We start from the raw sequence: 72,089 nt of genomic DNA on the forward strand, positions 1-72,089 counted from the left end.
TCCTTTAGCTCCTTGTCGAGGACATATTCCTTGTCCTCGTAACGAGTAACCATCCTGATGTTCCGGATCCAATCCATGAAGTTGGAACCATCAAAGATGACCCTCCCACAAAGGTTCAAGAGGGAAAAGGAGCCAGTAGGGTTAGAGCCCGAAGCTTTGTTGTTGGAAGACATCTGAAAAGAAGAAAACAAGTTTAGATTAGATATATCGAATCCTTAATAATACACCCAAATGTAATATTAAGGCTAGGATCCAACACAATATATTATAACTTAGAAGAGGGATGCCGTAATCTAAGCTATAATATATTTGAAGGTAGGTGAATGACAATTCACCAATTTCCACCATGAAAACGAAATGAATTATTAGGTTTAATTGGTTTTTGAAATTCCTAGATTCTTTTGAGATTCATTGAACTTTTCAATGGCATGTTTCAATCTCGATTGTTCCCTTCAAGTTTTGTGACTGGGATGCCGAGGATCACAAAACAAGGTGTGAATAACCATGCAAATTCACTTGGTACCCTTAATATTATCACCTAATCAATGTGCCGGTTAACCACACACGCTCCACCGATCTATGATAAACATTAAGTCACCCTTCGTGATCCTTACTAGTCCAAGTTAGTGTGCCGGTTAACCACACACGCTCCACCAACGACTTGGTAAGGTACAAAGTGTGAATTTCATGGGTTAGCATCATATTCACATTTTCCTAAAGTAACTAAGATTGGGAATTTATAAAAGGTTTAGTTACTTTATAATATTCATCATACTTTTAATGAGAATTTATAAGTCCTTGTCCTACCCGTTCGGCTAACGACCCTCCACCAGTCAAGCAAGCGGTGGGTGAGAGTGGACACCCATTAAGTTGCCATTTTATAGGCAACAACCTTATACCCACCTTATAGACTGGCTTCGTGAATGAGGCGTACTAGCGGTAAGACGATTTTGATCTTATACATATATATAATAATTAACCATTAATGTTATAAATAGTATAAGGGTTGAATTTTAACTTTTAAAACTCTAAGGGTTTGGAATTAAAGTATATTAAAGTGTGTGTAACTTTACAAATTCCAAAACTTGAGGACAAGTTTTGAAACTATTCAAAACTTTTCATTTCATAACTTATGAATTAAAGGTTCATAAAAATGAAGACTCTTCATTTCCATGTAACTTATGTGTTTTAAGTGTGTGTTTAAAAGAAGTGACCTTTGGATATCCATAACTTGAGGACAAATTATGGACTCCATTAAAACACGTAAATGATCAAGAATTAATCCTAAACAATTCAGCAAATAATTCCTATCATCTTCTAAATTCATAAGAACATGAACATGATCATCAAAGTTTCAAGAATTATATGAACACATACAAAGCATGAAATTTTGATATAAGCTATTGTAAATGGATTAGAACAACCATTACACCAACTAAAACAAGTTTTAAAACACCAAAAGAGTTTAGGGTAATGTTTCTAGTCCATTTCCAACAGCAAAAGTCGAAAATCTGCATTCTGAGGCTCCTACTCGCCGAGTGCACGAACCTACTCACCGAGTAGGATGAGTTTACTCATGAACTCGGCGAGTCCCCCCATGGACTCGGCGAGTTCATCAGGCAGACAGCAAAAAATTCGACTTTTTTCACTATTTTGCATCAAGTATCAAACAAACAAGCCTAGGCTTTGATACCACTGTTGGGTTTTGAGCATTCTAACACTTCCTAAGTGTACATGCAACCCTATTAAACCTTGGATCTATGTTTGTCTAAGATACATGCAAAATATTATTTTCCAAGGTTTATAACCTATCTAGCATGGCATGGGGTACTTTTAACCATAAAAGAACTAGATGAATTACATACCTTTTGTTGATTGTTGATTCCTTGGAGTTTGAGAGGCAAGCACCAATAATGTGAATGCCTCAAATGGAAATCACAAATCTCCACAAACTTGGAAAATGTATGAGAGAGTATACTAACTCTTGATTTTGGCCACCACACTTACACACACATTAGTGTCTTTTTCATGCAACATAAGCTTGTTTATATAGTGTACATGGTTAGGGTGAAACCCTAATAACCCATGTCTTTTCCTCTTCCAAGGATCCATGGGTAAAAGCTCCATGGATCATCCATGGACTTCTATATAAGCTTAGCCCATTCCCAAATGAGTGTTAGCCCACACCATATAAATATAATAGCCCATGATTTAATTAGTCTTCCTTTTAATCACTAAATTAATTCATAATTAATTCAAGATTAAAACTAATTAGGTAACATGACTTTATATTAATATATTATAACTTATAATATATTAATAAATCGTAAGTATACAACTCTCATAAAATTATCCATAACTAGTTTGGGTGAAGTGCAACCCAAATGGACCATGCCGGGTCGGGTCAAGTATATACCAAATAAGTTATGGACTTAGACATCTTATCCAACAAATACATCTCTAGAAAACGAGTTTTGAACATTTCCCAGGCTAAATTCTCCTGGTCAAACCCGTTTAGAGCTTCATATGTTGCTTCCCACCAGACCAAGGCTTCTCCTATGAGCATTGCGGAAGCATTATTAGCCTTGCCTTCATTATCTACATGAGAAATCTGAAACACTTTCTCTGTGTTCTGGATCCAGGTAAGAACAACAATGGGATTAAGAACACCAGAAAACTCTGTAGCACCACTACTCTTGAAATATTTGAACGAGGGACGCTTCACCTCCCCTTTTGAAGATTCTCCAGTGGCTTTCTCTTTTCCTTTATCACCATTCTTTTTTTGTTCTTCGAGAGTCTGTCGAATAACACCTGTAAGTTTACCCAAGAGTCGCTCCTCACGAGGAGATACTGGAGTATTCACTTCCTCAGGTTGAGGACCTCCACCAACCTCAGGGGTATGGCTACTAACCTGTTCAGCCATTGCTCTGCAATATGGAGTAACATTGTATTTTAGAATATATTAGGGTTTATCCTTACCTAATACTTTTACTTAAATATTTCCTATGGCTTGTATCCATATACTTACAATGAATCCGTCCATATATTGAACTTCCAATAGTTTAAGTCTAAATACCAATCCGTGGAATTTAGTTCACTTAAACTACTGCTCTGATACCATGATTGAAAGACCCACACTTTCATACATGACAATTGTTACTCCGAAACATGCTACATGCATATTCATAAAAACAATATTTTATATTGATAAAGTGGTTACAAACTACTGGATACAAACCAACTATTTCAAAGTGTTATATATTACATAACTTCCCAGGATTCTATAGTTTTATACATATGGGAGTGCAAAATACAATAGTTTCAAACTATTCGAAAATCTTCTATCAATACAATAGTTTCAAACTATTCCAAAATCTTCTATCAGTATATAACTATACTGGATGCTTATCTCCTGCAAATTAGTTAAACATTGAGAGGGGTAAGCGGTGACGCTTAGTGAGTTCAACAATAGATACACTATAACGTTATGCCATATATATACTTCAATATGGCAGAGGCAAAGAGGATCAAGGAACAACAAAGGCATATGTGAATCATGTGACAAACTTTCCATATCAATCATTGATTCGATTAAAAAATATACAATCAATGAGACATAACAATTTCCATACTTGATATACATCAATAAAGCTTTGGCCCAAATGGCACAGAAGACATACAACTTTGGATTAACCATTTGGTAGATTTCAGGCTTATAGCCCTGTCTAACCTTCTGCCAATACCATAGAATAGAAATCATTCTCTTACGGAGACATGTTCTACATGGACAGAGGCTACATACCAGTACCAATATGAATCTAAGTCCTTTCACTTATCACATGGTCAAAGGTATTTCTTTTGCTATTAAAGATGACGAATAAAAATAACACTGGAAAATAAACCGGAATAATAACATTGAAAAGCACGTAGCACGTATAACACATAACATACAATTGTTCCTATATATTAAACTCACTGTGAAATGACCGGGGATTAAAATAGTAATTTGGGCAGCACTTCGTTACTATAATTAGCTTTCTTCGTTGAAAACCGGGCTCTGCGAAGGTAGAGCTTCAAAACCGAAAAGATAAATTTTTCGGGCTTCTCGGCAACTTCGGGGCGTGTTTCGGGCGTTGGAAATAATCTCGGGGCTTCGGGGGATGTCAAAGTAGTGAAAATATGGAAAAAGGGTGAAAAAGGGCAAATTTCCTAACTTTAGCTGGGAGGGTTCGCAGCTACTATTTATAGTAGCGAGGTCCAGATCCGAAGCGAGGGGGAGAGGGCAGGTGGCTGCGAGGCTCGGAACAGATGGCAGCTTGGGCGAGGCTCGGATGCGAGATGGCTGCGTGCTGGCTTCGGATTGGTCCATCACTTTGGACACGGGGCAAGTCAGAAGCGATGCGCGTCGGAAGGTCATTAGACCACACCCTCGGCCGAATCAACAAGCGACACGCGAGTCGGGCACGAGGTATGCATGCGAGGATCACGTGACCGGCTCCAATCCATGCAAATTTCTCGAAAATTGAACCCAATCCTTCTAAAATCCATAACTTTCGCATACATGCTCCGTTTTTGACGTTCTTTATATGCACGTGTAGGCTAATTTTGAATTTATTTTTAATATTATTATTTTTAAAAGACCGGCACAGGAAAATCCGTTAAAAATTCCTAAATTCTTTATCCGACGTCCGTTTTCGTCAGACTTTTTACCGTTGTACTACTATTGACGAGACCTTTGATTCTCGTTTAGGTTGTGTCGGCTAAAAATCACTCGATCTAAAATTCGAGTTTTTTGCTCTCTACTGCTAAGCTGAAACTTAGAAAAATCATAACTTCCTCATACGAAGTCAGATTTTGGCGTTCTTTTTATCAAAATTCTTGGTTTAACGAATACTACGACTTTCATTTAGATCACTAAGGCTAAAAAGTAGTTTATCAAAAACTCACTTTTTACGTCATTCGGCACCGTGCCGGTTTTGTCGCGGATCTTCGATTGGTCATAACTTCTTCGTTATAACTCGGATTTCGATGAGGTTTTCGCCTAAATGTTTCTAACGAGATTATCTACAAATTTCAATAATAAAATTTTACTTATTTCAAATTTTATATTTTCTTTAAATTTCGATATTTTAACTTTTAATTGGAATCTCATAAGACTTCCAATATTTTCCGAGTGATTCTAAACATAGTTTTACCTTATTTCTAGTAAAAACTATCTGTTAGAACTCAATACTCAATATCACATAATATTTCATAATATTATTTACTTAAAACACGATTTCAAAACGTGTATGTTACACGCTGTGACTCGTCGAGTAGCAGCGGGCCATGACACGTCATTTAATGAGTGACTCGTCGAGTCGGCATGGGGGACTCGACGAGTAGAAGTTGTCAGTGGGAACCCTAGGTTTCAGGGTTTTTCCACCCTATATATTGGACCGTTAGTGCCTCCCACTGTCCTCTGTCACCCCTTGAGAGCCAGAAACCCTAATTTCCATGAGTGAGAGCTTGGAGAGTGTTTTGGAGTTTTGAGAGGTGACTTTTGTGAAGGAAACTTGTAGATCAAGAGGCTAGCATCAAGGATTTTGTCTAGATCCAGAGTCTACTTCAGTTTGGGCATGTCTTGAAGGTAATAAGCTGTTACCTTAATCTCTTTTCTTCTAGAATCATTCATATGTGAAAGTTAGGGCTTACTTTAATTATTCATGAAGGGATTTTGGTATGGGAGCTAGATCTGAAGTTGAAACTTCAGTTCTAAACATCTTTTGAGTCCTAAGTCCATAAAGTTTCCAGCTCTTGCAAGGATGAGACTCTCCTAAGGTGTAAAGCTCCATTAGAAGCTTAGATTGGTCATTTAGAGCCTTTAGGGCCTTGCATGTGAGTAAAGTTTACAACGTTACGTGATAAACATGCCTTAGAAGCTTGGATCTGTAATCTGGAACCTTGGCATGGCTTAAAAGGTGTCTACATGGATGAAGGTCTGCAAGGACTCGGCGAGTTGCATAGTCAACTCGGCGAGTCATATGAAGATGGTCATGAACTCGTCGAGTTGATGAACAAACTCGGCGAGTCCGTTGAAGACTGCCTTGAACGCGGCGAGTCGTTCAAAGACTCGGCGAGTCGGCTAGGGTTTCTCCCAATTCTTGGACACGTACGAACTCGGCGAGTTAAAGGGGAACTCGACGAGCCAACCAAGGATTTCACGACTTCTCGAGTTTAGGAAGGACTCGACGAGTCGGTGAACGGCACTCGATGAGTCGAGTCAACATGGACTCTTGACTTTGACTGTGGACTTTGACTTTGACCAAGAGCTGACCAGTTGACTTTTGAGGGTATTTTGGTAATTTGGGAATTTATGAAAAAGGGGCTTTGTGGCAATTATAGGTGGTGGAGTTCGTGTTGGTGATCCGAGGGTTGAGTTTTCTAGTTCCATTCGGCAGTTGCGAGGTGATTTATCCTCACTATATCAACAGGGTCTACGGCACCAAGGCCGACCCTTTTTGATTTACATCCTGGGTTAGGATGGTCGTTATGATATTGTTATGTTAGATTTCATCCTGGTTTAAGATGGTTGTTATGCTAGAGATCGGTTAGGTCGGTATCCTGGTCAAAGGATGGTTGCCATGTTAGTGTTCTGTTATATCTGCATGTTTAGTTGTTTATTTGTATGTGCACATGTTGGTTGGTTTGGTGAAAGAGTTGAGGCAGGTCCTGCTGTGTGCAGTAGGCCAAGACACCCTGGGCGGACCGGGTAGACTGCAATCCCAGGCCGGGCAAATCTAGTCAGGCTGAAGGCCTAGCGAGCGGTCCGGACATGCCGAGGGCTCGGAGAGCTGTCCAGATAGACTGAGGACCGGGAGTCGGTCCAGTCAGACTGATGGCTCATTATGCATGTTGCATCTGTTTGCTTATGTGTTACTATTATGACTGTATGGCGTTGGTATTTTGGGGGTAACTCACTAAGCCTTTGAGCTTACATTTATCGATTATTGTTTCAGGTACTTCTGATGATCGCGGGAAGGAAAAGGCGTGATCGTACCGCTCTTCACATTGTATGTTTTTATGATTTGATTCTGGGATACTCTGACAATATACTATTTTGAAAAACAAGTTTGTAATGATCATGTGGTTTGAAACGTTTTACAAAGTTTTAAATTTGCTCAAATATTATGGATGTTACAAGTTGGTATCAGATCCTTGGTTTGAGTGAATTGGAGGAAACACTCAGGTGTCTCCAGTCTCAAACTGAGGACAAGGTTATAAAACGATTTTCTTAAAATGTTGTCAAAATAATAAAAGGAGGATGCAAGTGTACTATCAGCCGGAGCTCACGGATAGACCCTAAAATACCTTACGGGTTATTTGAGTTATGAGATATGATTAGAACAGCATGCTAGTACTAGGCTAGGGATCTTCAGGGATTGCATGATAGAATTTCTTGATTATATGATGCCTGATAGCCTAGGGTTTTCCTTATATGAAATTGACATCATTACTGTAGTTGCTTAGTGTATGCATCACGACTGTACATAATTAAGATCTTATAGCCTGAGAATGTTTGGTTTACTTTATTTCCTGTTCCTTGTCTGGTTGTGGTCTTAGAGTAGGACCGAGTATTCGAAAGTCTATAGGGTCCAGCGTTATGTATGGTCAGCATACACGCGTGCTGCAGGGTTGGTGGAAGTTTCATGGATGGGTAGGTTGTTTGGGGTGAGTCCGCCGATTACGAGATATTTAGCCTTCCTCTAGGAGTGAGGCTTGAGTGGTCGCTATGATTATATATATATATATATATATATATATATATATATATATATATATATATATATATATATATATATATATATATTGTTGGGGCGTTGTGATGATACTTGAGACAAATATGGGTAGGTGTGGAAGGTAGTATGGGCCCGTACTACTGAAAGCACAGGACCCATACGCGTAGCAAGGAAGTCACAACTCCTAGGGTTTTGTCGGGAGTTGGTTCCCAGTTCTTTGTATGGTTTACCTGATACCTTGTGTTATGTTTCAGAATGGTGATGACCAGGCGCTTTGTGACGGGATCCGGTTCAGGATCAGGATGTGGAGAGGGAGAGGGCGGACAGGGGGCACCGACGGCGCCCGAGACTATCGGCCAAATTAGGCCAGATGGGATGGATGACAGGATCCGGGAGATCCTGCATGATGAGGTTGCTGCTCTGTTCCGGGCCGAGTTGCCGGAGATGTTCGGGTCTATTAAGACCGCTATGGTGGAGTATTTCGATGATCGTTATGCAGCCCTCACTGAGGCGGCTGCCGCAACAGCTACATCAGCTGTATCGGCGACGGGGTTGGGAGTCGGCCGGGTTTTCCAGTATCGGGACTTCGACAACACGAAGCCCCCTACTTTTGATGGGACTCAGGACCCCATCAAAGCCATGAGGTGGCTCTTTGACGTGGAAGGATGTTTCTTCACATGCTTATGTCCTATCGACCAGAAGGTCAGATATGCCCTGAACTTGCTAAGGTCCGGGGCGAAGGACTGGTGGAAATTGATGACTGGGTCGTATTCAGATGAGCAGAGAGCTGTTGTTACTTAGGAGCAGTTCAAGGATATGTTCCACGCTCGCTACATCCCTCGAGTTGAGCGGGAACGGTTAGCTCAGGAGTTTTTGGAGTTGAGACATGATCGGGAGACGGTGACGAAGATCACCCATATGTTCACTGAGAGGGCGATGTTCTGCCCGGAGTTTGCTTCTGAGTAAGCTCAGATGAGTCATTATCTGAGCATGCTCAAGACTGATATCCGACAGTTCGTGGCGACTCAGCGTTGTGATACGCTTCTGGAGTTACAGGAGGCCGCCAGGCGGCGAGAGCTTGAGATTGAGTTACAGCTGAGAGAGCAGGGTCGGGCCCCGACACAGGCACAGCCGGCGCCAAAGCGGTCTAAGACCGCTGATTCCAGGACAGGGGGACATCAGGGCCGCACTTGTGGAAAGTGTGGAAAGGGGCACACGGGGGTTTGTAGGTCTGGTGGCGGATGCCGCAAATGCTGCCAGGAGGGGCATTATGCGAGGGATTGTCGTCAGACGGCCCCAGTTCAGGAGATGAGGATCTACTACCACTGTCATCAGGTTGGTCACGTGAAGACCAACTGTCTGCAGCTTGCAGCCAGGCCGGCACAAGCTCCAGCGCCAGCTACATTGAGGATTACTGATGGGAGTCAGGGTCGAGCAGTGCCCCCGAGGGCCCAGGGGCGTGCTTTCCAGTTTACGGTGGAGGAGGCCAGGGCAGCACCAGATGTGGTATGCTTATCTGTTGTACCTATGGTTAGGTACGTTTCTAGTGAACTCCTTACCTGCATTGGTTTTATTTGACTCGGGGGCGAGTCGGTCATTCGTATCACAGACATTTAGTAGAGGGTTCAGTATGTCAGTAGGCGAGCTAGAGTGTCCGTTGCGAATCTATATCGCCAATGAACACGGGGTTTCTGCTTCTTCGGTTTACCGAGGGTGTGAGTTAGAGATCTTCGGGGTGTCCTTCCCGATAGACTTGATTCCGATCCCCATGAGGGATGTATGCGTGATTGTGGGGATGGACTGGATTAGTCGATTCGGTGCCCTGATTGATTGCGAGGGTCAGCAGGTAGTAGTTCGAACCCCAAGTGGGGGAGAACTGATTGTTTTTGGCGAGGGCACCAGAGTGGGAGCAAGATTTTGTTCAGCCGCCAGAGCTCGACAGTGTATTCAGCACGGGTGTGCAGGTTATCTAGCGTATGTGGTGGATACGCGGGTCAGGGATCAGACTCTAGTTTCGGAGGTACCAGTGGTTAGAGAGTTTGCTGATGTGTTCCCGGAGGAGTTACCGGGGATACCGCCGGAGAGGCATGTCGAGTTTCGGATCGACATGGTGCCAGGTGCGGCCCCTATTGCCAAGGCCCCGTACCGATTGGCGCCACCGGAGATGCAGGAGCTATCATCACAGTTACAGGAGCTGCTGGGAAAGCAGTTCATTCGACCTAGCAGTTCTCCATGGGGAGCCCCGATCCTCTTCGTCCGGAAGAAGGACGGTTCGCACCGGATGTGCATTGATTATAGGGAGCTGAAGAAGTTAACGGTGAAGAACCGTTATCCACTCCCGAGGATAGATGACCTCTTCGATCAGTTGTAGGGCGCATCTTGGTTTTCCAAGATCGATTTGAGATCCGGATATCACCAGGTCAGAGTGAGGGAGGAGGACGTGGAGAAGACCGCGTTTTGGACACATTATGGGAATTACAAGTTCGTGGTGATGCCGTTTGGGCTCACCAATGCCCCAGCAGTGTTCATGGACCTGATGAATCGGGTCTGCAGACCGATGCTCAACCGCTCGGTCATAGTGTTTATAGACGATATCTTGGTGTATTCCAAGACCCGAGAGCAGCATGAGGAGCATCTACGGGAGTTACTGGGAGTTCTGAGACGAGAACGGCTGTACGCCAAGTTCTCGAATTGTGAGTTTTGGCTACGAGAGGTCCAGTTCCTCGGACATCTCGTTAACCAGGAGGGGATTTTGGTCGATCTGGCCAAAATCGAGGCGGTTATGCTGTGGGAGGTTCCGAAATCTCCCTCAGACATCAAGAGCTTTTTGGGATTGGCAGGGTACTACCGGAGATTCATACGGGACTTCTCCAAGATTGCGGTACCCCTCACTCGTCTGACGAGGAAGGGGGTGGATTTTCGGTGGGGCCCTAAGTAGCAAGGGGCGTTTGAGACCCTACGGCAGCGGTTGTGCGAGGCCCCAGTCTTGACACTCCCGGAGGGAGTTGAGGATTTTGTGGTATTATGTGATGCATCTATCACAGGGTTAGGGGCGGTCCTCATGCAGAGAGGATGAGTGATAGCTTATGCGTCACGACAATTGAAGCCGCATGAGACGAGATACCCTACGCATGACTTGGAGCTGGGGGCGGTGGTGTTCGCCCTCAAGATATGGAGACATTACCTTTATGGGGTCCGCTGTACCATTTACACGGATCACAAGAGCTTGAGACATATCATGGATCAGCCGAACCTGAACATGAGGTAGCGCTGGTGGCTGGATGTAGTCAAGGACTAAAACTGCGAGATCCTTTACCACCCTGGTAAAGCGAATGTGGTTGCGGATGCTTTGAGCCACAAATCAGCTGGGTCTTCCACCCCCGCGGTATGTATGAGGATAGCAGTAGACTCTCCGCTTGTGAGTTTGATCAGAGATGCCCAGGTTGAGAGCATACGACTGGAGAATTGGAAGCTGGAGACGATCAAGGGTGAGAATACCCGGTTTGAGCAGGATAGTCGGGGACTATTGACCCGATGCGGTCGGGTTTGGGTTCCGATGTCTGGTGAGGTGAGGCAGATGATTATGGAGGAGGATCATAAGTCTCATTTCTCTATTCACCCGGGGGCCACCAAGATGTACCGTGATTTGAGTTTGAGCTATTGGTGGCCGTGCATGAAGCGCGAAATCGCTTGGTACGTCGAGAGGTGCTTGACCTGTAGGATGGTCAAAGTTGAGCATCAGAGGCCGCATGGCAAGCTGCAGCCCCTGGAGATCCCTATGTGGAAATGGGAACAAATCACGATGGATTTTATTACCAAGTTGCCGAGGACGGAGAAGGGGTTTGATGCTATATGGGTCATCGTGGATCGCTTGACCAAGAGTGGCCATTTCTTGGCCATACGGGAGAGCTTGTCGGCCAAGAAATTGGCCGACATGTACGTTCTCGAGATCGTGTCCCACCATGGGGTTCCCGTTTCCATTGTCTCTGATCGGGATGTCAGGTTTACCTCCCGTTTCTGGCAGAAGTTTCACGAGGAGCTGGGCACGCGGTTGCACTTCAGCACAGCATTCCATCCGCAGACGGATGTTCAGAGCGAGCGGACCATTCAGAATCTTGAGGACATGTTGAGGGCGTGTGTCATTGACTTCGGTGGGAGCTGGAATTCCCACCTGCCGCTTGCAGAGTTCGCCTACAACAGCAGCTATCATTCCAGCATTGGCGCCCCTCCATTCGAGCTGTTGTACGGGCGGAGATGTGGCACCCCGGTTTGTTGGGGTGAGGTTGGTCACAAGGTGATGGGTTGGATGGAGGTGGTCTTGCAGACTACCGAGAAGATTCAGCAGATTAGGCAGCGGCTGCAGACCGCTCAGATTCGGCAGAAGAGTTACACCGACCGGCGCCGATCCGAGTTACAGTTTCAGGTCGGTGACATGGTACTCCTGAAGGTCTCGCCCTGGAAGGGTGTGATCCGCTTTAGGAAGAGGGGAAAATTGGGTCCCCGATACATTAGGCCATTCAGGATCATTGCCAGGGTTGGCAAGGTGGCTTACAGACTAGAGCTGCCAGAGGAGCTTAGTCGGATCCACAACACTTTCCACGTTTCGCAGTTGCGAAAGTGCATTGTGGACCCGGAGGCAGTGGTGTCACTGGATGATATTCAGGTTGATGAGCGCCTGAATTATATTGAGAGGCCGATTGCCGTTTTGGAAAAGAAAGTGAAAGTCCTGTGCAACAAGGAGGTTCCGTTGGTGAAGATACAGTGGGAGCATCGGAGGGGATCCGAGTGGACATGGGAGTCGGAGGCGGAGATGCGGGAGCATTACCCGGAATTATTCACTACATCAGACTTCAAGGACGAAGTCTAAGTTAAGTGGGGGAGAATTGTAACATCCCAACCGTCAAGTATCATTTTTATTCCAATTATATCTCTTGTTTTAAGGTCTACTCGACGAGTTGACGCTGTGACTCGTCGAGTAGCAGCGGGCCAGGACATGTCATTTAATGAGTGACTCGTCGAGTCGGCATGGGGGACTCGACGAGTAGGAGCTGGCAGTGGAAACCCTAGGTTTCAGGGTCTTTGCACCCTATATATTGGACCATTAGCGCCTCTCACTATCCTCTATCACCCCTTGAGAGCCAGAAACCCTAATTTCCATGAGTGAGAGCTTGGAGAGTGTTTTGGAGTTTTGAGAGGTGACTTTTGTGAAGGAAACTTGTAGATCAAGAGGATAGCATCAAGGATTTTGTGTGGATCCATAGTCTACTTCAGTTTGGGCACGTCTTGAAGGTACTAAGTTGTTACCTTAATCTCTTTTCTTCTAGAATCATTCATATGTGAAAACTAGGGCTTTCTTTAGTTATTCATGAAGGGATTTTGGTATGGGAGCTAGATCTGAAGTTGAAACTTCATATCTGAACCTCTTTTGAGTCCTAAGTCCATTAAGTTTCCAGCTCTTGCAAGGATGAGACTCTCCTAAGGTATAAAGCTCTATTAGAAGCTTAGATTGGTCATTTAGAGCCTTTAGGGCCTTGCATACATGTAAAGTTTGCAACTTTACGTGATAAACATGCCTTAGAAGCTTGGATCTGTAATCTGGAACCTTGGCATGGCTTAATAGGTGTCTGCATGGATGAAGGTCAGCAAGGACTCGGCGAGTTGCATAGTCAACTCGGCGAGTCATATGAAGATGGTCATGAACTCATCGAGTTGATGAACAAACTCGGCGAGTCCGTTGAAGACTGCCTTGAACGCGGCGAGTTGTTCGAAGACTCGGTGAGTCGGCTAGGGTTTCTCCCAATTCTTGGACACGTATGAACTCGGCGAGTTAAAGGGGAACCCGACGAGCCAACCAAGGATTTTACGACTTCTCGAGTTCAGGAAGGACTCGACGAGTCGGTGAACTGCACTCGACGAGTCGAGTCAACATGGACTGTTGAATTTGACTGTGGACTTTGACTTTGACCAAGAGCTGACCAGTTGACTTCTGAGGGTATTTTGGTAATTTGGGAATTTATGAAAAAGGGGCTTTGTGGCAATTATAGGTGGTGGAGTTCGTGTTGGTGATCCGAGGGTTGAGCTTTCTAGTTCCATTCGACAGTTGCGAGGTGAGTTATCCTCACTATATCAACAGGGTCTACGGCACCAAGGCCGACTCTTTTTGATTTACATCTTGGGTTAGGATGGTCGTTATGATATTGCTATGTTAGATTTCATCCTGGTTTAGGATGGTTGCTATGCTAGAGATCGGTTAGGTCGGTATCCTGGTCAAAGAATGGTTTCCATGTTAGTGTTCTGTTATATCTGCATGTTTATTTGTTTATTTGTATGTGAACATGTTGGTTGGTTTGGTGAAAGGGTTGAGGCAGGTCCTGCTGTGTGCAGTAGGCCAAGACACCCTGGGCGGACCGGTAGACTACAGGCCCGGGCCGGGCAAATCTAGTCATGCCGAAGGCCCAACGAGCGTTCTGGATAGGCTGAAGGCCCCGAGGAGGGCAGTCCAGACATTCCGAGGGCTCGGAGAGCGGTCCAGTCAGACTAATGGCTCATTATGCATGCTGTATCTGTTTACTTATGTGTTACGATTATGACTGTATGGCGTTGGTATTTTGGGGTAACTCACTAAGCCTTTGAGCTTACATTTATCGATTATTGTTTCAGATACTTCTGATGATCGCGGGAAGGCAAAGGCGTGATCATACCGCTCCTCACACTATGTTTTTATGATTTGATTATGGGATACTCAGACAATATACTATTTTGAAAAACAAGTTTGTAATGATCATGTGGTTTGAAACGTTTTAAAAAGTTTTAAATTTGCTCAAATTTTATGGATGTTACATGATCCATGGTTCATGTGGCCCAACTCTTTATGTATCCATACATAAACTTAGTCCAATATGGATCATAAGCCCAACATATATAAATATAACTAATTACGATATTTAGTCCCCATAGATTTAATTAGTCTCTTTTAATCACTAAATTAATTCCAAACTAATTCTTGATCAATACCAATTAAATCATATGATTTCATATTAATATATTAGAACTTATAATATATTAATAAATCATATATAACCTCTTCTCAAAAGTCCATCCAAACAAATTGTCCTGATGTTATGCAACCCAAATGGACCATGCTACTCTCGGGTCGAGTACATACCAATAATAGTTATGGGCTTAGACATCTAATCCAACAGTCTCCCACTTAGATAAGTCTAAAACTATTATTGTAAATACGACTCCAAAATCCCGACTAGCAATCGTAGCTCTTAAAAGCCGCTGTCGAACTCTGACCTAGTCAATGACGTGTCCATTAGATAAGGGATCATATATTCCTCCATTCTAGATATCATATGGACTAAGACATGGATTATGATCATTCTCTCTGTCTATCTGTTGTTTCTCGATTTCTGATTTATGACTACCGACTAATTGAATAAATCAAATCAGTCCAGGCCCGGCCGAGTACTTAGGGTTGTCATCACTAAATCATCGAGGGGCCCACAAATATCGCTTTTATCCACATGGGGTAAAAGGAATGGATAAACTTCGACTCATATGCTTGCTCTATTTACTTATCAAATCACACACAACAATGTGTTTTTATAACACCAAGTTACTGGTGCGTTTTCACATTATCAATGTGTAACCGACTTGTAGACTGCAACTCATATCTCTCCGTTTGAAGAATATAAGATATTATCGTCTCATGATCACTCGTGATAAAATCTATGAAGTGATTCAAATGAGAGTGGATTTAATCGAATACTCGAATCTTATTCCAGGAGCACTCATGAATACTGCAACTATGTCTAGACATAGTACAGACCCATTCATGAGAGTGGATTTTCAGTAATCTGTTTTATGAATTATTAAATTAAAAATGAAATTTTTGGTCTTGAATTTTGGGATGTTACAAGTTGGTATAAGAGTCTTGGTTTAAGGGATTCGGCACACCTTCGGGGGTGTCTGGACTCAAATTGAGGGCTTGAAAGGTTTTTACAAAAAATAATTTTCCTAAAATTTAAAATTAAGGGTTTTGAGAAAGAACAAGGAGTGTGATGCGTGCAATCGACCAAGCTCAAGGACGTTTTCCCCCAAGATACCTATACATGTTGTTATGATATATGATATGATTATGAGCATTGTATGCTAGATTAGGGCGAAGGATCTAGGAAGGATGCCTTATATGCCTACTGTACGATTATGAGAATTGCATGCTAGATTAGGGCTAAGGATCTAGGAAGGATGCCTTGTATGCCTATTGTATGAGCTTATAGAACTGCATGCTAGTACTAACTAGTCAGGGATATGATGGCCTGATTAGGATATGCTTGGTTTTGGTTACTCAATTCTCGAATGCTGCTTGCTTTGTGCTTTTAGGAGTTCTAGTTATCTTTAACTAACTAGTAAACAAATACGCTAAGTTAAATATTACGAGGACTAAATAATTTCAAAAGGATAGGTTTAGCCCTATTGCAAAGCTCTTGTCTGAGTCCAACCATTGTAGGGTAGAACCTCTCATTCGAAGAATTATCTGGTATTAGAATATGTAATGGTATTTGCGAGCTAGTTATGGAGAGATAGCAGGGACTTTTTATGCAGCACATGGTGGAGAGTAGGTCGGAAGTTACCCTAGGGTAAGCCTAGGATGAGATTAGCACGAAGAGCAATAGTAGTGGAAGGGACTTGGTGAAGTCAAGGCAATCATTGAGGAAAGTACGGATAGATGTGGAAGGTAGTATGGGCCCATACTACTGAAAGCAGAGGATCCGTACTCGAGTCAAGGAGAACTGAGATAGAACCAGGAAACTTGTAGTGCGTATGAGGCCTCTTGAGGTTATGTATGACCCTGACGATTATGTATTTTGTTTCAGAATGGTGGTGAAACGTCACGGAGCAGGAGGTTCAGGGTTTGGGTCAGGTTCAAGCACGGGTTCCGATACGGTTGATGATGGATTACGCGAGTTCATTGCATTCGAGATTACGAGAGGCATCCTTGAGTCGACCCCGGTGATTTTCGAGTCGATCAAGGGAAGTATCATTGAGCTGATGGAGGATCGCCTTAGGGCATTCAGGAGTGACATGGAACCTAGCCAGTCAAGGACTCGCACACTCTCCTTCAAGGATTTCAGGGGATGTAATGTACCAGACTTCAGCAGGATGAAAGACCCCATTGTGGCTAGGAGATGGATTGTAGACATCGAGTCTACACAGTTGACGAGCTTCTGTCCTAAGGGGTCGAAGGTCAGGTATGTTGTTGGTTGTTTTAGAGAGAGAGAGCTAGAGGCTGGTGGGAGGAAGTCAGTAATACGTTGGGAGCCCCATCCATTGAGGCTATGACCTGGTCGAACTTTGTGACCAGATTCCGAGCCGAGTTTACGCCAGTTGTGGAGGTTCAGCAGCTAGCCAGAGAGTTATTGGATATGAGACAGAATTCTGCGACAGTGGTGGATATTACCGTCAAGTTCATGGAGAGGGCCTTGTTTACGCCAGTTTTGGAGGTTCAGCAGCTAGCCAGAGAGTTATTGGATATGAGACAGACTTTTGCGACAGTGGTGGATATTACCGTCAAGTTCATGGAGAGGGCCTTGTTTATGCCTCAGTATGCGGGTGATGAGGAGATGAAGAAAACCTGGTACCATGATATGCTGAGAGATGACATTCGAAAACATGTCAGTTATTCGGCATGCCCGACCTTGGATGACATGATAGCTAGGGAAAGAGAGAGGGAGATTGAAATAGAGCATGTAAGGAAGAGGAAGGCAGAGGCTGGGCAGACGAATGGGGTTTCGGTGAAGAAACCCAAGGGATTCGACTCAAGGTCGAAGGGCCAGCATGGTCGGAGCCGCTGTGGGAAATGTAGCAAGACACACGAGGGAGTTTGCAGATTATAGGGATCGGGCTACTATACGTGCAGCAAGCTTGGTCACCTTGGCAGGGATTGTACCTCCCTACCCCCACCATTCGAATTAGGACCCCAAGTGGGGGAGAGCTAGTGATTCAGGGTGAGAGACCACAACATGGACCGGTCATGTATACTGTAATGAGCGCTAGACACTACCTTCATCAGGGATGTAGAGGATTTGTCGCCTACGTTATGGATACCCGAGAGAAGGGTAAGGCAACTGTGGATGATGTGTCAGTGGTGAGAGAGTATGCGGATGTATTCCCGAAGGATTTGCCTGGGATACCACCGGAGCGACTGGTGGAGTTTAGGATTGACATAGTTCCGGGTGTGGCTCCGATAGCCAAGGCACCATATCCGTTGGCTCCTCCCGAGATGCAGGAGTTGTCTACACAGCTGAAGGAGTTGTTAGACAAGGGATTCATTAAACCGAGCAGTTCACCCTGGGGAGCCCCGATTCTATTCGTGAAGAAGAAGGACGGATCCCACCGGATGTGTATAGACTACCAGGAGTTGAATAAGGTAACGGTGAAGAACCGTTATCCCCTCCCTAGGATTGATGATTTGTTTGACCAGCTACAGTGTGCATCTTGGTTCTCCAAGTTTGATCTACGATCAGGTTATCACCAGATGCGAGTCAGGGATGATGATGTGCAGAAGACAGCCTTTCGGACTCGCTATGGTCATTATGAGTTCGTGGTGATTCCGTTTGGGCTCACCAATGCTCATGCCGCGTTCATGAACCTCATGAACCGCATATTCAGACCGATGTTGGATCGGTCTCTGATAGTCTTTATCGATGACATCTTGGTTTATTCCAAGATGAAGGAGCAACATGACGAGCACTTGAGAGAGGTGCTGTAGACGCTAAGGAGGGAAAGAATTTTGGAAAGGTTCTCCAAGTGCGAGTTTTGGTTGCGTGAGGTGCAGTTCTGGGGCACCTCGTCAACCAGAACGGTATGTTGGTTGACTCGGCCAAGGTAGAGGTCGTGATGAGATGGGAGGTTATGAGGTCTCCATCCGAGATTCGGAGTTTCCTTGGTTTAGCAGGCTATTATCGGAGATTCATTTAGGATTTCTCCAAGATAGCGGTACCATTGACCCGGCTGACCAAGAAGTCGGTGAATTTCTGCTGGGGGCCTAAGCAGCAGGCGTCCTTCAAGACTTTGAGATGGAGGTTGTGCGAGGCACCGATCTCAGCCCTGCCAGAGGGCATGGAGGATTTTGTAGTGTACTGTGATGCGTCCATCTCGGGTTTGGGCGCAGTGTTGATGCAGAGAGGGCATGTCATCGCTTACGCCTCGAGGCAGTTGAAGCCTCACGAGGCGAACTACCCGACACATGATCTAGAGCTGGGGGAAGTTGTTTTTGCCCTCAAGATTTGGTGACACTACCTCTATGGGGTTCGTTGTACCATTTACACGGACCACAAGAGCCTGAGGTACGTGATGGATCAGCCAAATCTGAAGATGAGGCAAAGGCGTTGGTTGCACGTGGTGAAGGATTACGACTGTGAGATCCTTTATCACCCAGTGAAGGCCAATGTGGTGGCCGATGCTCTTAGCCGCACGGAATTCGCGGCCCTGATCAGAGACATCTGTCTGAGGATGACAGTGATTAATCTACTTTTGGAGCAGATCCGGGAGGCTCAACAGGAGGCTATGAAGGAGGAACATCGGAAGAGTGAGCGTATTGTGGGTCAGATTTCCTCCTTCGAGTATGATAGTCGCGGGTTATTGACACTCCATCGTGAGTGTAGGTTCCGTACGCCAAGTCCTGATAGAGGAGGCGCATAAATCCTGATTTTCTATCCATCCCGGGGCGATGAAGATGTATAGAGATCTTCGTCCTGATTATTGGTGGCTCTGAATGAAGTGGGATGTAGCCTGGTATTTTGAGAGATGCCTGACTTGCAGGAAGGTCAAGTCAGAGCACCAGAGATCGTATGCAAAATGTAGCCGTTGGATATTCCTGTTTGGAAGTGGGAGGAGATCACTATGGACTTCATTATGAAGTTACCTCGGATGACACACGGAGTCGACTCGATATGGATCATCATGGATCGAGTGACCAAGAGCGCCCATCTCATACCGATTCAGGAGAGTATTTCAGTCGAGAAGCTAGCAGACATCTACATCAGAGAGGTGGTATCTCGGTACGGGGTGTCGGTTTCTGTGATCTTCGACAGGGATGTACGGTTCACTTCCAAATTCTGGAAGAAATTTCATGACGAGTTGGGTACTCGTCTGCACTTCAGCACGACTTTCCACCTGCAGACGGACGGTCAGAGCGAGCGGACCATCTAGACCTTGGAGGATATGCTGCAGGCATGCGTTTTAGACTTCGGTGTTAGCTGGGATACCTACCTTCCATTGGTATAGTTCTCTTATAATAATAGCTACCACGCCGGTATTGACCGGCCTCCCTTCGAGATGCTGTACGGGAGGAAATGTAGGACTCCAATCTGTTGGGGCGAGGTCGGTCAGAGGGTCATGGGGAGTACCGAGGTGGTATTCAAGAGTACCGAGATGATACTGCAGGTCTGGAACAGGCTCAAGACAGCACCGAGTTGGCAAAAGAGCTATGCCGACAAGTGTCGGTCGGACTTAGAGTTCCAGGTGGGAGATATGGTTCTGCTGAAGGTGTCACCTTGGAAAGGTGTCATCCGATTTAGGAAGCGGGGCAAGCTGGGCCCCATGTACATTGGGTTGTTCAGGGTTTTGGCCCGGGTGGGCCAGGTTGCGTATCGATTGGATCTGCCAACCGAGCTTAGTCAAATCCACAACACTTTCCATGTCTCCCAGCTGAGGAAGTGCTTAGTGGACAATTCCGCCATTGTTCCTTTAGAGGATATCTAGGTGGACGACCGCCTGAACTATGTGGAAAGATGTGACAACCCAAAATTTCTATTCTGTACAACCATTTAATTCAATAGAAGTCAGAACAGTTTCTGCTAACTTTCAAGCTTTTTGGAATAAGTTTGAGTGTTTTTAAGTTAGTACTTCATGAGATATCAGGACAGAGGATGCCCTAGGGTTTATTGTTCAACAATATTATTCCAAAACTCCAAGAATTTGGAGTTTACGGCCTAAACAAAGGTGTTTACGGCCGTAAACCCTAAAAGGGGGTATAAATATGACACTTAGTCATATTTTACCATTTTTCACATTTTCAAGATCCAAATCTCAATTCTCTCTCAAGTATCATCCAACATTTCTTCAAGATCTTCAACTTGTAAGTGTTTCTTACCCTAATAAGTTGATATATACCTTAATCTAGTGATCTAACATGATTCCATCTGTGAAATCATTCCAAAAGTGTAGATCTTCAAGTTTCACCAAGAACACCAAGAACACACACTAGTGTTCTTGGACTTTTAGCACCTTTTCAAGCTTCTACCTAGTAAGTACTTCTATCCTAGAGTATTATAGAGCTTGTTACACTTCTAAACATCAAGAAAACACCCAAGAAACCAAGGATCAAAGGTGTTTACGGTCCAAGATGTTCTTGGACCGTAAACCCCAAAAAGGGTGCCAAAGTGTGCCCTAGTCCCTTCTAAGCCTTGGAAACTAGCCTAGATCCCTTCCTTGATGTGCTTAGTACTTGAAAACATCAAAAGACCATAAACCATTTGGGTTTACGGCCGTAAACCCAAAGGGAAATGGTCCAAGGACCGTAAACTCCTAAAAGGAGTGAAATGGTGCCCTAATCTCTTCCTAAGGCTTAAACATGAAGTAGGAATGCTTCTTGTGATCTTTAAGGCTTCAAAACACAAAATGGTCACAGAAACATGAGTTTACGGCCGTAAACTCAATGAGTTATGGTTGCAAAACCGTAAACTCCAATAAAGGGTCCCCTTGAACCCTAAACTCAATAGCAATGTCCTACAACACTTAGATGCAATCCTTAGGACTTATAGCACTTATATAAGGTGTTTTACATGTCCTAGGATGTCTTAACTTTGTTAATTAGTTTTTTAAAGACTAATTGGATACATATATGTGTTATTATATGTTAACTAGGATCATTATGTGTGTACAAGTCTTCACTTGACACCTAGCATCCTATACATTCCGTTCATCCAAACCACTCACTACAGGTGAGTTCATACCCCTTAATTAACCTTTTAAATGTTTTTAAATGCTTTTATGGGGGGGGGGACAGGTTGAACTATTATAGTTATTATATCAATCACATGTGATTAATAACTACCAAACAAGTGGATTTCTTACTTTTCAAACTGTGTTATCAAACTGTTTTACTTCAAACTGTTTTACAAACTCTTTTACATATCAAATACTTTTATTAAACTCTTTTAACTTATATTCTGTGTATCTATATGGATATAATTATATAAGTAGGATTGAAAGGACTTAGGACTGATAGCTCACCTTACTTCCTGTTCCTTGTTTGGTTGTGGACTTAGGGTATTCGGGTTATTTGTCCGAAGGTCGTTTGAATCCTAGTTATATATCATGTATATGTGTATAGATATAAAAGGTTACTTCTTTCGTTCAGTTCAATGCCTTTGGGTAGCAAAGGTATACAAACATGTTCATATACACAAACAACATTACTAGTAAACTATAATAGGTATAGTTTAGGAAGATACTATTACTAGAACAATGAAACATACAATGAGTCAGTTCATTCATGAGTAATACATAGTGATGAGAAACAAACATAATACATAGTGATGAGAAACAAACATAGTACATAGTGATGAGAAACAAACATAATACATAGTGATGAGAAACAAACATAATACATAGTGATGAGAAACAAACATAATACATAGTGATGAGAAACAAACATAATACACAGTGATGAGAAACAAAACATACATGCTAGACAGAGAAAGAACACACAATACAGCTAGCACATACATATACATATACATATACATTACTTACAGCTATGTGAGCCACTTAATGGGGGCATGGCACTACCTGTCATGACCCGTTTTGTATCCAGAATCTCCTTAAATGGGGAGCGTATGAGTTTGTGTATAGATCTATACTGGATTGACTATCCTACACCTTGCTGCTCGCTACAGTGGGACTTGCAAGTCTACGGGTGCCAAACGTCATTTCTTACGACGTCTTACATCGTCGTTTTTCTATAGAGTCGGTAGCAGGATACAGGCCGATCACATGGTACTTTAAATAACAATTGGTTTAAAGTAATTAGTACAGCAGTAGTTACTTAATACAACACTACAGTACTATTTCATTTTCCCTTTACATTTACTTTGTGATATTCACACAATAAACAATAATGTAAAAACTATATTTTTGGTTAATGATAGTAAGATTTGGGAAAATACACACTCTTACAAGAGACACACACATAGATACTAGTTGCCTTGGTAGAAGGCTACATTTAGTAGGAAACATAGGGTTTTCTAGGAGAGTTCAAACAATTACAAACTTTTACAAAACTTATACATTACAAGACTTACAAACACTTTCATAACAAATACAGACACTAATATACTTATGAACTCACCAGCTTTAAAGCTGATAAACTCTTTCAAAATAACCTGTATTCTCAGGTCGCCAGTAGATAGGTACCGGAGCCAGGTTTTTGAGAAGATGGAGCTCGTTCAAGACTCATCTTTTATTTTGATGTATATTTTTGGTGTCTATAAAACTTGACAGAACACACCTGTATTAAATTATATTATTAATGCAATGGATGATGTTGTTGCTTGTTTACTACTTTGCATTGTTGTGATACTGTACATGACGTCCTCCACCCCCGAACGTTTCCACCGTTCCGGTTTTCGGGTGTGACAGATTGGTATCAGAGCATTGTTTATAGTGAATCGAGTGTATCAACCCATAAAAGATATACGAACTATAAACACAGCGGGATTAAAATACTCTGATAAAGAGTTTATACTTTTAAATAATAAAATATTTAACTAAGTATACATACCTGCATTCATACTAAAATCAGTGTCACTAGGACAGAACAAAAGTATTACGATTGTTGGACAGCACAAGTAGACTTAGAGACATATGGTCAACCGTGGGAAGATGTAGCCTGATCAACTACATTATCCGAGGAGTGATTAGCATGTGCCTAAGTATGGTTGTGAGGTTGCAACAAGTTTAAAAACTTACCAACACTACTACAATTAGAACAGTAGAACAGTACATAAACTTAAAATACTATAGGAGTATTTTGTGTTACTTTAATTACTTATCTGAGAACTAAAGGCCTTTATTTGTATATCAATAGTTGCTGAGTGGATACGCTAAGGTTATATGTATCTAGGATATCATAGACTTAGAATCTGTGATCTTTGCTTTACTTCCTGTTCTTTGTTTGGTTTTGGGCTTAGAGTTAGGGTCACTTATTCGAAGGTCTATCCTGTCTTGGTTACATATGACTGGTATGCACTACGCAAATGTTGAGGTAACTGATAAAGATCATCTTATAATTATCTAATTAGTACGTCTATTTAGTTATTTCTTTATCCCTTTTCTCGCATAGATATCATGGCTGGATTCCATATCCCTGGAGACCCGTACTACCCTAACAATGACAATGCAGGATGGCTGGGAGAAGAGCCAGAAGATGATCACCCAATCCCTTTGGATGATCACGAAGCTGAAGGCTTTTCTGATGGTTCTGACTCAGAGCCTGAAGTCAACAACCTACCCCCAGCTGCTCAAGACCCAAACCTGAACCCTCGTCCAGCATTTCAAGGACCCACACCTCTGTGGGCCACAAACTTGAGCAGATGGAGTCAGGAACAGGGTCAACCTTTTCCCTATAATGGAGACAGAAGTTTCTACAACCTCACTGAGGGAGGTTAAGCTGACAGGGTCCTACCCATCATGGTTCGTAGGATTGCTCGGAACACCGAGCAAGGTCGAGCAGCTATTGACCGAGTAGTGGAGATTGACGCCAACTCTGGCGTTAACATAGTCCGTATTCGCCAACTAGAGTCTGCTCATGAAAGGACTCAGGTCCGCAATGCAATTCTACAGAGGGAACTTGCTGAAACCCAAGCTGAAGCCAGGGAACTTCGAGCTCAGCAAGCAAGATCTGATAGGCGTGTGAGAGACATAGAACGTCTTATGTCGGATTCAAGAACTCACTCTAGTAGTTCTCGTCGCCGATAGAGCCTCATCGACTTCTCTTTTGGATATAACCTAGTTTTGTAAAAACTCTGGTCTAATTTCCTATCTTTGTAAATCTTAGACCTGATAGGTCTTGATTAGGTCGCAGTTCTGTCAAAATTTTCCCATCTTGGTTGATGTAAGACCTACTTCTAGGTCATTTTTCCCGAACTCATTACATCTGTAATTCCAGTATTATTGACAGATATCTAATCTTATGGAAATCAATATCCAATTGCTATCATCTATTAGTACTAGATCCTCATTCAATCATACTATTCAATCGTGCTATTCAATTGTGCTGTTGGGCTATGGAGAGTTAGTCCATGAGTCATTTTCATCAATTTCCCTATCAAATTCTTATCAATATCTTCATTTTTCTAATCTTATAGTTGAAAAATGCCTCCTCGTAAATCAACAAGACGCGATCCTCCCGCACCGACACCACTTACTCCTCAATTCGACACGGCAGCCCTGAATGCTGCTGTAGTTGCGGCTGTGGCTACATCTATGGCACAATATCATTCTTCGGGTTCCACTGGGGAAGGAACTCCTGTTCTATCTACTCATGGTGAAATCCCTGTGCGCTTGAGAGAGTGCTCCTACAAGGACTTCACAAACTGCAAGCCCAAGTCCTTTAGAGGGACTGGTGGAGTCATTGCCCTTTCGTAATGGTTCGAGAAAACCGAATCGGTTTTCAAAATCTGCTCCTGTCCAGAGGGGAGCAAGGTCAAGTTCGCTGCTTGCACCTTTGAAGACAAAGCCCTAACATGGTGGAATAGCCATGTCAAGTCACCATCCCTAATAGTGGCAAAGTGGAATAGCCATGTCAAGTCACTATCCCTAATAGTGGCAAATGCTATGGGCTGGGAAGCCCTGAGAGAACTAATGGTTGAAGAGTACTGCCCGAGGGGCGATATCCAAAAACTGGAGGAAGAACTGTGGAGCCTAACCATAAAGGGCTCCAACATAGTCTCCTACACCGCCAGGTTCTGTGAACTGGTGGCCCTCTGTCCCAACATGGTTCATACAGAGGGGAAGAAGATTGAAAGATACATATGGGGGTTGGTGCCTCCATTCCAGGGAAATGTTTTGGCTTCAAACCCCACTACATTTGATAGTGCCAAGCGATTGGCAAATCGACTCATAGACCATGGGGTTCGTACCCCGGCCGCAACAACAACCTTGGCCATCTCAGAACCCGCCAGAACCGCTGATTCCAAGCGGAAGTTTTGGGATGACAAGAGAAAGACAAAGGCTGCCAAAAAGCAGCAGGTCGTGGCAGTTCATGCTGCGATAGCACCTGCCGCTGCTGCTCCGGTAAAGCAGTACGCTGGAAGTTTGCCTAAGTGCAACAAATGCAACTTCCACCACGTCGGTGCCTGCCGGGAAATGCAGTGTATGAACTGCAACAGGAAGGGGCACACATCCCGTTTCTGTAAAGCTCCGACGAGGCAAATCAACCAAGTCCCCGACACAGGAGTGGGCCAGGCTTGCTACGGTTGTGGCGAGGTAGGCCACTACAAAAGAAACTGCCCAAAGTCAGGGAATGCCGGTGGAGTGGCAAGAGTTCTGGCCATAGGCCACGAGGAAGCAGTTGCCGACCCCACAGTGGTCACTGGTACGTTTCTCCTCGATAACTCTTATGCATGCATACTGTTTGATAGTGGAGCGGAGAGGAGTTTCGTGAACCAAAAATTTGCTCATTTACTTAAGTAAAAATGACGAGCACTTAAAGAACCGTTCACTGTAGAAATGGCTAATGGAAAGACAGAGAGCACTAGCAGTATAAACATAGGGTGTACCCTAACTTTAGATGGCCATTCGTTTGCAATCGATCTCATGCCGGTCTCAATTAAAAGTTTCAACGTCATTATTGGCATGGATTGGTTGACTCTTCATCGTGCCGACATCATGTGTTACGAAAAGGCTGTACGCCTTAATCTGTCGTCTGGCGAAACTCTAGTAGTATATGGCGATAAACCCGACACGAACCTTCGTATCATCTCGAGCATTCAAGCTCAGAAATTCTTGCGAAAGGAATGTCGTACATTCCTTGCTCATGTGGTCGATGTGAGCCAAGAAACGAAAGACATTCAGAACATTCCAGTAGTATGCGACTTTCCCGACATCTTTCCAGAAGAACTCCCAGGATTACCTCCGCAACGTCAAGTCGAGTTTCGAATCGACTTAGTTCCAGGGGCTACCCCCGTAGCCAAATCGCCCTATCGTCTAGCACCTGCAGAGATGAAAGAACTGTCCTGTCAACTTAACGAACTGCTCAGCAAGGGCTTTATAAGACCAAGCTTCTCACCCTGGGGAGCTCCAGTCTTGTTCGTCAAGAAGAAAGACGGATCGTTTCGTATGTGCATCGACTACAGGGAGCTCAACAAACTGACCGTCAAAAATCGGTATCCTTTGCCTCGTATTGACGATTTATTTGACCAACTTCAAGGGGCGAATTTCTTTTCAAAGATCGACTTAAGATCCGGATATCACCAACTACGAGTGCTAGGGGAGGATGTTCCGAAGATAGCCTTCCGAACTCGTTATGGGCACTACGAATTCGTAGTGATGCCGTTCGGATTAACAAACATGCCTGCAGTATTCATGGACTTAATGAATAGGGTGTGTCGTCCTTACTTGGATCAGTTCGTCATCATCTTCATCGATGACATACTTATCTACTCTCGTAGTAAGGAAGAACATAGTCAACATCTGCGACAGGTCTTAGAAACACTTCGTTCGGAGAAGCTCTATGCGAAGTTCTCGAAATGTGAATTTTGGATCCGACGAGTCGAATTCTTAGGGCACGTGGTTAGCGAAGAGGGAATACACGTGGACCCTTCCAAAATTAAAGCCATTGAGAGCTGGTCAGCACCGAAGACGCCTACAGAAATTCGTCAATTTCTAGGCCTTGCTGGCTACTATCGCAAGTTCATTCAGAACTTCTCCCGCATTGCGAAACCTCTTACAACACTGACCCAGAAGGGCGTGACCTTTGACTGGGAAGAGAAGCAGGAGAGAGCGTTCCAAACGCTCAAACGGGCCTTGTGCACCGCGCCAATACTATCCCTCCCCGAAGGGATAGAAGACTTCGTTGTCTATTGCGATGCGTCAAATCAAGGACTCGCATGTGTTCTGATGCAACGAGGTAAGGTCATCGCCTATGCCTCGAGACAGCTGAAGACACATGAGGTCAACTACACCATACACGATCTTGAACTAGGAGCAGTTGTGTTTGCTCTGAAGATCTGGAGACACTACCTGTACGGTACAAAAAGTAGTATCTTTACAGACCACAAAAGCCTACAACACATATTCGACCAGAAGGAGCTCAACATGAGACAACGATGGTGGGTCGAACTACTCAGTGATTACGAATGCGAAATTCGTTATCATCCGGGTAAAGCCAACGTAGTAGCTGACGCCCTAAGTCGGAAAGAATATTCTGGTCGTAGAGTCAAATCATTGACTATGACTATCCATTCACACTTGTCCACGCAAATTAAGGAGGCTCAGCTCGACGCTTTGAAACCTGAAAATGTGGCGGGTGAATCCCTGAGAGGGATGGATAAGAACTTGGAGGTTAAGGGTGGCAGAGCTTATTTTCTCATGGATCGGATCTGGACCCCGAAACGCGTAGGTTTTAGAGACTTGGTCATGAACGAGGCGCACAACACTCGTTATTCCGTCCACCCGGGTTCAGATAAGATGTATCTGAATCTTAAAAAGTTATACTGGTGGCCTAACATGAAAGCAGAGATTGCTACCTTCGTGAGCAAATGCCTTACTTGCGCCAAGGTCAAGGTTGAATACTAGAAACCCTCCGGTCTACTACAACAGCTAGAGATACCGGAATGGAAGTGGGAGCGGATCACTATGGATTTCATAACCAAGTTGCCCAAGACAACGGGTGGACTTGATACCATATGGGTCATCGTCGACAGATTGACCAAGTCCGCACACTTCCTGCCTATCAAGGAAACAGACAAGATGGAGAAGCTTACAAGAACTTACATTAGGGAGATTGTACGACTGCACGGTGTTCCCATATCCATTATCTCAGATAGAGATAGTAGATTCACTTCGAGGTTCTGGCAGTCGTTACAAAGTTCCCTAGGAACTAGGCTGGACATGAGTACGGCCTACCATCCACAGACAGACGGGCAAAGTGAGAGGACTATCCAAACCTTGGAAGATATGTTGCGAGCCTGTGTGATCGACTTTGGGAAAGCATGGGATACTCATTTACCCCTTGTAGAATAAAGGCTGCTCCATTCGAGGCCCTCTATGGCCGAAAGTGCAGATCCCCTCTGTGCTGGGCTGAGGTGGGTGATACCCAGTTAGCTAAAGGACGAGTTCCTAAAAGCACTCTCACGGGCCCGGAGATCATACGGGAAACGACAGAGCAGATCGTTCAGATTCGTGAACGATTGAAAGCCTCTAGAGACCGACAGAAAAGCTACGCTGATAAACGAAGGAAACTATTGGAATTCCAGGTGGGCGACCGTGTTCTATTGAAGGTCTCACCCTGGAAGGGCTTGATACGCTTAGGAAAGCTAAATCCAAGGTACATAGGGCCTTTCGAGATTCTCGCAACAATCGGCCCTGTAGCTTACAAACTTAACTTACCGCGCGAACTCAGTAACGTACATTCTACTTTCCACGTCTCGAACTTGAAAAAGTGTCTGTCCGACGAGACTCTTGTAATCCCACTCGACGAGATCGAAATCAACGAGAGCCTCAACTTCGTGGAAGAACCAGTAGAGATCATGGACCGGGAGGTCAAGCAAACGAAACAAAGCCGTATCCCAATAGTGAAGGTTCGCTGGAACGCCAAGCGAGGACCTGAATTCACTTGGGAACGAGAGGATCAGATGAAACTGAAATATCCTCGTCTTTTTGCTTAGTTATTTGTAACTACTTATTTGCTTAAACTCTAATTTCGGGACGAAATTCCTTCTAATGGGTGGATGATGTGACAACCCGAAATTTCTATTCTGTACAACCATTCAATTCAATAGAAGTCAGAACAGTTTCTGCTAACTTTCAAGCTTTTTGGAATAAGTTTGAGTGTTTTTAAGTTAGTACTTCAGGAGATATCAGGAAAGAGGATGCCCTAGGGTTTATTGTGCAACAATATTATTCCAAAACTCCAAGAGTTTGGATTTTACGGCCTAAACAAAGGTGTTTACGGCCGTAAACCCTAAAAGGGGGTATAAATATGACACTTAGTCATATTTTACCATTTTTCACATTTTCAAGATCCAAATCTCAATTCTCTCTCAAGTATCATCCAACATTTCTTCAAGATCTTCAACTTGTAAGTGTTTCTTACCCTAATAAGTTGATATATACCTTAATCTAGTGATCTAACATGATTCCATCCGTGAAATCATTCCAAAGTGTAGATCTTCAAGTTTCACCAAGAACACCAAGAACACACACTAGTGTTCTTGGACTTTTAGCACCTTTTCAAGCTTCTACCTAGTAAGTACTTCTATCCTAGAGTATTATAGAGCTTGTTACACTTCTAAACATCAAGAAAACACCCAAGAAACCAAGGATCAAAGGTGTTTACGGTCCAAGATGTTCTTGGACCGTAAACCCCAAAAAGGGTGCCAAAGTGTGCCCTAGTCCCTTCTAAGCCTTGGAAACTAGCCTAGATCCCTTCCTTGATGTGCTTAGTACTTGAAAACATCAAAAGACCATAAACCATTTGGGTTTACGGCCGTAAACCCAAAGGGAAATGGTCCAAGGACCGTAAACTCCTAAAAGGAGTGAAATGGTGCCCTAATCTCTTCCTAAGGCTTAAACATGAAGTAGGAATGCTTCTTGTGATCTTTAAGGCTTCAAAACACAAAATGGTCACAGAAACATGCTTTTACGGCCGTAAACTCAATGAGTTATGGTTGCAAAACCGTAAACTCCAATAAAGGGTCCCCTTGAACCCTAAACTCAATAGCAATGTCCTACAACACTTAGATGCAATCCTTAGGACTTATAGCACTTATATAAGGTGTTTTACATGTCCTAGGATGTCTTAACTTTGTTAATTAGTTGTTTAAAGACTAATTGGATACATATATGTGTTATTATATGTTAACTAGGATCATTGTGTGTGTACAAGTCTTCACTTGACACCTAGCATCTTATACATTCCGTTCATCCAAACCACTCACTACAGGTGAGTTCATACCCCTTAATTAACCTTTTAAATGTTTTTAAATGCTTTTATGGGGTGGGGGGAATACAAGTTGAAATATTATAGTTATTATATCAATCACATGTGATTAATAACTACCAAACAAGTGGATTTCTTACTTTTCAAACTGTGTTATCAAACTGTTTTACTTCAAACTGTTTTACAAACTCTTTTACATATCAAATACTTATATTAAACTCTTTTAACTTATATTCTGTGTATCTATATGGATATAATTATATAAGTAGGATTGAAAGGACTTAGGACTGATAGCTCACCTTACTTCTGGTTCCTTGTTTGGTTATGGACTTAGGGTATTCGGGTTATTTGTCCGAAGTGATGGGTTTTAAGCATTCTAACACTTCCTAAGTGTACATACAACCCTAATAACCTTGGATCTATGTTTGTCTAATAATCATGCAAAGTTGAATTCCAAGGTTATATTCCTATCTAGCATACATGGGGAACATTTTTAACTTGAATGAAAGATAGAATAACTTACCTTGTTGTTGATTATGATCCTTGAAACCTTGTGAGCCTAGCACCCCAAGTGTGATGCCTTAAATGCTTCACACAACACCAAATTCAAAGGAGTAAACTTTGAGAGAATCTTACACTTGCAAAATCGGCTCTAGCCCTCTTGTTTCTTATGTGTCGCCGATTTTGGTGGAGAATGGGTTTCTTATATAGTGTTGACACATCTAGGGTTACACCATGTAAACCCTAATGTGTCATGACTCTTCATTTCCATGACCCATGGGTTTGTAACTCCCATGGAGCATCCATGGAGCATCCTATGGGTGGAACCCAACTTGATAATCCATGGAGCCTCTTAGCCCACTATATAAGATATGGAAGATTTACATAATCTACCCATATATTTAATTAGTTATCTTTTGATCACTTAATTAATTCTAAATTAATTCTTGATCAAACTAATTAAATAATATTATTAATATATTAGAACTTATAATATATTAATAAACCATAAGTGTTATTTCTCTCATTTTAGTTTATCCAATTGCATGGTGCCATGCAACCCAAATGGACCATGCCGGGTCGGGTCAAGTACATACCAGAAATAATTATGGACTTAGACACCTTATCCAACAGTCTCCCACTTGGATAAGTCTAATAACTATAACTGCAATAGTTCAGGAACCGATCGGCAATCGTAGCTCTTTCAAGGTCTCTCGGAACTGAGAAGATGATGATACGCCATTTAAGATAAGTGATCATATAATCCTCTGTTCTAGATATCAGCCGGACAAATACATGGAACAGTGTCTTACTTTGTGTCCAGCAGTTTGTTTCCCGATTTCCGATTTGTTTGACATAGAACTCAATTGAACACATCAACTTAGTTCTGACCGGGCCCGGTACATAGGTCAAAACAAAATCATCGAGGGGCCCAGATATCAGCTTCTAATCCAAGAAGGAACAGATAAACTTCGACTCATATGTTTGTTCTACCACTCATTGAATTATACACAAAAGCACGTTTTATAACATCGAGTTACCAATGCGTTAACGTACAATCAATGCATAACCAACTCATAACTAACAAATCATATCTCTAGGTTTGAAGACTTATATGATATTACCGTCTCACGATCACTCGAGATAAATTCCATGAAGTGATTCCAGTGAGCGTGGGTTGAGTCCAATGCTCAGAACTTATGAGCACTCATGAGTGTTGTAGCCATGTCCAACAGCTTAGACCTCTGCAACCAATCATGACAGTCTTTATTCATACCTACTTCCGACATATGACCGACTGTGGAGGTTCAAATAATATGATATACCAAACATAATTATTTTGGAAGTCAAAACATGCAAAAGAAATATAGTAAATGATCGACAAGAGATAGCAACACTTTACTCATAAATAAAACACCTTTTATTCATCATCTAATGTCAATTACACTTTACAAATTTCAAGGTTATCTAACTACTAAATCTAATATCATCCTTCAGCCCTATGCTCCGAGCATGTTGGAGATGCTTAACCCGAGTCAGTCCCTTCGTGAGGGGATCTGCTGGATTCTCATCCGATGATACCCTCTTTGCCACGAGAAGTCCTTCTTATATTCGATGTATGATGAAATGGTATTTTTTGTCGATGTGTCTGGATCTCCCGTGATCCCTTGGTTCCTTGGCTAAGGCAACTGCACTTTCACTATCACAGAAAATTTCCATTGGCTCTTTAATAGCTGGTACAAATCCAAGGTCTCCAATGAAGTTCTTCAGCCATATCGCCTCCTTTGCTGCCTCGCTAGCTGCTATATACTATGATTCGCAAGTTGAATCAGCCACTGTCTCTTGCTTGGAACTCTTCCAAGAAATTGCTCCTCCATTTAAGGTAAAGACCCAGCCTGACTGAGAGCGGAAATTATCCCTATCAGTCTGAAAGCTAGCATCACAATACCCTACAACTCTCAAGTCTTCACTCCCACCGAGGGTAAGGACCCAATCCTTAGTCCTCCGTAGGTACTTGAGGATATTCTTTACCGCAGTCCAGTGTGCCTTGCCAGGGTTCCCCTGATACCTGCTAACCATGCTCAAAGCAAAGGCTACATCAGGTCGAGTACACGTCATAGCATACATGATCGATCCTACAGCCGAAGCATAAGGTATTCGACTCATTTCTGCTATCTCAGCCTCAGTACTAGGGCTTTGTGTCTTACTCAATCTGGCATTACTCTGGATGGGTAACTCTCCTTTCTTGGAGTCCTGCATGCCGAATCTCTTCAACACCTTATCCAAGTAAGTACTCTGACTAAGTCCAATTAGTCTTTTACTCCGGTCTCTCAAGATCCTTATCCCTAGAATATAGGCAGCTTCTCTTAGGTCCTTCATAGAGAAACACTTCCCAAGCCAGGACTTAACTTCCTGCAGAGTTGGGATGTCATTTCCTATGAGTAGTATGTCATCCACATACAATACCAAAAAGTTAACTATACTCCCACTAGCCTTGACATATACACAAGATTCATCTTCACTCCTAGAAAAGCCAAATTCCTTGACTTTCTCATCAAAGCAAAGATTCCATCTGCGAGGTGCTTGCTTTAACCCATAAATGGATTTCTCAAGCTTACACACTCTATTAGGGTACTCTGTGTTGACAAAACCCTCTGGCTGACTCATGTAAACATCCTCAGCCAACTTTCCATTAAGGAAAGCGGTTTTGACATCCATTTGCCATATTTCATAGTCATGAAATGCGGCTATGGCTAACAGAACCCTAATAGACTTAATCTTGGCCACTGGAGAAAAGGTCTCATCATAATCAACTCCCGGAGTTTGTGAGAAACCCTTTGCAACCAGTCGTGCCTTATAAGTGTGTACATTACCATCCATGTCGGTCTTCTTCTTGAAGATCCATTTGCACCCTACAGTCTTATGACCTGGTACATTCTCAACCAAGTTCCAAACTTGATTGTCATACATGGACTGTATCTCGCTGTCCATTGCCTCTTTTCACTTGGCTGACTCAGGGCATGCCATGGCTTCCGCGTAACTGTTAGGTTCATCCAGACCTATCAGCGTCTCATCACTGATAAGTGTATCACCTTCCGCAGTAATATGGAATCCATAGTAATGCTCAGGTGCATTCCTAACCCTTGTAGAACGCCTCAGAGGTACAGACTTGTCAATTGGCTCAACAGAAGTTTCCTCCTCAAGTTGAGTGCTAGGGTTTGAAGTTCCTTCACCACTTGACTCTTGAATTTCTTCAAGGTCAACTTGCCTCCCACTGTCTCCTTGGCTTATGAACTCTCTCTCTCGAAAGAAAGCCCTCCTAGATACAAAGACCACATTCTCACTAGGTCTGTAGAAGAGGTAACCAAAGGATTTCTGTCGGTAGCCGATGAAAATACACCTCTCACTTCGAGGTTCGAGCTTATCATGAGTCTCGCGTCTCACGGAAGCCTCGCAACCCCAAATCTTAATGTGGTCTAGTTTGGGTACTTTAACCAGTCCACATCTCATGAGGAGTTTTGGCAACTTTCTTTGTGGGGACTAGATTAAGGATATGGGCGGCAGTCTCTAAGGCATACCCCCAAAATGAGATTGGTAGCGAAGCTCGACTCATCATGGAACGAACCATATCCAACAAGGTTCGATTACGCCTCTCAGCTACACCATTCAACTGCGGTGTCCTGGGAGGTGTCAATTGTGAGACAATCCCACATTCCCTAAGATAGTCGAGGAACTCTGAACTAAGATACTCACCACCTCGATCGGATCGAAGCATCTTAATGTTCCTGCCCAATTGATTCTCGACTTCCTGTTTAAACTCTTTAAACCTCTCAAAAGTCTCTGACTTATGCTTGATTAAGTAGACATATCCATATCTACTGTAATCATCAGTAAAAGTCAAATAATAACGATTAGCATCCCTTGTGGCATGTTTGAAGGGCCCACACACATCCGTGTGTATAAGATCCAACAAACCTTCACCCCTCTCACAAGAACCTGTGAAGGGTGACTTTGTCATTTTTCCAAGTAAGCATGATTCGCAACTATCATCTGACTTTAGGTCAAATGACTCCAATACTCCATCCTTTTGGAGTTGGCCTATGCGTTTCTTGCTTATATGTCCAAGACGACAATGCCATAATGATGCTTTATCCAAGTTATTATCACTAACAGAATCAATACACAATACATTATTTCCTAAGTTATCAACCACATATACAGTTTCATACACACCATCACAAGGTAATGCTTTAAAATAAAGAACATTATTAAAGAAAGCATTAATCGAACCAACTTCATTATCAAATGAAAAGGTGAAACCTTGTTTATACAATGCATGAAAGGAAATAATATTTCTTGCCATTTCTGGCAAATAACAACATTTATTCAAATCTAAACTAAACCCACTACTTAGCGATAAAGTATAAACTCCAATCTTGGTGACAGGTAAAGTTTTCCTATTCCCCATGATTAAGTTTATTCTCCCATGCTTCACATTCTCACTTCTTCTTAGTCCCTGCATAGTTGGGTTTAACTTTCCCATCCTTCACATCTTGCTCGTACTTTGGGCAGTTCCGCTTCCAATGTGACTTTTCATGGCAATAGAACCATTCAGCCTCTTTCGGGTCAGAAGAAGGAGTGACAAAACCTTTCTTGGTTCCACTTGAAGAAGAGCCATCAAGGGTCCTAGCCTTGGTACCCTTCGAAGAGCTCTTCTTCTTCTTCCCTCTACCTTTCCCGATTGCCAAAACTGGGGCGGAGTTTGGAGTAGGAGTGTTAACAACCGACTTACCCTTAAGACCTGTTTCTGCGGTCTTGAGGAGTCCCTGAAGTTTGCTGAGTGTGACCTCTTCCTTATTCATGTGATATGTCATGCGGAATTGATCATAGCACGATGGTAAGGAGTGCAAAATGATATCTATTGCAAGCTCCTCAGGGAAGTTCACATTAAGCTTCAGCAACCGATCCTCATACCTTTGCATTTTCTGCAAGTGGCTCGTGACGGATTCCCCGTCCTTCATCATGGTTGTTATGATAGAGCATATGATTTCATATCTCTCTTGTCGTGCACTTTGATGGTATCTTTCCATCAGATCTTGGTGCATTTCAAAAGGGTAGAAGCCCTCATAGGACTTTTGGAGTTCCGCTGTCATGGTGGCCAACATGATGCATGCCACTTTTGTAGCATCCCTTTCATGTGCCCGGAAGTCAGCGATCTCCTGGGGAGTTGCAGTGGTCTCATCAATCTCCTTAAGCTCCTTGTCAAGGACATATTCTTTGTCCTCGTAGCGGGTAATCATCCTGATGTTTCTGATCCATTCATTGAAGTTGGATCCATCAAAAGTGACTTTCCCACACAAGTGCATAAGGGTAAAGGAGCCATTAGGATTAGAGCCAGAAGCAGCATTGTTTGAAGACATCTGAAAGAAGAGAACAAGATTAGTTTAGATATTAAGAGAGTCCTTAATAAAACACCCAAATGTAATACTAAGGCTAGGATCCAATCACAATATATTATAACTTAGAAGAGGAATGCCGTAATCCAAGCTATAACATATTTGAAAGGTAGGTGAATGACGATTCACCAATTTCCACCATGAAAAACAAAATATAAATATTAGGTTTTTAATTGGTTCTTAGAAATTCCTAGATTCTTTTGAGATTCAATGAACTTTTCAAAGGCATGTTTCAATCTCGAGTGTGCCCTCCAAGTTTTGTGACTGGGATACAGAGGATCACAAAACGAGGTGTGAAGTAACCATGCAAATCACTTGGTACACTCAATCTTTATTACTCAATCGATGTGCCGGTTAACCACACGAGATCCACCGACCTATAATAAACTTTAAGTCACCCTTTACGTACCTTGTTAAGTCCAACTTAGTGTGCCGGTTAACCACACGAGCTCCACTAACGACTTAAACAAAGTGTAAAGTGTAATTTCATGGATTAGCACCTTATTCACATTTTCCTAAAGTAACTAAGATTGGGAATTTAATAAAAGCATTTAGTTACTTTATAATATTCATCATACTTTTAATGAGAATTTATAAGTCCTTGTCCTACCCGTTCGGCTAACGACCCTCCACCGATCAAGGAAGCGGTGGGTGAGAGTGGACACCCATTAAGTTGTCATTTTATAGGCAACAACCTTATACCCCCCTTATAGACCGGCTTCGTGAATGAGGCGTACTAGCGGTAAGACGACTTGACGTTATACATATATATATTAGTAACTTATAATATTATAAAGTATAAGGGTTGAATTTTAACTTTTAAAATTCTAAGGGTTGGAACTAAAGTTTTAATCAAGACTTTACATGTTCCAAAACTTGAGGGCAAGTTTTGTAAACTTCCAAAACTTTTCATTTCTTATAACTTATGAATTAATTGAGTAATAAAAATGAAGACTCTTCATTTTTATAACTCTTGTGTTCTTTTAATGGCTTTAATAAAAGGGAGACTTTTGGTTTTCCATAACTTGAGGACAAGTTATGGACTCCATTAAAACACATTATGATCATGAATTAAACTACCATGAAGGTTACAAACAATTCCTATGATCATCTAATCTTCATAAGTTCAAGAACATGAATATGAACACTTTCAAGAATCAAAAAATTACACTTAAAAAAACTTGTAATTTTAATAATTGCCATTGTAAATGGATTAGCATAAACATTACACCATCTAAAACAAGCTTTAAAACATCAAAACAGTTTAGGGTAATGTTTCTAGTCCATTTCCAGCAACAAATGTGCAAACTTTCATACGAGCAGAAAACAAAAAAAACGATTATTTTTTTCAAGCTGTTTGCACAAAAAAAAAACAACAAACAAACCTAGTCTCTGATACCACTGATGGGTTTTGAGCATTCTAACACTTCCTAAGTGTACATACAACCCTAATAACCTTGGATCTATGTTTTTCTAATAATCATGCAAAGTTGAATTCCAAGGTTATATTCCTATCTAGCATACATGGGGAACATTTTTAACTTGAATGAAAGATAGAATAACTTACCTTGTTGTTGATTATGATCCTTGAAACCTTGTGAGCCTAGCACCCCAAGTGTGATGCCTCAAATGCTTCACACAAGACCAAATTCAAAGGAGTAAACTTTGAGAGAATCTTACACTTGCAAAATCGGCTCTAGCCCTCTTGTTTCTTATGTGTCGCCGATTTTGGTGGAGAATGGGTTTCTTATATAGTGTTGACACATCTAGGGTTACACCATGTAAACCCTAATGTGTCATGACTCTTCATTTCCATGACCCATGGGTTTGTAACTCCCATGGAGCATCCATGGAGCATCCTATGGGTGGAACCCAACTTGATAATCCATGGAGCCTCTTAGCCCACTATATAAGATATGGAAGATTTACATAATCTACCCATATATTTAATTAGTTATCTTTTGATCACTTAATTAATTCTAAATTAATTCTTGATCAAACTAATTAAATAATATTATTAATATATTAGAACTTATAATATATTAATAAACCATAAGTGTTATTTCTCTCATTTTAGTTTATCCAATTGCATGGTGCCATGCAACCCAAATGGACCATGCCAGGTCGGGTCAAGTACATACCAGAAATAGTTATGGACTTAGACACCTTATCCAACACGAAGGTCGTTTGAATCCTAGTTATATATCATGTATATGTGTATAGATATAAATCGTTAGTTCTTTCGTTCAGTTCAATGCCTTTGGGTAGCAAAGGTATACAAACATGTTCATATACACAAACAACATTACTAGTAAACTGTAATAGGTATAGTTTAGGAAGATACTATTACTAGAACAATGAAACATACAATGAGTCAGTTCATTCATGAGTAATACATAGTGATGAGAAACAAACATAATACAGAGTGATGAGAAACAAAACATACAAGCTAGAGAGAGAAAGAACACACAATACAGCTAGCACATACATATACATATACATATACATTACTTACAGTTATGTGAGCCACTTAACGGGGGCATGGCACTACCTGTCATGACCTGTTTTGTATCCAGAATCTCCTTAAATGGGGAGCGTATGAGTTTGTGTATAGATCTATACTGGATTGACTATCCTACACCTTGCTGCTCGCTACAGTGGGACTTGCAAGTCTACGGGTGCCAAACGTCACTTCTTACGACGTCTTACATCGTCGTTTTTCTATAGAGTCGGTAGCAGGATACAGGCCGATCACATGGTACTTTAAATAACAATTGGTTTAAAGTAATTAGTACAACAGTAGTTACTTAATACAACACTACAATACTATTTCATTTTCCCTTTACATTTACTTTGTGATATTCACACAATAAACAATAATGTAAAAACTATATTTTTGGTTAATGATAGTCAGATTTGGGAAAATACACACTCTTACAAGAGACATACACACAGATACTAGATGCCTTGGTAGAAGGCTACTTTTAGTAGGAAACATAGGGTTTTCTAGGAGAGTTCAAACAATTACAAACTTTTACAAAACTTATACATTACAAGACTTACAAACACTTTCATAACAAATACAGACACTAATATACTTATGAACTCACCAGCTTTAAAGCTGATAAACTCTTTCAAAATAACTTGTATTCTCAGGTCGCCAGTAGACAGGTACCGGAGCCAGGTTTTTGAGAAGATGGAGCTCGTTCAAGACTCATCTTTTATTGTGATGTATATTTTTGGTGTCTATAAAACTTGACAGAACACACCTGTATTAAATTATATTATTAATGCAATGGATGATGTTGTTGCTTGTTTACTACTTTGCATTGTTGTGATACTGTACATGACGTCCTCCACCCCCGAACGTTTCCGCCGTTCCGGTTTTGGGGTGTGACAAAAGACCAGTGGTGATTCTGGATCGCAAGGCGAAAACCTTGAGGAACAAGGTCATGCAGTTAGTGAAGGTGCAATGATTGCACCGTAATGGTTTAGAGTGGACGTGGGAGCCCGAGGAGGAGATGGGGGAGCATTATCCAGGATTATTCGAGACAAAAGACTTCGAGGACTAAGTTTGAGATAAGTGGGGGAGAATTATAACGCCTGGTTCCTGGTACGTATTTAATTATAATTTATTCATTTTTACAGAGCAACTCGATGAGTTGGAAGCCCCAAACTCGTCGAGTAGAGATCAGATGAGACGTGCGTTTTAAGTAACCTACTCTACGAGTTGAGAGCCCTCAACTCGACGAGTAGGCTGGCAAAGGTGAAACCCTAATTTCAGGGTTTTGCACCCTATTTAAGCATCTTAATCCCCTCATGCTAGCCTCATTTACAGCCTCCATTGTCCCAAACCCTAGCCACGAAACCCTAATTCACTTTTGAGAGTTTTGTGTCATTTTTTAGAGAAATCTTGTGTATGTGAAGCTTGTGGAAGAAGGAGAAGCTTGAGGACTCAAGAAGGAGATTATAGATCCAGAAAATTCACTCCATTTGCAACATTTTCTAGTAAGCAAGTCTCAAACTTGCTTAATGATTACTTAGATCTCTTCATTTTCACTTTTATTGGATTTTGGTCCAAGTAGCATGGTCCTTGGGAAATGGACGTCCCAAGTGAGTATACTTCCAGATCTAGGACCTTGAAGAGATTTCATGGTATAAAGGTGCAAACTTTATGGCCATTGAAAACCCATGCAAGCTTTAGGATGCCATTTTGGCCTTTTAAGCTCCAAAAGGCCATGCATCGAGAGAAAGTCAGACTTTACGTGTTCATGTAGTGTCTAGGGTCTAGATCTCAGTTTGTATGTCGTAGCTAGAAGTATTAATGGCTTTTGGATCAAGATCTAGGTCTTAAAGAGTTAGGGTTTGAGCTAAATCCTTTAAGGAAGGGTATTAACGGGTAAAGTTGGAAACTTTACCCTTAAAAGGACATTTTCAGTATGTATACAAAGTATGGAGCTTAGATCTGAAGGATATGTGAGAGAACCCCTTTCTAAACTTTCGTATTTCTGAAAGACCCAAACTTTCATGCTTCACAATATTGTTACTCCAAAAACATGCTACATGCATATTCATATATAATATTTTAATTTGATAATTTGATTACAAAGGACTGGATACAAACCGACTAAGTTTTAATATTTTACATAACTACCTAGGATATTGTAATTTTATACAAACATAAACTGAAGTACAAAAGTACTATTACAAACTATTCTAAATCTTCCAACAGTATACTATCATACTGCTTATTTGTCTCCTGCAATTGTTAAACATAGAGAGGGGTAAGCGGTGACGCTTAGCGAGTTCAATAAATAGATACAATATAACGTTATGTCATATATACACTGCAATATGGAAGAAGCAAGGAGGAATAAGGAACAACAAAGGCATATGTGAATAATGCGAAAAGCTTTCCATATCAATCAATGAGACATAACAATTTCCATACTTGATGTACAATCAATAAAGTTTCAGCACAAGTGGCACAAAAAATACTCAAGAATATCATTTTGCTAGAATATTCAGGCTTTCAGACTTATCTTAGCATACTGTCGAAGCCAAAGTGATGCCTATGTCATACACTTCATGGTCAACGGTACATACCAATACCCAAGTGATGCCTATGTCATACACTTCGTGGTCAGAGGTATAGCCTTGCTATAAAAATAGCAGAAATAATAACACGAGATGATAACATGGAAAAGCACATAGCACATATAACACATAACATACAATTGTTCCTATATATTAAACTCACCTTGAAATAACCGGGGGTTAAAATAGTAATTTGTGCAGCACTTCGTTACTATAATTGACTTTCTTCAATGAAAATCGGGAGTTTTCTTGAAAACCGGGCTCTGCGAAGGTAGAGCTTCAAAACCGAAAAGATAAATTTTTCGGGCTTCTCGGGAACTTCGGGGCGTGTTTCGGGCGTTGGAAATAATATCGGGGCTTCGGGGGCAGTCAAAGTACTAAAAATATTGATTAAGGGTGAAAAAGTGCCAAAATTCTCAAAATACCCGGGAAGGCTCGCAGGCGTCCCTTTTATAGGAGGGGAGATCCGGAGCTTCGGCCGAGAAGGGACACGCGGCAGCGAGGGGGTGAAGCGCGTGGCAGCAGCGAGGGCAGGTGGCACGCATGCGAGGGAAGCCAGGTGTTCGTGTGAGGCTCGTACACGGCTGCGACACGCGTCGCTTCGCGAGTGGATCAACTCCTCGGATGACGCAGCTGCTTCAGACACGGGGCGAGATCCGGACGAGGGTGACGTGGCCGAACACCAGCCATGCGAAATTCCTCAGATTTCAGATTTTTCTTGATTTTTGTGCCCCGAAATTCTAAAATCCATAACTTCCGCATATGAGCTCTGGTATTGACGTTCTTTATATGCACGTGTAGGGAAAATTATGCTCTACAACTTTCGTTTAGACTTCGTCGGCTAATTTTGACTTTATTTTTAATATTATTATTTTTAACAGACCGGGACAGGAAAATCCGTTAAAAATTCATAACTTCTTCATCCGACGTCCGTTTTCGTCTGTCTTTTTACCGTTGTACTACTATTGACGAGACCTTCAATTCTCGTTTAGGTTGTGTCGGCTAAAAATCATTCGATCTAAAATTCGAGTTTTTAGTTGTCTACTGCTAAGCTGAAACTTAGAAAAATCATAACTTTCTCATACGAAGTTAGATTTAAAAGTTCTTTATATGAAAGTTTATTATTTTAACGAATTCTATGACTTTCATTTAGATCACTAAGGCTAAAAAGTAGTTTATCAAAAACTCATTTTTTACGTCATTCGGCGCCGTGTCGGTTTTGTCGCGGATCTTCGATTGGTCATAACTTCTTCGTTATAACTCAGATTTTGATGAGGTTTTCGCCTAAATGTTTCTAACAAAATTATCTACAACTTTCAATAATAAAATTTTACTTATTTCAAATTTTATATTTTCGTTAAATTTCAATATTTGCCTACTGTTCGGAATCTCATAAGACTTCCAAAACATTTTGGATGATTCTAAACATAGTTTTACTTCATTTCTAGTAAAAACTATCTGTTAGAACTCAATACTCAATATCACATAATATTTCATAATATTATTTACTTAAAACACGATTTCTAAACGTGTATGTTACAAATATCTCCTCCTTTTGAGGATTTCGTCCCCGAAATCACAATGATTTAGACAAAAGAGGATATTTCGCTCTTATCTCATTCTTATTTTCCCTAAGTATAATTTGGGCCTCGATGGTGTTTCCACTTGACAAGCACCAACTTCACTTCTTTATTACGTAGATTAGTCGTTCTTTCATTTACGATCTCTTCTACTTAATTTATTATCCTGTTTCACCTCGGATAATGGAACCGTTTCATCATATACGCTCAAGCATTTACGTAGATATCTTACATGAAATACATCATGAATACCTGCCAAATCTTCAGGCAATTCCAAGCGGTATGCTTGTTGACCAATTCTCTAGATAATTTTGAAAAGTCCAACAAATCTAGGACTCAATCTCCTTTTCTTCTCAAATTTCATAATACCTTTCCACGGGGATACCTTCAGTATCACCCACTTAGAATTCTGTGGGTCATCTGATGGGTTTTGAGCATTCTAACACTTCCTAAGTGTACATGTAACCCTAATAACCTTGGATCTATGTTTGTCTAATAATCATGCAAAGTTGAATTCCAAGGTTATATTCCTATATAGCATACATGGGGAACATTTTTAACTTGAATGAAAGATAGAATAACTTACCTTGTTGTTGATTATGATCCTTGAAACCTTGTGAGCCTAGCACCCCAAGTGTGATGCCTCAAATGCTTCACACAACACCAAATGCAAAGGAGTAAACTTTGAGAGAATCTTACACTTGCAAAATCGGCTCTAGCCCTCTTGTTTCTTAGTGTAGCCGATTTTGGTGGAGAATGGGTTTCTTATATAGTGTTGACACATCTAGGGTTACACCATGTAAACCCTAATGTGTCATGACTCTTCATTTCCATGACCCATGGGTTTGTAACTCCCATGGAGCATCCATGGAGCATCCTATGGGTGGAACCCAACTTGATAATCCATGGAGCCTCTTAGCCCACTATATAAGATATGGAAGATTTACATAATCTACCCATATATTTAATTAGTTATCTTTTGATCACTTAATTAATTCTTGATCAAACTAATTAAATAATATTATTAATATATTAGAACTTATAATATATTAATAAACCATAAGTGTTATTTCTCTCATTTTAGTTTATCCAATTGCATGGTGCCATGCAACCCAAATGGACCATGTCGGGTCGGGTCAAGTACATACCAGAAATAGTTATGGACTTAGACACCTTATCCAACAGTCTCCCACTTGGATAAGTCTAATAACTATAACTGCAATACTTCAGGAACCGATCGGCAATCGTAGCTCTTTCAAGGTCTCTCGGAACTGAGAAGATGATGATACGCCATTTAAGATAAGTGATCATATAATTTTTTGTTCTAGATATCAACCGGACAAATACATGGAACAATGTCTTACTTATTGTCCAGCAGTTTGTTTCCCGATTTCCGATTTGTTTGACAAAGAACTTAATTGAACACATCAACTTAGTTCTGACCGGGCCCGGTACATAGGTCAAAACAAAATCATCGAGGGGCCCAGATATCAGCTTCTAATCCAAGAAGGAACAGATAAACTTCGACTCATATGTTTGTTCTACCACTCATTGAATTATACACAAAAGCACGTTTTATAACATCGAGTTACCAATGCGTTAACGTACAATCAATGCATAACCAACTCATAAGTAACAAATCATATGTCTAGGTTTGAAGACTTATATGATATTACCATCTCACGATCACTCGAGATAAATTCCATGAAGTGATTCCAGTGAGCGTGGGTTGAGTCAAATGCTCAGAACTTATGAGCACTCATGAGTGTTGTAGCCATGTCCAACAACTTAGACCTCTGCAACCAATCATGACAGTCTTGATTCATACCTACTTCCAACATATGACCGACTGTGGAGGTTCGAATAATATGATATACCAAACATAATTATTCTGGAAGTCAAAACATGCAAAAAAAATATAGTAAACGATCGACAAGAGATAGCTGTTGGATATAGTGTCTAAGTCCATAACTTTATTTGGTATGTACTTGACCCGACCCGGCATGGTCCATTTGGGTTGCATGGCATTCCAATACTTGGATAGACTAAATGAGAGAATAAGGCACTCATGATTATTAATATATTATAAGTTCTAATATATTAATAATAGTATTATTTAATTAGTATTGATCAAGTATTAATCTAGGATTAATTTGGTTATCAAAGTGAGACTAATTAAATATATAGGGTTGATTATGACAATCATCAATTCTTTTATGGTGGATTAATGATCCATGGTTTATGGGTTTGGTTATAACCATATGGAGCTCCATGGATAGTCCATGGGAGTTACAAATCCATGGGTCATGGGAAATCAAGAGTCATGACAATTAAGGGCATTCATGTGTAAACCCTAATTGTGACAACACTATAAAAGGAACCCTATGGCTAGCAAAATCATGACCTAGTGGACATAGTGTTACTAGAGAGGGCATAACCGATTTTGAGTGCTAGAAGTATTCTCTCAAGTTATTCCAAGTCTTGTGGTGTTGTGTGAAGCATTTGAGGCACAACATTTGGGGTGCTAGGCTCAGAAAGTCTTGAAGGAATCCAAGCAACAACAATGTATGTATTTCTACTAGTTTTTATGTTTTATGTAATCCCCATGCCATGCTAGTTAGGAAATAACCTTGAAGAAGAAATTTGCATGTATATAGAGAAAACATAGATTCAAGGTTATTAGGGTTGCATGTACACTTAGGAAGTGTTAGAATGCTCAAAAACCCATCAATAGCAACACTTTACTCATAAATAAAACACCTTTTATTCATCATCTAATGTCAATTACACTTTACAAATTTCAAGGTTATCTAACTACTAAATCTAATATCATCCTTCAGCCCTATGCTCCGAGCATGCTGGAGATGCTTAACCCGAGTCAGTCCCTTCGTGAGGGGATCTGCTGGATTCTCATCCGATGATACCCTCTTTGCCACGAGGAGTCCTTCTTCTATTCGATGTCTGATGAAATGATATTTTCTGTCGATGTGTCTGGATCTCCCGTGATCCCTTGGTTCCTTGGCTAAGGCAACTGCACTTTCACTATCACAGAAAATTTCCATTGGCTCTTTAATAGCTGGTACAACTCCAAGGTCTCCAATGAAGTTCTTCAGCCATATCGCCTCCTTTGCTGCCTCGCTAGCTGCTATATACTCTGATTCGCAAGTTGAATCAGCCACTGTCTGTTGCTCAGAACTCTTCCAAGAAATTGCTCCTCCATTTAAGGTAAAGACCCAGCCTGACTGAGAGCGGAAATTATCCCTATCAGTCTGAAAGCTAGCATCACTATACCCTACAACTCTCAAGTCTTCACTCCCACCAAGGGTAAGGACCCAGTCCTTAGTCCTCCGTAGGTACTTGAGGATATTCTTTACCGTAGTCCAGTGTGTCTTGCCAGGGTTCCCCTGATACCTACTAACCATGCTCAAAGCAAAGGCTACATCAGGTCGAGTACACGTCATAGCATACATGATCGATCCTACAGCCGAAGCATAAGGTATTCGACTCATTTCTGCTATCTCAGCCTCAGTACTAGGGCTTTGTGTCTTACTCAATCTGGCATTACTCTGGATGGGTAACTCTCCTTTCTTGGAGTCCTGCATGCCGAATCTCTTCAACACCTTATCCAAGTAAGTACTCTGACTAAGTCCAATTAGTCTTTTACTCTGGTCTCTCAAGATCCTTATCCCTAGAATATAGGCACCTTCTCTTAGGTCCTTCATAGAGAAACACTTCCCAAGCCAGGACTTAACTTCCTGCAGAGTTGGGATGTCATTTCCTATGAGTAGTATGTCATCCACATACAATACCAAAAAGCTAACTATACTCCCACTAGCCTTGACATATATACAAGATTCATCTTCACTCCTAGAAAAGCCAAATTCCTTGACTTTCTCATCAAAGCAAAGATTCCATCTGCGAGGTGCTTGCTTTAACCCATAAATGGATTTCTCAAGCTTACACACTCTATTAGGGTACTCTGTGTTGACAAAACCCTCTGGCTGACTCATGTAAACATCCTCAGCCAACTTTCCATTAAGGAAAGCGGTTTTGACATCCATTTGCCATATTTCATAGTCATGAAATGCGGCTATGGCTAACAGAACCCTAATAGACTTAATCTTGGCCACTGGAGAAAAGGTCTCATCATAATCAACTCCCGGAGTTTGTGAGAAACCCTTTGCAACCAGTCGTGTCTTATAAGTGTGTACATTACCATCCATGTCGGTCTTCTTCTTGAAGATCCATTTGCACCCTACAGTCTTACGACCTGGTACATTCTCAACCAAGTTCCAAACTTGATTGTCATACATGGACTGTATCTCGCTGTCCATCGCCTCTTTCCACTTGGCTGACTCAGGGCATGCCATGGCTTCCGCGTAACTGTTAGGTTCATCCAGACCTATCAGCGTCTCATCACTGATAAGTGTATCACCTTCCGCAGTAATATGGAATCCATAGTAATGCTCAGGTGCATTCCTAACCCTTGTAGAACGCCTCAGAGGTACAGACTTGTCAATTGGCTCAACAGAAGTTTCCTCCTCAAGTTGAGTGCTAGGGTTTGAAGTTCCTTCACCACTTGACTCTTGAATTTCTTCAAGGTCAACTTGCCTCCCACTGTCTCCTTGGCTTATGAACTCTCTCTCTCGAAAGAAAGCCCTCCTAGCTACAAAGACCACATTCTCACTAGGTCTGTAGAAGAGGTAACCAAAGGATTTCTGTCGGTAGCCGATGAAAATACACCTCTCACTTCGAGGTTCGAGCTTATCATGAGTCTCGCGTCTCACGGAAGCCTCGCAACCCCAAATCTTAATGTGGTCTAGTTTGGGTACTTTAACCAGTCCACATCTCATGAGGAGTTTTGGCAACTTTCTTTGTGGGAACTAGATTAAGGATATGGGCGGCAGTCTCTAAGGCATACCCCCAAAATGAGATTGGTAGCGAAGCTCGACTCATCATGGAACGAACCATATCCAACAAGGTTCGATTACGCCTCTCAGCTACACCATTCAACTGCGGTGTCCTGGGAGGTGTCAATTGTGAGACAATCCCACATTCCCTAAGATAGTCGAGGAACTCTGAACTAAGATACTCACCACCTCGATCGGATCGAAGCATATTAATGTTCCTGCCCAATTGATTCTCGAATTCCTGTTTAAACTCTTTAAACCTCTCAAAAGTCTCTGACTTATGCTTGATTAAGTAGACATATCCATATCTACTGTAATCATCAGTAAAAGTCAAATAATAACGATTAGCATCCCTTGTGGCATGTTTGAAGGGCCCACACACATCCGTGTGTATAAGATCCAACAAACCTTCACCCCTCTCACAAGAACCTGTGAAGGGTGACTTTGTCATTTTTCCAAGTAAGCATGATTCGCAACTATCATCTGCCTTTAGGTCAAATGACTCCAATACTCCATCCTTTTGGAGTTGGCCTATGCGCTTCTTGCTTATATGTCCAAGACGACAATGCCATAATGATGCTTTATCCAAGTTATTATCATTAATAGAATCAATACACAATACATTATTTCCTAAGTTATCAACCACAGATACAGTTTCATACACACCATCACAAGGTAATGCTTTAAAATAAAGAACATTATTAAAGAAAGCATTAATCGAACCAACTTCATTATCAAATGAAAAGGTGAAACCTTGTTTATACAATGCATGAAAGGAAATAATATTTCTTGCCATTTCTGGCGAATAACAACATTTATTCAAATCTAAACTAAACCCACTACTTAGCGATAAAGTATAAACTCCAATCTTTGTGACAAGTAAAGCTTTCCTATTCCCATGATTAAGTTTATTCTTCGATGCTCCACATTCTCACTTCTTCTTAGTCCCTGCAAATCAGAACATATATGAATACCACAACCGGTATCAAGGACCCAAGAGTTAGAATGGGGTGAGTTATTAGATAAGATAGTGTAAATACCTGCATGGTTGGGTTTAACTTTCCCATCCTTCACATCTTGCTGGTATTTTGGGCAGTTCCGCTTCTAATGTGACTTTTCATGGCAATAGAAGCATTCAGCCTCTTTAGGGTCAGAAGAAGGAGTGACAAAACCTTTCTTGGTTCCACTTGAAGAAGAGCCATCAAGGGTCCTAGCCTTGGTACCCTTCGAAGAGCTCTTCCTCTTCTTCCCTCTACCTTTCCCGATTGCCAAAACCGGGGCGGAGTTTGGAGTAGGAGTGTTAACAACCGACTTACCCTTAAGACCTGTTTCTGCGGTCTTGAGGAGTCCCTGAAGTTTGCTGAGTGTGACCTCTTCCTTATTCATGTGATATGTCATGCGGAATTGATCATAGCACGATGGTAAGGAGTGCAAAATGATATCTATTGCAAGCTCCTCAGGGAAGTTCACATTAAGCTTCAGCAACCGATCCACATACCTTTGCATTTTCTGCATGTGGCTCGTGACGGATTCCCCGTCCTTCGTCATGGTTGTTATGATAGAGCATATGATTTCATACCTCTCTTGTCGTGCACTTTGATGGTATCTTTCCATCAGATCTTGGTGCATTTCAAAAGGGTAGAAGTCCTCATAGGACTTTTGGAGTTCCGCTGTCATGGTGGCCAACATGATGCATGCCACTTTTGTAGCATCCCTTTCATGTGCCCGGAAGTCAGCGATCTCCTAGGGAGTTGCAGTGGTCCCATCAATCTCCTTAAGCTCCTTGTCAAGGACATATTCTTTGTCCTCGTAGTGGGTAATCATCCTGATGTTTCTGATCCATTCATTGAAGTTGGATCCATCAAAAGTGACTTTCCCACACAAGTTCATAAGGGTAAAGGAGCCATTAGGATTAGAGCCAGAAGCAGCATTGTTTGAAGACATCTGAAAGAAGAGAACAAGATTAGTTTAGATATTAAGAGAGTCCTTAATAAAACACCCAAATGTAATATTAAGGCTAGGATCCAATCACAATACATTATAACTTAGAAGAGGTATGCCGTAATCCAAGCTATAACATATTTGAAAGGTAGGTGAATGACGATTCACCAATTTCCACCATGAAAAACGAAATATAAATATTAGGTTTTTAATTGGTTCTTAGAAATTCCTAGATTCTTTTGAGATTCAGTGAACTTTTCAAAGGCATGTTTCAATCTCGAGTGTGCCCTCCAAGTTTTGTGACTGGGATACCGAGGATCACAAAACGAGGTGTGAAGTAACCATGCAAATCACTTGGTACCCTCAAGGTTTATCACTCAATCGATGTGCCGGTAAACCACACACGCTCCACCGATGCTATGGTAAACCTTAAGTCACCCTTTACCTACCTTGTTAAGTCCAAGTTAGTGTGCCGGTTAACCACACACGCTCCACCAACGACTTAAACAAAGTGTAAAGTGTAATTTCATGGATTAGCACCTTATTCACATTTTCCCTAAAGTAACTAAGATTGGGAATTTAATAAAAGCATTTAGTTACTTTATAATATTCATCATACTTTTAATGAGAATTTATAAGTCCTTGTCTTACCCGTTCGGCTAACGACCCTCCACCGATCAAGGAAGCGGTGGGTGAGAGTGGACACCCATTAAGTTGCCATTTTATAGGCAACAACCATATACCCCCCTTATAGACCGGCTTCATGAATGAGGCGTACTAGCGGTAATACGACTTGTTGTTATACATATATATGTTAGTAACTTATAATATTATAAAGTATAAGGGTTGAATTTTAACTTTTAAAATTCTAAGGGTTGGAACTAAAGTTTTAATCAAGACTTTACATGTTCCAAAACTTGAGGGCAAGTTTTGTAAACTTCCAAAACTTTTCATTTCTTATAACTTATGAATTAATTGAGTAATAAAAATGAAGACTCTTCATTTTTATAACTCTTGTGTTCTTTTAATGGCTTTAATAAAAGTGAGACTTTTGGTTTTCCATAACTTGAGGACAAGTTATGGACTCCATTAAAACACATTATGATCATGAATTAAACTACCATGAAGGTTACAAACAATTCCTATGATCATCTAATCTTCATAAGTTCAAGAACATGAATATGAACACTTTCAAGAATAAAAAATTACACTTAAAAAAACTTGTAATTTTAATAATTGCCATTGTAAATGGATTAGCATAAACATTACACCATCTAAAACAAGCTTTAAAACATCAAAACAGTTTAGGGTAATGTTTCTAGTCCATTTCCAGCAACAAATGTGCAAACTTTCATATGAGCATAAAACAGAAAAACGATTTTTTTTCAAGCTGTTTGCACACAAAAAAAAAAACAACAAACAAACCTGGCTCTGATACCACTGATGGGTTTTGAGCATTCTAACACTTCCTAAGTGTACATGCAACCCTAATAACCTTGGATCTATGTTTGTCTAATAATCATGCAAAGTTGAATTCCAAGGTTATATTCCTATCTAGCATACATGGGGAACATTTTTAACTTGAATGAAAGATAGAATAACTTACCTTGTTGTTGATTATGATCCTTGAAACCTTGTGAGCCTAGCACCCCAAGTGTGATGCCTCAAATGCTTCACACAACACCAAATGCAAAGGAGTAAACTTTGAGAGAATCTTACACTTGCAAAATCGGCTCTAGCCCTCTTGTTTCTTAGTGTAGCCGATTTTGGTGGAGAATGGGTTTCTTATATAGTGTTGACACATCTAGGGTTACACCATGTAAACCCTAATGTGTCATGACTCTTCATTTCCATGACCCATGGGTTTGTAACTCCCATGGAGCATCCATGGAGCATCCTATGGGTGGAACCCAACTTGATAATCCATGGAGCCTCTTAGCCCACTATATAAGATATGGAAGATTTATATAATCTACCCATATATTTAATTAGTTATCTTTTGATCACTTAATTAATTCTTGATCAAACTAATTAAATAATATTATTAATATATTAGAACTTATAATATATTAATAAACCATAAGTGTTATTTCTCTCATTTTAGTTTATCCAATTGCATGGTGCCATGCAACCCAAATGGACCATGCCGGGTCGGGTCAAGTACATACCAGAAATAGTTATGGACTTAGACACCTTATCCAACATCATCTTCTCTTTTCTGCATAAAACTTTTGTCGATCCTGGGCCACTTTCATTGTTTCTCATACCAATTGAATCTTATCAGTGGTATATTAAATCAATCCAGGGCCTCCAAGTATTTTCTGTCCTACATTATGCCAACATAATGGTGTTCACAGTTACTACCGAACGCTAAGACACATGCACGAAGCATATCCTCTACTGTTTGGATTGTTCTCTCCGTCTAACCATATGTCTGTGGATGATAAGCTGTGTTGGTAGCAACTCGAGATCCCAATTCACTTTTCATACTCGCCCAAAAGTGAGAAGTGAAGCGAGTATCACGATCGGAAATAATTTTTAGTGGCACACCATGTCTCGCCACAATTTCGTCTAAGTAAACTTGTGCGTATTTCTCCATTAGAACCGTTGTACGTATGGTGAGAAAATATGCATTCTTAGTTAGTTGGTCGACAATTACCCAATGCTATCATTCTATATAGCAGTCTTTGGCAATTAGAATAGCACCAGGCATAAGGTCAATTCGGAATTCTACTTGCCTATTCGGAGGAAGTCCAGGCAATTCTTCAGGAAAAACATCTGGATATTCTTTAGCAATGGGAACATCATTCACCGTTTTCTTCTCTTCTTTTGAGATATCGACTGTGTAGGCCAGATAGGTAGAATATCCCTTCGATATAAATTTACGAGTTTTTAAGAAAGAAGTTATTACTTTCACCATAGACATAAATAGAATCTTCCCTTTCGATAGGGATGAGTACTATCTTTTCGTAGCACAAGAATTTTGCGCGGTTGTTTGACAACCGATCCATAATATCAAAGTTGGGAAAGGAGATAAGAATTAGGTTAGCAAGAAGATTATAACCTTCAATTCCTATGACACTATCTCTATACACTTTATCAGCAAGTAATGATATATTTCCTATGTTATCTATATGAAATGATTGGACAAATGCGTAACAAGCGATTTGAAAAGAATATTCGAATTCTCGAGACACAAAAGAATCTGAGGCATTGGAATCAAATAAGATGTGAACAAGTCTAGATTTGACGAGAAATGTACCAGTCACAATATTCAGTTTCTCGCGTGCCTCTTCTATGGTAATCTGGAATACACAGCTTTTAGCTTTTGGCACCTCCTCCTTTTTGGTTGGAGTACTCTTTGATTGTTGGACGGAAACTTGACTCCCCGCCATTTGACTAGTAAGAGTAGGGCAAAAACATTTCTTGTGGCCAATAACACCACATAGCAAGTCACATCTCTAGCTAATGATTGCTCAATCCTTTAATGAAGATCGTTATATTTCTATCGACTATCTCGACCATCTACTTCTTCAGTATTCCTATTGAAGTTTCATCACTATACAAGACATGGTTCTCTGAACCAATCAACTCCTTTTGCAGATTTATACTAATCGGACTCGATTCTTTATGACCACTAAGGTTCGAATGGAAATCGTTTCCTTAGTCATCACCGATACAAAGGTAATGCCATACTTGAACAAGAACGGAATCAATTATTAGCTTCTTGGTAACCTTGTGACTTTCCCTGATCCAAGTGTGAGTCCTGTGCTTCCAGTAGTATAGGCCTCTACTACTATTCACACCTACTCATACTCGTCCCAAGTATTGTCTCGCAGTTATCCAAGTCACAATTTAAAATCACGAAGCAACTTATCACACATGAACGTGTTTAAACAAATACATACAACAATTTCTCCTAGACTCAACTAAGGTTTTCGCGTTTCTATTAAACATATCTTGGATTACCTATACTCGCCTTCTAGGATTCTTCTCATGCATATGCTCGATCTAGCATATTCTAATACTTTTCCATAGGTCGATAAAAATTTACTTCCAATTCTTCATATAAATTCTTTCTCGGGTAGTATCTACTCTGCAAGATACAGTATACCAGAATTTAGTCTAGCAGCGTGGAGACAAACGGTTTTCAACTACCTGCATCATCTTCTAATTCATGCAAGTCACCACGTACATTTGTTCATTTCTGTATATGAGTAAATCTTCTTCTCATGAGTGTATCTTTTAAGTCTACTTCATAGGAATCTATCCTAGGAAATTCGCATTATAGCTGCATCTCAGGATGTTCTACTATCTTCAACTTGATTCTCTATCATTCCTAACTACAACATATCTTCTCATATAATAATATGAGTATATATCTTCTTCAACTAAGTACTCTACCTTACTCTAACAAGTAAGCCACTCAGCCTTTTCACAACCAAATAACCTATTTCACCATCCTAATCACGTATGTTAAAGTCGGCTTAACACACAATGGAATTTCCATAAGGATGTGATAGAAGTCGCTCAGTATTATTAAATACTAAGTCTGAACATCCTGTATAGGATTACTACTTGAACTACACACTATATCAAAATGTTTAGGCAAAGCCTTGGCCTATTGAGTCTGAAAACTTCATTAGCCTTTCCTTTGATCTTTAAATCTTCTAAATCTTGTACAACATCAATTGCGATAATGCCGAAGTATTGATCACCATCTTCGGTTCTTCTTACTCTATAAGCAATCATTGCTTCATTCTGGACAGCGGTGGAACAACTTCATCGGTTATGCCAAAACATTTATCTCGTCCGAATGTGTTTCAAACGCACATCTTTCTTCCAAAGATGTTATTATATTATCAAGCATACTTTAAATGTATAATACCACTTTATAGGTATTAATACACTATTTACAATAACACTTCATAAATATTATTTTACGATATCCCTCGATCGTTTATCTATAAACATTATTGATGTCGACTATCATAAGTCTTTTTATCACTTCGAAAAATTTCTTATCAGTTATAACACGGAAATTTTAGAATCTGGAATACTTAAAATTTCTTCTTCCAGACCAAGGTCGGCAACAGACCTTAAACTCTCTCAAGTAATAGCAGTATAAGCATGAAACCTAAAACATGCTATATTTACTTATCATTTAGCACTTAATAGAATATAAGGCATATCTCCTCTTAATATTCTAGTGCTTGTCCCCATTAGGTATTCAACCTAAAGTATACTAGATACATATCGTATCATCTTTACTTAACATTCCATGTTTAAATCTAGAAATTCTCAAAATTCCTAGTTCACATAAACTAATTCTCTAAAAAATTTGAAGTAACCTAATATCTTAGAATACTAGGGTTTATCACTACCCAATACCCCACTTAAGTATTTCCTATGGTTTGTATCCATATATTTACAATGATTCGGTTCATATATTGAACTTCCAATAGTTTAAGTCTAAATACCAATCCATGGAATTTAGTTCACTTAAACCACCGCTTTGATAGCATGATTGAAAGAACCCCTTTCTAAACTTTCGTATTTCTGAAAGACCCAAACTTTCATGCTTCACAATATTGTTACTCCAAAAACATGCTACATGCATATTCATATATAATATTTTACTTTGATAATTTGATTACATAGGACTGGATACAAACCGACTAAGTTTTAATATTTTACATAACTACCCAGGATATTGTAATTTTATACAAACATAAACTGAAGTACAAAAGTACTATTACAAACTATTCTAAATCTTCCAACAGTATACTATCATACTGCTTATTTATCTCCTGCAATTGTTAAACATAGAGAGGGGTAACGGGTGATGCTTAGTGAGTTCAATAAATAGATACAATATAACGTTATGCCCTATATACACTTCAATATGGAAGAAGCAAGGAGGAATAAGGAACAACAAAGGCATATGTGAATAATGCGAAAAGCTTTCCATATCAATCAATGAGACATAACAATTTCCATACTTGATATACAATCAATAAAGTTTCAGCACAAGTGGCACAAAAAATACTCAGGAATATCATTTTGCTAGAATATTCAGGCTTTCAGACTTATCTTAGCATACTGTCGAAGCCAAAGTGATGCCTATGTCATACACTTCATGGTCAACGGTACATACCAATACCCAAGTGATGCCTATGTCATACACTTCGTGGTCAGAGGTATAGCCTTGCTATAAAAATAGCAGAAATAATAACACGAGATGATAACATGGAAAAGCACATAGCACATATAACACATAACATACAATTGTTCCTATATATTAAACTCACCTTGAAATAACCGGGGTTAAAATAGTAATTTGTGCAGCACTTCGTTACTATAATTGACTTTCTTCAATGAAAACCGGGAGTTTTCTTGAAAACCGGGCTCTGCGAAGGTAGAGCTTCAAAACCGAAAAGATAAATTTTTCTGGCTTCTCGGGAACTTTGGGGCGTGTTTCGGGCGTTGGAAATAATATCGGGGCTTCGGGGGAAGTCAAAAAATACTAAAAATATTGATTAAGGGTGAAAAAGTGCCAAAATTCTCAAAATACCCGGGAAGGCTCGCAGGTGTCCCTTTTATAGGAGGGGAGATCCGGAGCTTCAGCCGAGAAGGGACACGCGGCAGCAAGGGGGCAAAGCGCGTGGCAGCAGCGAGGGCAGGTGGCGCGCATGCGAGGGAGGCCAGGTGTTCGTGCGAGGCTCGGACACGGCTGCGACACGCGTCGCTTCGCGAGTGGGCCAACTCCTCGGATGACGCAGCTGCTTCAGACACGGGGCGAGATCCGGACGAGGGTGACGTGGCCGAACACCAGCCGTGCAAAATTCCTCGGATTTCGGACTTTTCTTGATTTTTGTGCCCCGAACTTCTAAAATCCATAACTTTCGTATACGAGCTCCGCTTTTGACGTTCTTTATATGCACGCGTAGGGAAATTATGCTCTACAACTTTCGTTTAGACTTGGTCGGCTAATTTTGACTTTATTTTTAATATTATTATTTTTAACAGACCGGGGCTGGTAAATCCGTTAAAAATTCATAACTTCTTCATCCGACATCCGTTTTCGTCAAACTTTTTACCGTTGTACTACTGTTGACGAGGTCTTCAATTCTCGTTTAGGTTGTGTCGTCTAAAAATCACTCGATCGAAAATTCGAGTTTTTAGCTGTCTACTCCTAAGCTGAAACTTAGAAAAATCATAACTTCCTCATACGAAGTCAGATTTGGGCGTTCTTTTTATGAAAATTGTCGGTTTAACAAATAATACGACTTTCATTTAGATCACCAAGGCTAAAAAGTAGTTTATCAAAAACTCACTTTTTACGTCATTCGGCGCCGTGCCGGTTTTGTCATGGATCTTCGATTGGTTATAACTTCTTCGTTATAACTCAGATTTTGATGAGGTTTTCGCCTAAATGTTTCTAACGAAATTATCTACAACTTTCAATAATAAAATTTTACTTATTTCAAATTTTATATTTTCGTTAAATTTCAATATTTGCCTAATGTTCGGAATCTCATAAGATTTCCAAAACATTCTGGATGATTCTAAACATAGTTTTACTTCAATTGTAGTAAAAACTATATGTTAGAACTCAATAATCTATATCACATAATATTTCATAATATTATTTACTTAAAACATGATTTTAAAACGTGTATGTTACAATATGAGCTCAATCCATTAAGAAGAGCTTAACAGACTAAAGAACTCGACGAGTTCATAGAGGAACTCGACGAGTTGGGTCGAAGTGTCCCGATTCTGCTGATAGGAGGAACTCGAAGAGTTCGTGAAAGAACTCGACGAGTTGGATCGCGAATTCAGGGTTTTATTATTTATGGAACTCGGCGAGTTGATGGCCCAACTCGGCGAGTTGAGTCAACCCAGAATGTTGACTTTGACCAGAATGTTGACTTTGACTTGGACTTTGACTAGAGTTGACCCTTAAGGGGTCATGAGTATGTAAGGATAATTAAGGAAATTTTCTTTGTTTAGGGGCTTGAGTCGGGTGATATCCGGAGCCGGAGTTTTTGCAGCTACTTCTAGTTATCGAGGTGAGTTACCTTCTCGGTAGCAGTGGATCTAAGGCACCAAGGCCGACCCACTAGTAGGAGATTGTAGTTAGATGATTGTCTTTGTCATAATTATCTGGTATGCCACTATCTGTTATGATTTATGTGCTAGTATGCTATGATATTATGTGATAGTGGTAGGGTGAGATAGACCCCGTATCCGGTCAATAAGACCGAAGGGGTAGGTCGGGCACCCAAATATGTCTGGCAGTAGGATTATGCATGCTATTATGTGGTAGTGGTAGGGGTGAAATAGTCCCTGTAACCGGTTCAAAGAGACCGAATGGATAGGCCAACAACCAAATATGCTAGGCGATTATCGGTTGAAAGAGACCGAAGGGGTAGGCCAGCACCCTGATATGCTAGGCGGTTACTGGTTGAAAGAGACCGAAGGTGTAGGCCATCACCCTGATATGCTAGGTGGTTACCGATTGAAAGAGACCGAAGGGGTAGGCCAACACCTTGATATGCTAGGTGGTTACCGGTTGAAAGAGACCGAAGGGGTAGGCCAGCACCTGGATATGCTAGGCTGTATGTTTATTGTGATGGGTTTTCAGCACTATAACATCCCTATGGTGCACATATAACCCTAATGCTTTGGATCTAAGTTTTCTCTAGTTATCCATGCAATATTCTTTTTCCAAAGCATGAAGCCTAACTAGCATACAACTTTGATAACTGAATCATAAAAACTAGTTAGATGATTACCTCTTGTTGTAGCTTGTAGAATTTGGCCTTTCAAGAGTTTAGCACCTCAAGTGTGATGCCTCAAATGTTTCACAAAACACCACCAAAAATTGGATGACAATGAGAGAGAGCTTTAAGCACCAAAAAATCGGCTATATCCTCTTAGAATACTCTTATATATCCGATTTTAGGGCCAAAGGGTTACATATATAGTGTAGAATTCCAAGGGTTACTTGTAAACCCTAATTCTTACACTTAGGCTTATGATCCAACAATTGATTTGGACTAACACTTCATGGACTATCTCATAAGCTTAGTCCCTCACAAATCAATCATGGATCATTAGCCCAAACCAAATGTATCATTGATTTACATAATCAGTCCCCATTAATTTAATCAGTCTCTTTCGATCACTAAATTAATTCCAAAGTAATTCTTGATCAATACTAATTAAATAATATGATTTCTCAATTAATATATTATAATTATAATATATTAATAAATCACAAATAACCTCTTTCTAAAATATCCATCCTATCAAATTATTATGATGAATGCAACCCAAAATAGACCATGCTACTATCGGGTCAAGTACATACCAATTATAGTTATGAGCTTAGACACCTAATCCAACAGTCTCCCACTTGGATAAGTCTAATAACTATAACTGCCAATGCAACCTCAAAATCCGATTAGCAATTGTAGCTTTCAAAACCCGTTGTCGAATTCTCATGCACCCTTTAGATAAGGAATCATATAATCCTCTGTTCTTCAATATATCATGCGGACAAATACATGGAACATAGTCATACTTATTGTCCAGCAGTTTGTTTCCCGATTTCAGATTTGTTTGACATAGAACTTAATTGAACACATCAATTGAGTCCTGACCAGGCCCGACATATAAGTCAAGAAAAATCATCGAGGGGCCCAAGATATCGCTTTTAATCTTCTTAGGATAAAAGGAACAGATAAACTTTGACTTATATGCTTGTACTAACTACTCGTTAAATGATACACAACTATACGTTTTATAACATCAAGTTACTGATGCGTTTTTGTACTATGAATGCACAACCAACTCGTACTCAACAACGCATATATCTTGGTTTGAAGACTATATGATGTTTCGTACTATCAAGAGCACTCATGAATGTTGTAGAAAACTTTTTCTATGTCTAACACCTTAGACAATCTTACAAACCCATTCATGACAGTCTAGTCTCATAACCTACTTCCAAAGTATGATCGATTGTGGATAGTTTGAATAATCTTATTATTCTGGAAGTCAAAACATGCAAAATGTGAAACAATAGTAAACAATTGACACAATATAGTGACGTTACTTATAAATAAAAATCCTTTTATTCAATCATCAAATGTCAATTACATTTTATCTATTACAAGTTTCTAAATAGCTATCGAATCACTAAAACTAATATCGTCCTTCAACCCAATACTCCTAGCATGCTGCAAGTGCTTAACCCTACTCAGTCCCTTCGTAGGGGTATCTGCTGGGTTCTCCTCTGACGATACCATCTTTACTACGAGGAGTCCTTCTTCAATCCGATGTCTTATGAAGTGATATTTTCTGTCGATGTGCCTGGATCTGCCATTATCCCTTGGTTCCTTGGTTAAGGCGACCGCACTCTCGCTATCAAAGAAAATATCCATAGGCTCCTTTACATCCGGTACAACTCCAAGGTCTCCGATGAAGTTCTTTAGCCATATCGCCTCCTTCGACGCTTCACTTTTTGCTATGTACTCTGATTCGAACGTTGAATTAGCTACACTCTCCTGTTTGGAACTTTTCCAAGTTACTGCTCCTCCATTTAGGGTAAATACCCAACCCGACTGAGAGCAGAAATTATCTCTGTCGGTCTGAAAGCTGGCGTCACTATACCCTGTCACTCTCAAGTCATCACTCCCACCGAGGGTAAGGACCCAGTCCTTTGTCCTTCGGAGGTACTTGAGAATGTTCTTTACCGCAATCCAGTGAGCTTTACCAGGATTCCTTGGATATCTGCTGACCATGCTCAAAGCAAAGGCCACATCAGGGCGAGTACATGTCATAGTATACATGATCGAGCCAACTACATAATCATATGGTACTCGGCTCATCTCTGCTATCTCGGCATCAGTACTCGGGCTTTGAGTCTTACTCAATTTGGTATTGCTCAGGATAGGTAATTCTCCTTTCTTGGAGTTCTCCATGTTGAAACGTTTTAACAACTTATCCAAGTAGGTACTTTGACTAAGTCCTATTAGTCTTTTACTCCTATTTCTCAATATCCTTATCCCTAGAATGCAATCAGCTTCCCCAATGTCCTTCATAGCGAAACACTTCCCAAGCCAGGACTTAACATCCTGCAAAGTTGAGACGTCGTTTCCTATGAGCAGTATGTCATCTACATACAATACAAGAAAGCTAACTATACTCCCACTAGCCTTGACATATGCACATGACTTATCCTCGCTTTTCGTAAAACCAAACTCTTTGACTTTCTCATTAAAACAAAGATTCCATCTGCGAGATGCTTGTTTTGAATCCATAAATGGATTTCTCAAGCTTACACACTCTATTAGGGTACTTTGCATCGACAAAACCCTCTAGCTCACTCATGTAAACATCTTCAGCCAACTTCCCATTTAGGAAAGTGGTTTTGACATCCATTTGCCATATTTCATAATCATGAAATGCAGCTATGGCTAGCATAACCCTAATAGATTTTATCTTCGCTACTGGTGAGAAAGTCTCGTCATAGTCAACTCCTGGAGTTTGAGTATAGCCCTTCGCAACCAATCACGCCTTATAAGTGTGTACTTTCCCATCCATGTCGGTCTTCTTCTTGAAGATCCATTTGCACCCAGTCGTCTTACAACCTGGTACATTGTCAACTGTCACACCCCCGAACCGGGACGTCGGAAACGTCCGGGGGCGGATGACTTCATGTACAGTATCATAACAATTGAATATGAATGAAACATAGCAAACAAACTTCATACCTTGCAATATACTAACATTCATTGTTTTACAAATTGTACTTGTTTAACAATTACACAAAAATAACAAGAAGTAAAATTTATTAAAGCCGCACCACTTGATCTCATAGCAAAGCTGATTACCTGTTACTAGTTCCCTGAGAATACAAGTCGTTTTGAAAAAGCGTCAACTAAAAAGTTGGTGAGTTCATAAGCATTTTTGTATAAAAATGGTTTTGCACTTGTTTAGAATAGTTCTCATAGTTCTTTTAGAAAATCCGATATTTTCTATGAAAATGATTTGTAAGTCTCGTTCCAAAACTATGAATATATGCATGCCTGTCCTTTGTTATCTTTTGTTTGTAAAACTAAAGCGAACGTTCCCAGAAAATCCGATATTTTCTGCCTGTAAAAGTGTAGTAGTCTTAAACCCTAAGACCGGAAGTGTAAGAAACTGAATACTTGGAAAATGATTTGTAGTTTTATAGCTTAATAAAACCGATAAAATGTAAGCTTCCCATAAACCAAAATCGTATTGTTATTCCCTATGTGAGTCGCTATACCGTACTTGATAATGACTGATCCGCCTATCATGACGTTTTACAGACGTCGACTTGTTAAGGTAAGGTTTGTCACCCTAGACTAGCCTAGTCTAACTGTAGCGAACAACTCAGGAGTGGGGTGTCACCCCCGTATAGATCTATACACAAACTCTCGCTCTCCCTCCAGGAGACTCTGGTTATATCTACAGGCTACGGTTGTACACTCGATAGGTGTCAAACGAAGTGTTTCACAAGAGCCTTAACAGATATATGTGAACTATGACTCCGTTTTACTTGCAAATAAGATAATTATGATTTTAAATAATTATGTGTTCTTTGAAAGTGTGGTTTGCGACCTTCAACTGTACTCGATATAGTTTATTTCATTTGTTTTTCAAGACAATTCATATATATATATATATATATATATATATATATATATATATATATATATATATATATATATATATATATATATATATATATATATATATATATATATATATATACATATAAGCTAACATGTCTAGATGTTTTAAAAGTATGTATAAGTCATATAAACTTGCATCTAACACAAGTATAAGAGCTTTTAGCATGATAAAAACAATTTCTTGTTTTTGACTTTTCTGTCCTTGTTTTTAGGAAAATTATAGAAAAATTATCGTAAGTCAGAATTTGGATCCGTAAACTCTGAGAGTTTGGAAAATGAGTCTACGTTGTTCATAATTTTTATTATAATTTTTAATGTCCTCAAACCAGTGTGAAAATGTTCATCTTCACAGACTGGTCCGAAATCATTCCTGAAATGATAGGCAGTTTTGTAAAAACCGCCAAAAATTGTAGAAAAATAGTATGAATGCGTCAGAGTAGTCATTTTTAAGGTATAAACTTGAACTTTTTTCATGTAAACAGTTTTGAAAAATATTATAGTCAAGGTGGTCAAAACAGTCCGTAATTAGTCCAAAACGTTTATGTTAAAAAGTTGATTTTTGAGTTTAGGTTATAGATGTTTGAACACAACACTTATTTTTGCTATTTTGAGTGTATAATCTCAGATCTACAAGTTTAAATGTATTATATAAGACAACACATAATTTTCTCATGGTTTTTATGAAGATCTAAGTGATAAACTTCATGTTCAAGTAAAGATCCAAAAGTTAAACACATAACACAATGGTACATGCAAATATCCAACGGTTAAACGAGAGTTGACTTGTATCCTTCCCCCGAAAACATGAAAAATACGAAAGATATGGGGGTATGAAGCTCACCTTGAGGTTTTTGTGATGTAGATGAAGAAGAAGAAGAATCTTTGAACCTAGCTTGAGTTCTTGATGAGATTTGTGTTGTTTTGGTGTTCTAAGAGCATAATCACGAAAATGGAGCTGTAAGAGGAAAGATCTTTGTAAAAACTTGAAACAAAACAATGGAGTTAATCATGGAATTACCAAGGAGCTTAAGAATCAACCTTTGATGATGAAGAACTCGAAAATGCTTGAGAGGATAAGGGAGTCTTGAGAGAAGAATGAAATGAGAGTAATGTTTGAAAATTAATTATAGAGAGATGGGAAGTGCTTTGGCCGAATTAAGAGGGAGAGGGAAGAGAAATGGGGCATGGAAACATGGTGGGTAATAATCTCTACCTAGTTGCATGGGAGGTAATTACTTGGATACATGTTGTGTAAAGGTGAGGTGTCATGCATCCATAATTCTTTCCTTTTTTTTAAAAGAGCCCAAAAGAGGGTTTTCGGCCCACTAGAGCCCAAAAGAGGGTTCTCGGCCCACAAGGACCAATTAAAGAGGTTATGGGCCCAATAAGGAATACTTGGCCCAAAAAGAGATTTGGGTCGAAAATCCTTGTGCTAAGGCCCAAAATGATTGAGTTTGGCTTATTGGATCGAGTTTTTGGTTTATACCAAGTGGTTTCGACTTGAATCACAATGTAGGAATGTATGAATTTGAATGGCATTGTAGTTTGAATTCTCTCTAAATGGGTTATTACAAGTTTACATGGAGGAATTGTCTCGCACAAGGACCAAAACCTTAACCCTAATTTGCTAGTTGTGACATCAACCAAGTTCCAAACTATATTGTCATACATGGACTGAATCTCGCTGTCCATAGCATCTTTCCATTTCGCAGATTCGGGGCCTGCCATGGCTTCCTTGTAGTTAGGTGGCTCATCCAAATTCACCAGTGTACCATCACTGATAAACGTATCACCATCTGTAGTAATATGGAAACCATAAAACTCAGGTGCCATTCTAACTCTACCGGAACGTCTCAGAGGTAAGGACTCGTCAACTGGCTCAAATGGAGTTTCATCCTCAGTTTGAGCGCTAGTGTTTGAGGTTCCTTCATCACTTAACTCTTGAAGCTCTTCAAGGTTAATTTGCCTCCCACTGTCCTCTTGGCATATGAGTTCTCTTTCTTGGAAAACCCCTTTCCTTGCAACGAAGACAACATTGTCACTCGGTCTATAGAAGAGATATCCAAAAGATTTCTATGGGTAGCCGATGGAAATACAATGCTCACTATGAGGTTCGAGTTTGTCGTGAGTCTCTTGTCTTACGAAAGCCTCGCAACCCCAAACCTTGATATGTGCCAACGAGGGAACTTTCCCTGTCCACATTTTGTGAGGTGTTTTGGCAACCTTCTTAGTTGGGACAAGATTAAGGATATAGGCGGCAGTCTCTAAGGCATACCCACAAAATGAGATAGGTAACGAAGCTCGACTCATCATGGAACGAACCATAGCCAACAAGGTTCGATTGCGCCTCTCAGCCACACCATTAAGCTGTGGTGTCTTAGGTGGCGTCAATTGTGAAACAATTCCACATTCCTTAAGATAGTCTTGGAACTCAATACTAAGATACTCACCACCTCGATCGGATTGGAGCACCTTTATCTTCCTGCCCAACTGATTCTCCACTTCTTGTTTAAACTCTTTGAACTTTTCAAACGTTTCTGACTTATGCTTGATTAAGTAGATATACCCATATCTGCTATAATCATTAGTAAAAGTCACATAGAAGCGGTTAGCATCCTTTGTAGCGGATCTGAAGGGCCCACACACATCAGTGTGTAAGAGATCCAACAAACCCTCACCTCTTTCACAAGTAACAGTGAAAGGTGACTTGGTCATCTTTCCAATCAAACAAGATTCACATGTGTCATCCAACTTTAAGTCAAATGACTCCAATGCTCCATCCTTTTGGAGTTGGGCTATGCGCTTCTTGTTAACATGTCCAAGACGACAATGCCACAAGCATGCTTTGTCCAAACCTTTGGATGAATCAATATGCAATACATTATTTCCTAAGTTGTCTACAACCATCACAGTTTCATATACACCATTACAAGGCAATTTTTCAAAATAAAAAATACCATTATAAAAAGAATTAATAGAACCAATTTCATTATTAAATTAAAATATAAAACCTTGTTTATACAAACCATGAAAACAAATAATGTTTCTCGCCATATCGGACGAGTAGCAAAAATTATCCAAATCTACTTCTAACTCACTACTAAGCAATAAAGAATAAACTCCAATCTTGGTGAGAGGTAACACTTTCCTATTCCCCATGATCAAGTTCATCTTCCCGTGCTCCACATCCCTACTTCTTTTTAGACCCTACAAATCAGAACAAATGTGAAAACCACATCCTGTATCAAGGACCCAAGAAGTAGCAAGTGATGAGTTATTAGATAGAATAGTGTAGATACCTGCATGGTTGGGCTTTATCTTCCCATCCTTCATGTCCTGCAAGTATTTGGGGCAGCTTCGCTTCCAGTGCCCTTTATCATGACAGTAGATGTAGCGCCCGCAGATTCGGGCTAGTCAGTTTAGAAACGATAAGCGTCAAAACTGACTTTTTGATAGAGGATTATTTAGAATAAATAATCTTATGTAAGTTGTAGTATATGTACAAGGTTTCCGTACACATAAAGAACACCGAAATCCGATTTATAACGAAGAAGTTATGACCTGTCGAAGTTTCGCGACAAAACCGGCACCACACCGGGAATCGTAAAAAGTGAGTTTACGATAAATTACGTTTTAGCCTTAGGGGTCTAAATGAAACTTGTAGAGTACGTCTCCACCTACGCGTGAGTATAAAGAACGTCAAAAACGGAGCTCGTATGCAAAAGTTATGGCCTTCCGAAGATGTAGCTGCCTGAGAGTATGAGACGTGTCAGAAACCCTAATCTGACTGGACTCACGATGTGAGCATGATTTCTCGCGACGTGAGGAGTCAAAACACCACATTTCGAGGCTAGAAGACGCATGGCAAGGCTACGGAGTGATAAGTCAAAAGCTTACGACATGAGCAAGGATTTCTCACGACGTGAGGAGTCAAATGACACCATCCGAAGCTAGGGACACAAATGGCGGGTCTACGAGGTGAGCAGGATCAAGCTCACGACGTGAGCGTGCATGGCTCACGACATTAGAGGCCAAAAATCAGCCTATAAATAGCCATTTCGACCCTAAGCTTCCTTAGACCTAAATTTCTTCTCTCTGTCTCTCTCACACACACACACACTCTCTCTCTCTCTCTCTCTTGTTTGTGGAGGCCGTTTCCACTTCCTGTGCCCGATGATCACGAACCGCTGACCGTTTCTAGATAGATTCTATTAAAGCACGCTACAAGTGAGTGCATATTATTTTCATCTTACAGATAGATATGAAGTATTTTATATAAATTACGTGCTATGTGTGCATATTATCTGTGTTCTTGATATCTATGCTGGATGAACAAAAATATACATGTTTTATTTGTCTTAAATTGTATATGCATTTTATACCTATAATAATGGTGGGTAAAAGATGGGTAGATTAAAGATGAGATAAATAATGAGCGATGAAAGATGAGATGAATGACGAGCGATGATATATGAGTGGTAAAATATGGTAAGAAGCGATGTGCCAAGCGATGGCCCCGTCATCTAGCAGAGTATAGATGACAACCACGGACTATTTTAGACAGTTCAGTGGAACACTAGCAGGCTCGCAACCTGTAGGTGTTGTGAACGATATGTTTACCTGGTGTACTCTAAAAACCCATTGACATGTATTTCAGGTGGATTTCCGAAAATAATATTGTCGATAAATGAGCAATGGACTTAGCACCCGTTGGATGAACCCTGGCAACTATGGATTTAGTGCTTGTTGTATAAACCCTGGCGACGATGTACTTCATGCCTATTCCTTAGGAAAATTCCTTAGGAATGAGTGGTAGATAATTCTTAGGGTAGATCCTTAAGAAATAAAGAAGATAATGGGGATGGGTAAATGGGTTGATTGTTTGATGATTAAACCTAAATAATTATATTATTGTGGGTTGAAAACCCTTTGTGCTCACCAGGTTTCCCAACCAGACTCACTCAGTTTATTTGTATCACAGGTGTCGATACGAAGCTACATTACACAGAGAGATTAACGGAGATGTAGATCATTAGTGTAAATAAGGTATGTTTATGCTTATGTTTCTGTATTGACGATGACATCCCAAAGTTTTAATATGAACAAAATACATTTCTTCGGAAATGCTTTGATAATATATTTATCATGTTTTTCTGGGAACAAATTCCCCAATATTATTCGTTAAAATGAATACTATGATTTTCAAATAAGCACAAATAAGATTTTTAAAATGACCATGAATTTGGGGATGTCACAGTTGGTATCAGAGCATTAGTTTAAGCGAACTAGGAATTTGTAGGATTTCTAGACTTAAACTTAGAATGCTAAGGGATGATTGTGAGATGAGTATCTACCATATTTTAGACACAAGCACTAGTTTATTTTAGGAAATATGCCTAAAATGCTTTTATGTGCTGAATGATTTATATTATAGCTATAAAGATGCCTTATATGATTATGTGATCGGATCTACGGTCTGTTGCCGACCAGATCTAGAAACTTTATGTGTTCAGGTTTCTAAACGTTTAATTACGATATTAGAACCGGCATGTAATTTTTCATAGTAATAAGGAGGATTACATGTCTAAACCTTCCTCTATCTATATTCTTGTCTCGATACACCGAACGTCTGCTTTGGTGTATAGAACGTCATAGTGAAGACTCATAGTGAACTGAGTAAATGGAGGAAATGAGAAGCTTACGATAGTGAATGATACATATCGGAAGATATCGTAAGAATGGTATCTTGCCTTTAGAATACGTCTAATAAAATAACAGTACGTATAGAGGAGTACATTACATCCGAATGTCCACATTTGATTGGCGGGATGATAGAACGGTTGGTGTAATTCTTGAAGTTGTCCTATCGTTTGTCGTTTCCATCACCAACCAAGTTGAAGCAGAATTATGTTGAAGATACGCATGGAAGAAGTCCTAGTAGAGTCTAAGGATAATTTTATGATTATTTGTACACATTCATATGTGTTAAATTGTTTTGTGATTTTAGGAAATAAGAACTTGGGGACTGCGAGACAATACTTGGGACGAGTATGAGTAGGTGTGAATGGTAGTAGAGGCCTATACTACCGGAAGCACATGACTCGCACTTGGATCAGGGAAATTCACAAGGTTACCAAGAAGCTAGTAATTGATTCCGTTTTGTTCAAAGTATGTCGTTACCATTGCTTTGGTAATGACTAAGAGGATGATTATTATTCCGACCTAAGTGGTCATATCAAATCGTGTCCGACTAAGACGAGTATGTTACGTGGTTCAGAGAACCAAGATCGATGTAACATCCGACTTAAGTCAGAATATAGAAGTGAAAGATAATCGAAGCGATCAATAGAATTATCACGATCATTGTTAAATTAAGAAGCTTGTAGCTAGAAGTGCTACATGCTAGATTGTGATTATTTCACATTAGAACATGAAGGAAAGTATATTCCGTTATGGAATTTGACTCTAAAAGACCTGAGTCTAAGCGTTGCATCATACGATGAGAGGTCATTAGAACATGACCCATCATTCTATTATGGTAATCGAAGGAAAGAACTTATCTTAAGTTTGTTAAGAAGAAGAAGGATTCTTCAATAAGGATTTTGTAACTCGAAGGTTACGATTGAAAGTCCAACGCGAGATACAGAGAGGGTGCAAGATTGAGTACCGCTTGTAGTCAAGAAGTCCAAGAGTTAGATACTCATTCGAAGGAACGTAGGAGTTACGGTGATTACCTAGGATGAAAATATAACGCATGGAGTCATTATACAAGCCCTGTTTTGTTGATGATTTCGGGACGTAATCATCCTAAAGGGGAGATAATTGTAGCGCCCGCAGATTCGGGCTAGTCAGCATCAAAAATGACTTTTTGATAGAGGATTATTTAGAATAAATAATCTTAACTAAGTTGTAGTATATGTCACAAGGTTTCCGTACAGATAAAGAACACCGAAATCCGAGTTCTAACGAAGAAGTTATGACATGTCGAAGTTTCGTGACAAAACTGGCACCACACCGGGAATCGTAAAAAGTGAGTTTACGATAAATTACTTTTTAGCCTTAGGGGTCTAAATGAACGTTGTAGAGTACGTCTCCACCTACGCGTGGGTATAAAGAACGTCAAAAACGGAGCTCGTATGCAAAAGTTATGGCCTTCTGAAGATGTAGCTGCCTGAGAGTATGACACGTGTCAGAAACCCTAATCTGACTAGACTCACGAGGTGAGCATGATTTCTCACGACGTGAGGAGTCAAAACGCCAAATTTCGAGGCTAGATGTACCATACACGTTTTGAAATCGTGTTTTAAGTAAATAATATTATGAAATATTATGAAATAATGAGTATTGAGTTCTAATGAATAGTTTTTACTAGAAATGAAGTAAAACTATATTTAGAATCACTCATAAAATATTGGAAGTCTTATGAAATTCCAATTAAAAGCCAAATAGTGAAATTTAGCGAAAATATAAAATTTGAAATAAGAAAAATTTTATTATTGAAAGTTGTAGATGATCTCGCTAGAAACATTTAGGCGAAAACCTCGTCGAAATCCGAGTCATAACGAAAAAGTTATGACCAATTGAAGATCCGTGACAAATCCGGCAAACACTATGTCGCGTAAAAAGTGAGTTTTTGATAAACTACTTTTTTAGCTTAGTGATCTAAATGAAAGTCGTAGAACTCGTTAAAATAATATACTTTCATATAAACAACTTTTAAATCTGACTTCGTATGAGGAAGTTATGATTTTTCTAAGTTTCAGCTTAGCAGTAGACAGCTAAAAACTCGAATTTTAGATCGAGTGATTTTTAGCCGACACAACCTAAACGAGACTTGAAGGTCTTGTCAATAGTAGTACAACGGTAAAAAGACAGACGAAAACGGACGTCGGATGAAGAAGTTATGATTTTTTAACGGATTTTCCTGTCCCGGTCTGTTAAAAATAATAATATTAAAAATAAAGTCAAAATTAGCCGACGAAGTCTAAACGAAAATTGTAGAATATATTCCGTCCTACGCGTGCATATAAAGAACGTCAAAAACGGAGCCTGTATGCGAAAGTTATGGATTTTAGAAGAATTGGGCACAATTTCCGAGGAATCTCGCAAGGATAAGGCCAATCTCGGTGAGTCACCCACTGAGTCCGACGCGTGTCGCTTGCTGATTTGACCGAGGATGTGGTCCAATGGCCTTCTGACGCGCCTCGCTTCTGACTTCGCCCCGTGTCCGAATCGCTGGACCAATCCGGTTCCGACGCGTGCCATCCGAGCCTCGCTGATGACTCCTCCGAATCCGAGCCTCGCTCCAGCTGCCGCGTGTCCTTCTTCTTTCGGCCAAAGCTCCGGACCTCGCTACTATAAATAGTAGCTGCGAAACCTCCCTGCTAATGTTAGGAAATTTACACATTTTCACCCCTAAATCCATATTTCCACTATTTCAACTTCCCCTGAAGCCCCGAGATTATTTCCAACGCCCGAAACACGCCCCGAAGTTCCCGAGAAGCCCGGTAAATTTATATTTTCGGTTTTGAAGCTCTACCTTCGCAGAGCCTGGTTTTCAAGAAAACTCCCGGCTTTCAACGAAGAAAGCTAATTATAGTAACGAAGTGCTGCCCAAATTACTATTTTAAACCCCGATTATTTCACGTTGAGTTTAATATATAAGAACAATTGTATGTTATGTGTTATATGTGCTATGTGCTTTTCCATGTTATCATCTCGTGTTATTATTTCTGCTATTTTTATAGCAAGGTTATACCTCTAACCACGAAGTGTATGACATAGGCATCACTTAGGTATTGGTATGTACCGTTGACCATGAAGTGTATAACATATGCATCACTTTGGCTTCGGCAGTAT

The sequence above is a fragment of the Lactuca virosa genome, chromosome 9, assembly GCF_052849685.1.
Source record: "Lactuca virosa cultivar CGN04683 chromosome 9, Lactuca_virosa_CGN04683_v6, whole genome shotgun sequence".
Lineage (NCBI taxonomy): Eukaryota > Viridiplantae > Streptophyta > Magnoliopsida > Asterales > Asteraceae > Lactuca > Lactuca virosa.